Below are 71,513 nucleotides of genomic sequence, written 5' to 3'. Positions count from 1 at the left end.
CCATGGCCACCTTTGCTTGCCCTTGTTGAATTTTCTACATTGCAGCCAGAGGACATCTATCACCATGCAGATCTGATCATATTATCTACTTGATTAACATTTCAATAGCCTCCCAATGCTCTTGCAGTATGAACCAAAACTCTTAGTATGACCTCCAGACCCCACAAGGTCATCCCTTCTCCACCTATCCAGACAAGGCTCACGCCAGGCTCCCTTGGTCTGTTCCTCCTGGCCACATGGGTCTTCTATCAGATCCCCCGAAACGCCATGCTCCCTCTGACACAGGACCTTTACACAGGCTGTCTTCTCTGCCTGACATGCTCTCTCCTCCTCTTCAAACTCCCCTGCCCCCCACACACACCTTATTTATGTGCCCTGTCCTACCCTTTAGATTATTGCTCTTCTGTCCAAGGAAGCTTTCCTGACCTCCCAGATTAGAGCAAGGGTGCAGTGATGGTAATTTTATGTGTCAATTTGGAGGCTGTTTTTGGATGAGATTAACATTTAAATTGGTGAATTCTAGGTAAAGCAGATTGCCCTCCATTATGTAGGTAAGCCTCATATAATCAGCTGAAGGCCTGAATAGAACAAAAAGACCAGCCTCTCCAAACCAGAGAGAATTCTCCAGGAATCTGTCTGCAGACTTCACCCGTACATTGGCTCTCCACCTGCCAACCTTGAGACTGGAACTGCACAATCGGCTCTCCTTGGTCTCTAGCCTTCCAGCCCACACTGCAGTTTTGGACTTGCCAGCCTCCATAATCCCATGAGCCAGTTCCCGATAATAAAGCTCTGTCTACATATATATTTAAATGTCTATATCTCTATCTATATTACAATTCTAACACCACTTCCAACGTGTGTGGTTTTCTCCATAACACCAAGCGATTTATTCTGACATTATCTACTCAGAGACAGCATCAGATCCCACAGGTCAAGGGCTCAGTCTCACAAGACTGTCCCCCACAACACACACACACACACACACACATTGCAGGTACCAACTGCAAGTCCAGATTGTCACCTGTGCTTCTGGTCAACCAGCTATAGATCAGACGTTCCCACAACTCCTTCCTCAGGCTCAATTAATTTGATAGAGTGCTCCACAGAACTCAAACATTTTACTTACTAGATTACCAGTTTATTATAAAGAATATAACTCAGAAACAGCCTGAAGAGATGTGTAAGGCAAAGCATGAGGAAAGTATAGAAGCTCTATGCCCTCTCCATGAATGGAGCATGACACTCTCCCCAAACCTCCATGTGTTCACCAAGCTGGAAGTTCTCAGAACCCAGTACTTTTGGGGTTTTATGGAGGCTTCATTACATAGTCATGATTGATTAAATCATTGGCCATTGATTGAACTCAGCCTCCCTCCCCCTCCCCTCCCTGGGGGTCAGGAGGTGGAACTGGAAGGCAACCAGGCCCCATCCATAGGTCACCTAGGGGCTTTGTCTCATTAACAAAAGACACCTTTATCTTTCTTATCACAGGCAAGTCCAAGGGTTTTAGAAGCTGCATGCCAGGTACAGGAATGAAGACCAAATATCAAGGGGCAGGGGGCTAAATTAAGAGCTTGGGATTAACAGATACACACTACTGCATACATATTTATTTTTATTTATTTGTCTATTTGGCTGCACCGGGTCTTAGTTGCAGAACGCAGACCTTTGTTGCCAGGTGCGGGATCTTCGTTGCAGCATGCGGGATCTTTAGTTGCAGCAGGCGAACTCTTAGTTGCGGCATGTGGGAGCTAGTTCCCTGACAAGGGATCGAACCTGGGCCCCCTGTAGTGGGAGCGTGAAGTCTTAGCCACTGGACCACCAGGAAAGTCCCATACTATATATAAAATAGTCAAACAACAAGGTCCTACAGCACAGGGAGCTATATTCATTATCTTGTAATAACCTATAATGGAAAAGGATCTTTAATATATGTATTTTTTATATATATATATATATATATAAAACTGAATCACTTTGCTGTACACCAAAAACTAACACATTATTGTAAATCAACTATACTTCAACTAAAAAAGAAAATTTTTAAAAATCACCTATATCTCTATCATTTATCTATCTATCATCTGTCTATCCATCCTATTGGTTCTGCTTCTTGGAGAACCCCGACTAACACAGAAACCTCCTAGGAGCTCTCATAGTGTAGTGTTTCTCTCCATCATAGCGCGATTCTTCAGTTAACATAGACTCTAATTGCCATGACTGCACAGCTGGTGCCCATTTTCCCCTCACCTTTGCATCTCGAGTGCCTAACTCTGTTTCCGGCTTACCAAGTTAGGCTCCTGGTAAATATGTATTTAATACCTAATGAATACGAACAGAACTTTCACTCATGGAGCTTACAGTCTAGTAGGAAAAGACGGCAAATGAGACAATTTCAGTGCTCTATGACAAGCAGTTACTTTCAGCTCCAAATGCCATAACAGCTTGGAGGTGCAGGTCCTAACCCAAGCTATGGGGAAGGAATAAGTCGCAAAAGTCTCTCTGAAGGAGGGGACACTTGAGCTGTGCCTTAAAGGACAAATAAGGGTTAATCATGAGAAGCAGAGAAAGAAATGTGCTAGGCAGGAGTAACAGCGCGTGCAAAGACTCCAGGCATGAGAGCCCTTATGGGAAACGGACAAGCCTGACATGGGACCTTTGGATGCAGGGCTAGTGTGCTCGTGTATTATCCCAAAGGTGAGGGGGCTGTCGAGGTAGGCGTGACATGCTCGCTTTGTACTTTAATCAGATCGCGTGGAAGATGGATTGCAGCCTGGGAGGGAATGGAGTCAGGGAGCTCTGCTGGAAGGCTTTGCCCTAACCCAGAGGAGAGGTTGTGACCACCAGGGTTGAGGTGGTGTTAGCGCTGATGCTGAGAAGGACCAATCTGAGTTAGAGGCAGAGCAGATGGGACTTGGGAACCCAGGGGAAACAGGGCAGGAGGAAAGAATGACTCCAATTTCTGGGCTGGGCAGCTGGGAAGTACAGAAGGGGAGAGTATGAGGTCATGGGTGGGGGAGGAGGAGGGAACTGAGGGGAGTTGGGAATAAGCTGTGTTTGAAATTTGAGTCACATGGGAGGGAATTAACATTTGTTGAGCAGCTGCCATATCCCAGATCCTGCGCTGGGTGGTTTTCGTTGATCGTCTCAGTTATTCTCTGTAACTGGCCCTTTAAGAGTCGAGTGTGTGGTTTGGGAGCAAGGTCTCACTTTGAACTCACAACCACACATGGGTCATATCTCCGTCTCACAGAAAGAAACCCGGAAAGGTCAGGTTCCTTCCCCAAGGCCGCAGAGCGGGGAAGTGGCAGAGCCAGGATTAGAACAGAGGCTCCATCTCCCAGGAGAGGGCTCGTCCCCCATCCCAGGCTGCCAGCTGAACCCCACATTGCCAGTCCCGTAGTGGAGAAGGCCTGAGGCCTGTTCTTGGGAAAACCACAGGTACATGTGGGGTAACTCCCGTCTCTCCTTTCCTGTCTTCCCCATAGGGCTGGCGTCTCCCCGACTGAGCCAATCTTGCTTCCCTGCTGCCCGTGACCTCTGACTTCCCACCCCACCCCCAAGGCTGGATAAAGGCCAGCAGCGATATTCCTCGGAAGATCCCTGGCAGCACATCACACACGCGGGCCTTAAAATGACCACACAGGATTGGAATCTTTTTTTTTTTTTTTTTTTTTTTTGCGGTACGCGGGCCTCTCACTGCTGTGGCCTCTCCCGTTGCGGAGCACAGGCTCCGGACGCGCAGGCTCAGCAGCCATGGCTCACGGGCCCAGCCGCTCCACAGCATGTGGGATCTTCCCGGACCAGGGCACGAACCCGTGTCCCCTGCATCAGCAGGCGGACTCTCAACTACTGCGCCACCAGGGAAGCCTGGAATCTTACTCTGTATTTGAAATCAGGAAAAAATCAGGGAAAGTCACCGCTTTGAGCTCAGCTCCAAGGAAAAGGTGTGGTGTTGGGAAGGAGGACATTTGTCTTGGCGGGGTGGGGAGGGAGTTGGGGGGGGAGGTGGGCGGCGCTGGGAATTGGCAATCAATTTCCCAGGCTTTTGGAGCTACGGCCAGGTTATATGATTCCTTAATCTTCTCCTTAACAGCTCCTGGGGGTCAAATGCAAACCGCCCAGTGACTCTGGCCCCAGACCCCCCAGGCGGGCCAGGAGGAGCAGCCCCTCACCATGACAACCCACCTCACCCCGTAGGAAACAGGGGAACAGAAAGTGGTCTCTGAGCCTGGAACGGAAAGGGGAAGGAGAATGCATTTTGTGGAACATACTCACAGAACACCACAGGCCTCACATAACTCAAAACCATTGGCACAGAAGCGAGGCGCCAGAGGCAGGGGCCTCGGGAATGATGAAAGGTGAATGGGAGAACCCTAGAGAATACTTCAGCACTTCCACAGAATGTGAGGGCCTTCAGGGTTCTATTTCTTGTGCAACTCCTTCACTGTGTAGCGGAGAAAAGCAATTCCTAGAAAAGCGAATAGATTTATCCAAGGCCACGCAGCTGAGAACAGAGGCAGGATCAGGCCCAGAACTACAGAGTCCAGGGTCCTAGTCCCTGAGAAGGGTGGATCCCTTCCTCCCACCTGTCGGCTGCTCTGAACCCTGAGCTCTTGGGCCTGCTTGTGCAGGATGCCCACCCCCATCAACCCCAATGAGTCTGGAGTGGGGAAAACAACGACCCAGGGCTGACATTCACTACCATCCTCTGGAGCCTTCCTGGGGGCCAGTGAAGTGCAGGGACCAGAGGGCCAGCCCTTCTTGGAAAAAGGGAGAAGCAGGCACTGAGTGGCGATTAAGGTAATTAAAGCTCTAAGCACATTCCATGCCACACAGAATAAAGGATGCGGGCGTGCGGGCGCCTGGCTGTTCAACCCCCTCCCCAGTCGCACCCCCAGCCTCTGACTCTGCAGCCTCAGTGACAAGGGTGTCCCTGCCCTTCCTGGAAGCTTGCACACCTGAGTCCAGTCACTTTGGGGTCTGCTGTTCTCTTCCTCTCGCCCCCAGAACAGGCTGATGCCAGGTCCCCAGGCCCTTGGTCCACCTGGCACTAGGATGGTACAGGGGGCTGCACTGAGAGTGGCTCCCCGACCAGCGGTCCCACCAACCCTCTCACCTTCCCAGCCCCACCTGGGAGGTTGGCTATTTGCATTTTGCTGGGGGAGGAACAGAAGCAATTTGAGGACCAGTTCACGGTCCCAGGGCTTGTGAACCAGACTAAAGATTATGGGCATCAGAAAAGGGAGAGAAGGATGGGTGTGTGCAGGAGGGGTCCGAGGTGACTGAGAGGCAGAGGGGGGCTTCTAGTCTACTCTCTTAGCTTATTGTTTCCTACTTGGAATTGCCTCCTAACAGGCTCCCCTGTCTCCGGCTCCCGTGCCCTCACCTCTCCCGACTCAGTCTTTGTATAATTCAAACCTGACTGTGTCGCTACCTTGAGGAAATCTTGCAGTAACTCCCCCACTGTTAGCAGGGGGAGCCTGGCTCTTGGGCAGAGCCTGAAGCCCTGCCTCTCTGCATGCTTAGTTCTCCTCAATCCCCATCCCGTCCCCTAAGCTCAGCCTTACGCAGCGTAGGCAGGCCCCAGCACCCTGTGTTCTATGGCATCAGGGCCACTCACGCCCTTCCCTCCTCACTTGGCTTGCTCCTGCTTGCCCTGGGAGACTCACCTTCCCAGCCAGGCCTGCCCTGCTCTGCCCTGCACACACCTCACAACTCCTGCCACCCTGCTGGGCAGACTTCTAGTCCAGCAATTGTCACTGTGTGCCAATGGTCTATTTGCTTTTTTTTCCCCACCTTTGAGCTGCCTGAAGGCAGGGACCATATGTTACTCATCTGTGTACCCAGGCCTGGCTCCATAAAGGCTGAAAGATGAAACCATAAATGAACACAGAAATGAATGTGGTAGTAACACTTCCCCCTGCCTCCCACCAGAGCCAGCCTAGTGAACGGACCTAGGAGAGGCCAGAGGGTGAGAGCCGCCTTGGTGACCTCAGTGGTGGTCAAATAACCATCACCGAGTCCTGGGATCCTGACATGATGGATGGACCTGTTCGTTCTCCACACCCCACGAGGCTCACAGTGTTTTCCGGGATGGGAGGGGCTGCTGGCGCCTGCCCAACGCCACCTGGTGGGCAGAATCTGCACTGCATTCCCCACCCAGGAGCCAAGCAAGCTTCCCCCACTACCACCCTGCCCCACTCCCCTCCCCTCCTGGGGGAACGCCCTCGAAGGCCCCAGCCCCGATCGGGCAGCCTAGAGGGTACAGGCACCACCCCCAGGATGCCAGGCAGTAGGGCGTGGAGTGTCAGAGCACAGTGTCACTGGCTGGAGAGGGAAGGCTGGAAGAAGAACCTCCCCTTCTTGCCCGCCGCCAAGAGTTCCTCTGCGTCAACCAGCAAGGCTTGCAATTCACCCGGGAGGTGGTCTCCTGTATCCTCTGAAGTCCAGGTAGAGACACCTGCTTGGAAACCTCAGAGCTCCTCCAACGGTCACTGCCCGAGGAGGGAAAAGTCGATTCAAGCTACTAGTTTGTCTGAAGCACTGTTCTCCTCTCCGCACCCCCACCCCCAGCCTGTATGAGAGGAAACGTCCAGTTCCCCACCCTGTGCCCACCAGTCCAGATGTGTGATGTGTGATCATACAGATTGCAAGGCGTTTTGGAGACCACAGCAAGGGGTAAAACGGTCCATTTATGAAGATTTGGGAGGCAGGTCAGAGGCTAGAAGCTCCTGGCTGTGAGGTCAGGAAGGTCTTTGTATGACCAGTTTTGTCATTTAAAATAATTCGTAGACGCCCACGCCACCTCCTTTACAGTCAGTCCGAGCCCACATGGGCTCAGACTTCTTCACCCGATGTCCACCTCAGGCCCCAGGCCAGTGTTTGCCCTCCGGACAGGGATTCTCCTCCTCCAACTTTCTCCCTCTCACCCAACAGTCAATTTAGGACTCTCAGAATTTGGAAGTATAACTCAGGGTTACATTACAACTTTCGTGGGCCCTAGGCAATTTGGTCTTTGTTGGCCCCTTGTCCCGTTAAAAAAAATTGTAAATTATATTTCACAACTGTCAGTATAAAAACAAACGTAATCTAGGCCGGATTCATTATTGTATATTCATTGTAATTATATTTATTTTTTATTTTGATTTCAAAAGAAATTAAATTCAAATCATGTTCATGAGCTCCCCCACCCCCGCAAATATCGCGGCCCCTAGACACTGTGATTCCCGTGCCTATAGTGGTTAAATCGGGCCCCTCAGGACTGAAGCCCGAACTGCACAGGTGCGCAAACCGGCCTTTTCACCGGGGCGCCCACGCCTGCGCCCTCTGTCGGCAGCGGCCCCAGAGGACATCGAGGAAGCCCAAGTTGCTTTTTTTTAAGGGACCAGTGACCGTGACTCTAATGGCCTCTCTGCTTCTCCCTGAATACCATGGGCACCCTTCAAAGTAGCCAGAACATCATGAGTCTCATCATACCAGTCCTTGAACTGTTTGGTTCCATGATCCAGGGGTTTCTCTGACTCTGGATTATGGAGCACGTGGAGTTGCAATGGGATTCTATCATAATAAAATTGCATTTCCTTGCAAATTACTATTTGAAATCTTAGGAATTCTGAGAAACAAGTAAAATGTTAGTGTAAGGTGGATTTCCATAGGAAGGTAAAACGAAATTTACATACATGTGAGGAAGAGATCCACAACACTTTGAATTATTCTTTCAATTAATAATTATCAAAGCAAAGAATATCATAAGGCCACAGATCCATGAATTCCCATTTCATTAAAGCCTCCACTTGGCAGCCTCCACAGCTAGTCAGTGAATGTGAAAGTTCCCAACCAAAATCCTGCCAAATCAGTTGAGTCAAAGCATTAAATCTGTGGCTGAAAAGTTATGAAACCATTTATATTTATTTATTAAATGATGTTTTGACTGCATTAACAGAATCATTAGTTAAGCACATCCTTTGTTTCAATTTGCCAGACTTGTTCTGGATTACTTTTGTAAGCCAAACAAATAGAATGAAAAGTAAATTTAAAAATAAACTGAACTATTTGGCATGATAGATCATTAAGTGAAGAATTGTTTTGCATTTCATCAGTTTTATAAATTCACATGGTGACATATCAAGTTTCCCCGAGTAGGGAGGAAAGATTAGAAACCAGCATGTCCTGTTTTACATAAATAATTATATTGTGTTATGAAATTGTGAAACTCAGAGAACTATTTAGCCTCTTAAGTCCCAGTTCCCACATTTTTTAAATGGAAGCTTGGACTAGTCTGTAGTTTTCAAACGATTTTAGCTATAAAAACATTTCTATCAAGTGAAATAATCATAGTTAATAATAACAGGTAATGTTTGTGTTTTCACCTTTCGTCCTCACAACACCGTATGACCAGTGTCCAATTTATATTGCAGTTGAAGAAACAGAGGCCAGAAGAGGTTAGCTAACATACTCAAGGTCACACAGCTAACCACAGAGCTAGAATTCAAACCCAGTTCTCTCAACCTCAAGTCTCATGCTCTTTAATCATTTGAAGCCCTCTCTGTGAAGCAAAGAGGGAGGCTTTGCTGACTGAAGAGCAAGTGGGGGCTCCCCAGAGCCCCACTAACTCTACTTCTCATCCTAGGAGTTCAGTTTAAGAAGTGCCTGTTTTTTTCCTTTAAAAAAAAAAAATTCAACTAAGAGTTTTGCCTTTACATCTGGTCAAATAACTAAAAAAATTTTTCATCATGATTAAAACAGATTTTTAAATTCTCATGGCTCTCTTTGGTCATCCGGTCCCACGTCGTCGCCCCTCCCCCCCAGCTCCCCCATCTGCCTTCTTCAATAGATTCAGGGATTCCCAGGAGTCTGCAGACCCGCAATTAAGAAATTCAAGTCAAATTCAGGTGGAGACCATAAACAGAATATATGGCATATAGTGACATCTACTGGTAAATTGTGGTATTGCATTCAACTTCCTCTTACCGGAAATGAGGATCCCACGGCTAAATTCTACCCAGTTGCAGATGTAAATCAAAATAGGAGAAATGTCTGTCATACAGAGAAAGCAAGGGGGAGATCTTGGAATTTCCCAGCACAGTTAAAAGTTCGAGTTATGGTCCTGACTTTGCAATCAATACGTTTGGTGCCTTAGCTCCAGGACCTCACCTTGAATCACCTGGGCTTTACCATTGTGCCCCCAAAGCACTAAGGGCACCCCAAGGGGCCATGTCAGAGAGGCAGAGCCAAGAGAGTGTGGCTCCTCTCCTCCTCCTAATCTAGGCACTTCTCTTTTTATCTCTTCATATGCTAATTTTTAAAATAATGTTCTGTTTTCAAAAAGAATTCCACATCCCTTTTCAAAAGTTTCTCAAAATTCTGTTTGTACTCTAAAGAACTGGTCAGCTTATGTCGGCATTTACTGTGCCTACCACATTTTAAGGTCCTGTACTAACTCTTTATGAGCTACAACATAGGAGTCCCAGCCCGCTTCTCTTAAAGAGCTTACAGGGACTTCCCTGGTGGTGCAGTGGTTAAGAATCAGCCTGCCAATGCAGGGGGCACGGGTTTGATCCCTGGTCCAGGGATCCCACATGCCGCAGAGCACTTAAGCCCGTCCACCACAATTACTGAGCCTGTGCTCTGGAGCCCACGAGCCACAACTACTGAACCTGCATGCCATAACTACTGAAGCCCGTGGGCCATGCTCTGCAACTGGAGAAGCCCGCGTACTGCAACGAAGAATAGCCCCCGCTCATGGCAACTAGAGAAAGCCCGCGGGCAGCAACGAAGACCCAGCGCAGTCAAAAATAAATAAATAAAATAATTAATTAATTCTTAAAAAATAAAGAACTTACGATTGTGGAATAAAACAAGCACATAATCTGTTCCTTCCTTAACTAAGCATTTTTGTCAAACCAATTAGGATATTTTTTCCATGTGATCAGAGAGAGAATTCTTTTTATAGTCAATCTTGCTGGAAGGCGTCTTTGCTATAAAATGAGTGTTTCAGGAGTCTCTTGGGAAGAAACCGTTATGGACTTGAGATCCACTGTCATTACTATGTAACAGTGTTCCTTCTCATGGGAAGTGTATCAGATTAGAGACTTGGCCAGTAGTGTGTTTTTCTTAAGCAAAGTACATAAGGCTCTGAGGTTCCCAACCCAGACAACAGGCTATATACCTGCAAATTTCCCATTCAAAGTCCATCTTCATTTTGTAATCAAGTTGTTTGATTTTTAAACAGTTCTATTAAAGAATAGGGAGCAATGTACTACTCAATGATCCAAATAAGGTAATAATATTATGAATTATTAGTGTTGATTAAGTACTCACTCTGGCTCAGAAATTGTTCTAAGAGCATTAACTTATTTTATCCTCACAAAATCCCTAAAAACTACATTTTCTTCTTATCATCATTTTACAGAGGAGGAAACTGAGGCACAGAGTCATTAAATAACAAGGAAGTTACCATTGTCTGACACCACTGATCCAGACTTCCTGCCCTTAGGGAAGTTATAAAAGGGAGTCAGACTAGCTCCATCCTCCCCGCTAGCCCACTGGTTACTCTCAGAGGCCTTGCTGTGGGCCCCCTGCTGCACCCAGCTCTGGGCTGTGGTATTATCTGGACAGATGAAGAATCCCACCTTCTGTCCAGGGCCAGCAGTGGCATGGGCAGTGCCTGAATATTGCTTAGCATTGTGTTCAATAAGGAAAAGGAAATTTAGAAAGAGAGAGTCAAGTTTTTGGACTGTCTCTATCTCTTAGCATCCTGTATAAGTCTATATTCAATAAGATTAGATTGATCAGATCTAATCCTCCTTTAGATTAGACAAAGAGGATTATCTAATCCTTTTCAAGTTGGGCCCCCTTGGATGACATTTAAGGCAAAAAGATGTGAGTTTCAGGACTCTAATGGGCATTAAAAAATCAGAATTATTTTACTTTCCCCTTTTTCCTCTATCCAAGAAAATCCAAGAAGTACTTGACTGTAATATGTATAGTTTCCAGATCTTGGTTGAAGATGAGATTTTCTTTTCGAGAATCTGAGAACTCTCTGAAAGACTACCTTCCCTACTCTACCCTACCCTGGCCTTGCAAGGAAAAAGACCCCCAAACCAACTACAGCCAAGCCCTGTGGGCACCGTAGGATAACTCTCAAAGGGAAGTGTTCTCACCTTTTAATTATCTTCCCAACAGCAGGAATGATCAGCTGGAAACTCTCAATCATAACTCACTGACATCGTAGAGCTGCTGAATAGACAGGTCTACTCTGATAGATACATTATGTGTCAAGCAAGGAACAAAGAAACCCATCATCACTGTGTTTTCACCCTTCTTGTAATATGTATAATTTATCTTCTTTTGGAAAGGTGCATATAAATTTCAATGCAACTTGCTTAAGAATAATAAAGTCACAGTTCGCTACTCCCATTTGTTTCTCAGGAGAAAGGGGAAAACTTTAACTTCATCATGAGTATTAAGGGGACTTCAGGCCCATAATGAGATCTCCCCAAAGGGGAGGCATCTCTGATATGTTAGGTCCTTAAAACAATAAAAAAAAAAATCTATGTGATCCCAAGACAGCCCCATCCTTCACACACTGACTAAGAAGCCTTAGGTGACATTGAACAAGGAGGCACATATCTCAGGATTTCAGGATTAGCGAGATGGATTCCCCTTAACAGCAAATGAAAACACCAGGCACAGAATTTCTGGAAATGAAGAGCATTAAGGACATTGTCTAACAACCTCCCATCCAGTGTATTTTTCCCTTCCACAATATTCTTGGCATATGGTCGGTCCTCCTTTTTGTTGTCCAGAAACTGAGGAAAAGGCTATCTAATGCAACATTAGAGACAAATGCTTATCTCCTGAGTGACTAAATCCCAGGCAGCCTTCAGGCAGTAACCTGCTGAATAGGGTACAATATTCTCAAAGTGTGGACTGGAACACAGAAGCTGCCTCTCCATCTCTGTCCTCCACGCCACCGGGCTCTGAGAGACCTCATAGATGCACAGCAGGCCCACTTTTCAACCTGAGAGTCAATGCAAGTGAAATAGGTCGTGTTTCCAGTCCAAAATGACAGTCTGAGTCAATAAATTTAACACTGTCCCTTCATAATTCCCAGATGAAGTGACTTCTGGGGCAGAAGAGGACACTCAGTGCCTCAGTGTGACATGGACCAGAGATGAGATGAGGAATTTGTGGAGGGTGGTGCCAGATTCGAACCCCACAACCTCCTTGAGAAGAGGACAGATGCTGGAGTTCTCAAGGAGGGGCAGGTGGCCGCAGGTAGGCCCAAAGCTTGTTCGCGGCACATAAAGCATGAGAATGGAGCAGAGGTACTGATGAGGTCTGCTCTTGGTGCGGGCCACCATGCTAGTTGGAGAGATACAGCTGCCTTCTCAGCCTCAGCGGCCACAGAAGGAGCCCTTGAGTCAGAGGTGAGACTGGCTGCCCTTGGCCACCTCTCTCTCACCCTCACACACCATGAAATGTCTAAGGTGATTAAAGTCAAGAAGATGTAAACTTGTTTCCTTTGCTGAAGGGACACATAATCTCTAACAGAACATCTATCCTTTCCCATATTGGACAAGCACAGACCTTCTTCTTTAAGGATGAGAACATGGGGGGAAATTACCAGATATAGAAATAAAGGGGCCACTATGAGGAGTGCCAGGCAAATTCAATAAAATAAGGCTCATGAAGGTATACTCTAAGCAAACATTGAATGTCAAAGATAAAGAAAAAAGGCCTATAGCCATCCAGGTAGAAAGCAAAACCAACGGGCTATTTATACTGAAAAGCAGCAGATTTCTGCTTTGGAAACTTAAATGCAAAAATGTCATTCGGTAGCTGAACAGATGATTCATTTGTGTAATGGAAGAAGATACTGCAGGGAAAATAAGTGTGCTTCAGCTATACCTTTGGCACAGAGGACTCACACTCATAATATGGGGCAAAAGGGATTTCATAAAAATACAGTATGATTCTATACATGTAAGGATCAAAAATAGTCAAACTAAACACTGTATTATTAAGGATACAAATCTCAGAAGTAAAACTATAAACAAGAAAGTGAGATTACATTAACTCAAAATTCAGGATAATGGTTCCATTTGGGGAACAATTAGAAGGATGCCTGGAAACTTTGGGGTGTTGGTGAAGTTCTGTTGATATTCCTTAGGCCAGTGGTAGCTTCATGGGTGTTTGCTTTATTATTACCCTTTAAATTGTACAAATACATGTTGTACACTATGCTGTATATATAACATGTTTCAAATAAAAATTAGGAAAAAAAATACATCTAAAATAGAAAATAAAGAAAATGTATAAATGAAAAATTAACATTTTTAAGAGTTAAAGAATGTACCAGTTAATGCAATTTTTAAAAATTAAGCATGGGCAGAAGTAGGAATATTATATAAAGTATATGTTAAGAAAAAAATCTGATAGAGCACCAAAAAGAGAAGAGAGGAAGACTACAACGGATGAATCTCATTTGTGAAAACAGATGAAAAATTCCTAATAGTTTTTTTAAAAAATAGGAAATTAGACTAAGAGGCATATTATTAAGGCTAATCTGGTACTGTTAGGTACTGTTAGACTTTATAATAAAAATATGCAAATGGTTTGACACTAGAAAATGTCTTATACTGAATTCAGAGAAAAGTCTCAGGATAATAACAGTAGATGCCAAAAAGTCATTCAGTCAAATTCAACACATTTTACTTATATTAATAAAAAATCAGAACATCACAGAACTATAAAAATATACATCTTTGAAGTCAAACACTAGGGGCATTCCTACTAAAATCCAATATAATATAAAGATGTCTGCTATCACGACCATTATTCAAAATTATTAGGAAGTTTTAGGCAAGTGTAATAAGGTAAGAAAAAAGAAGTATACATATTGGAAAAGACAATTATAATTTTTTGTATGATGATATAATTATTTGAAATATCAATAAAGAAAATTAACAGAAAAATGATTAGTACTAATGAGAGAGTTTTTGTGTTGTGTTCAATTGCAAAATAAATGTACAAAAATTAATAGTAACGATCATAACCTCAAACGCCTTCAGGCAGACAATAAAAATGAATGACGCAGACTGGTGGGGACCTTCTGTGACTATAGGAGACAACAGCTTCCCAGCTCCCAGTTCATTTTTTTTTTTTTTTTTTTCCTGGACGCAGGCCTACTCACTGTTGTGGCCCCTCCCGTTGCGGACCACAGGCTCCGGATGCGCAGGCTCAGCGGCCATGGCTCACGGGCCCAGCCTCTCCGCGGCATGTGGGATCCTCCCGGACCGGGGCACGAACCCGTGTCCCCTGCATCGGCAGGCAGACTCTCAACCACTGCGCCACCAGGGAAGCCCTCCCAGTTCATTTTTATCAAGAAAGAAAGTGACCACAGAGTTGCTAGATATTCTGATTTTTCAAGAGAATTTGGAAAATTATATTTTTGTATAAAATTTTCTGATTTTTTATGTATATAACTAATTCAAAAATTACATGAACTAAATATATCCATAGTCTAGATATGACCATGGGCCTCCAGTGTGCAACTTTTTTTGTTTGTTTGTTTTTGTTTTTGTTTCTTGCGGTACGCGGGCCTCTCACTGCTGTGGCCTACTCCTGTTGCGGAGTGCAGGCTCAGCGGCCATGGCTCACGGGCCCAGCCGCTCCACGGCACGTGGGACCCTCCCGGACCGGGGCACGAACCCATGTCCCCTGCATCGGCAGGCGGACTCTCAACCACTGCGCCACCAGGGAAGCCCCACTGTGCAACTTTTGATCAGCATTTTCCTATATAGCTATTCTGCAAATATAATGGAGGGAAATGTGAAATGGAACAAAAATTGATTTAACTTTTCAATAGCTCACCATTTGAAATAAATAAAACAAAATTTCTACTTCTAACAGCACACCAAATAAAGCCCGGAGGATAAAGATTTAAGTGTAACATAAGAAACATAACAAGCACTAGAAAAAATATAAAGCTGAATATTTATATAATCTTGGTGTGGGGAAGGCTTTCTAAAACTAACAATAAATAGAGAAATTATAAAAGAAAAGTCTGACCTTGATTACATGTACTTTTTAAATATTTCAGGTCTCAAAAACTAAAAAGCTGGTGGCAGACTAGGAAAAATATTTAAAACACAAAGGATCAATATCTCTTACATAGAAAGACTGGTCTTACAAATCAGTAACAAGCACCTTCAGAAAATATCAAGCACAGGATGTGGAAAAGCAAGTTGCAAAATAAGAAATGCCAACAGCCGATGAATATATGGTAACATCCCATGTCACTAGTAATCAAAGAAATACAAATAAAACCAGTGACTCAATGCCATTTTCCCCTACTGACTTGACAAAGATTTTTTTAAATTGTTTTTGAGGTCCAGTATTGACAAAGACATTTATTGTTGGTAGAGGTATTTTTGAATACAACTTGTAGAAAAATCTGGCAATATGTGTCAGAATGCTTTAACTCAGCAAGTCCATTGCTGGAGGTTTAGCCTAAGGAACTAAGAATATATACAATAATTCAGTTGCAAAAATGTCATTACTGATATAATAGCAGAACCCCCAAACAAACAAAAAACAGAACAATGCAAACACTAATTGAGAAATAGCTAAATTAGTACATTCATACTGGGAAATTCTTGGCAGTCAATTTAAAGTCTGAAGAAGTCCTGAAAAAATATTTATTATTATTGAAAGATATTCACAATACATTGCTAAGAGTTTTGTTTTTTATTTTTGGTTCCTTTTTGGGGGGGAGGGATATGTCTTTTAAGTCTCCTTTATCTATTTATTTTTTTTAATTTTTATTGGAGTATGTTGTGTTAGTCTCTGCTGTACAGCAAAGTGAATCAATTATACATATATGAAAGCCACTCTTTTTTAGATTTCCTTGCTAAGGGTTTTTTAAATTTATTTTTAATTACATTTAAAACATAAAATTAAGTCTATTTTTATTTTAGATTAGTGTGACTCCAAACTACACAATGTATGTACAGAGATCAGAAAGGATATATCTCAAGATATCAACAGTAGTACTAACAGAGGTTATCTCTGGATAGTGAGCTTATGATTATTGTGTTCCAAATTTCCTTTTTATTTTTTTATTTATTGTTTTTATTTTATTATTTTATTTTTTTGGCCGTGTTGGGTCTTCATTGCTGTGCATGGGCTCTCTGTAGTTGCGTTGAAAAGGCTTCTCATTGCAGTGGCTTCTCTTGTTGCAGAGCACAAGCTCTAGGTGTGCAGGCTTCATTAGTTGTGGCATGTGGGCTCAGTAGTTGTGGTTCGCAGGCTCTAGTAGCTCTGGTTCGCAGGCGCACAGGCTTAGTTGCTCCGCAGCATGTGGGATCTTCCCGGACCAGGGCTCAAACCCGTGTCCCCTGCATTGGCAAGCGGATTCTTAACCACTGTGCCACCAGGGAAGCCCCAAACTTCCTTTTTTAACATTTTGTTTTTCTATAATGAATATCTTGTTTTCATAACAAGGGGGAAAGCTTTATTTTTAATTAAAAAATAAGGAAACCTGGGGGTACCAGGTAGACTAATTGATTATTATAGTTACATAGTTATGAGTATTAGAAGGAGCTAGATAGAGTTCACATAGTTCAGTTTGCTGTGTGTGTGTAAATATGTATACTGTATATAATCATCAGGCTCACCTTTCTACGTATGTTTTGGTTAGACTGCTTTTTTTTAATAAATTTATTTTATTTATTTATTTTTGGCTGCATTGGGCCTTTGTTGCTGCACACGCTCTTTCTCTAGTTGCGGCAAGTGGGGGCTACTCTTCGTTGCGGTGTGCAGGCTTCTCGTTGCAGTGGCTTCTCTTGTTGCGGAGCATGGGCTCTAGGCATGCGGGCTTCAGTAGTTGTGGCACATGGGCTCAGTAGTTGTGGCTCGCGGGCTCTAGAGCACAGGCTCAGTAGTTGTGGCGCACGGGCTTAGCTGCTCCGTGGCATGTGGGATCTTCCCGTGCCAGGGCTTGAACCCATGTCCCCTGCATTGGCAGGAGGATTCTCAACCACTGCACCACCAGGGAAGCCCTAGACTGCTTTTAAAATAAAGTCATTTGCTAAACGTTGGTAAAGAGAGCCACCCCAGAAATATGCAAAATGCCATAATAGAGCTTAGGCAGGATTTAATGTAACACTCTGAAAAATTAGAATTTATTGCCAATAATCCACAAAGTGGATTTTCTGCATGTGGTTTATTAGAGTTGCCTATAAGAACCTGGTTTATCCCCAGTAACTTAATGGACCTTAGACAAATATTTACAGGCCCAGAGAGAGATTTACTGGCAGACTTGGCCTTCCTGCCAGGCCTAGTTAACAGTGAATTCCTGCCAATCCCTCAAACACACATAAAGAATCTAGAAATATCTTGCCGATGATTTAGGCAAGGAAAAGTGTGGAGCTGTGAAGGTCTGACATTTACCAGATAAATCTGTAGTGTATTCATAAACAATGCAAGTGTCCAAAATAAACTAAGTGGGACATGTAGAACGTACAAATTAAAAGCCTGCACTTTAAAAACAAAATGGCATTTCTCTGACCTCACCGACCACTCCCTGTCTCCATTGCCTGTTGCTGCCCAGCTAGACTTTCTAATGTGACAGTGCCCAGGGCTCGGTCTTAGGTACCTCCCAAGTGACCTCACCCTGCCCCTTGTTGTAAGTAAAGCCTGTAATCTGGTGGCTCCCAGATGTACATCCAGCGGCCCCCATGCTTCCCCATTAAGACATCTGACCCCTCAAACTTGACACGAGATTGATCGATTCCAAACTCCATCTTCCTCCCTAAATCTGCTCCTTCTCTCAGTCTTCACAGCTCAGTAAAGGACATTACTGTCCTTTTAGTTGCTCAAGCCAAAAGCCTAGGATGTGATTTGGATTTCCCTTTTCTTCTCCCTGACCTCAGTTCCATCAGCAAGTCCTGTCAATTCTCTCTCCAAAATACAAAAATACATGCTGAATCCACCCCCTTCTCACCCTCTCCAGTACCTACCCCTTGATTCAAACCACCATCGCCTCTCATCCGGATTATTGCAATAACGTCCAAGTTGGTCTTTCTAGAATCCTTTCTCTATCACCAAACTGAATTTTTTAAATGTAATTTATATGTGTTTAAATCCCTCCAGTGGCTTTCTACTGTACCTAGGAAGAAAAAACCTGAACTGCCCACAAAGGCCTACAAGTTCTGTGAACGCCCTTCCTCTACTCCCATCTCCTTGCAAATTATTCTCTAGCTACAAGGGCCTTCTTTCTATTTCTGGGATTCCAAGTTCATCCTACCAGAGGGCCATTGCACTGTTTGTTTCCTTTGCCTCAAAGTTCTCCCACCCAACTCCCACCCCATTCCCATTCATTAGTTTTTAAAACAGTAGGAAATTAAGAATATGCATTGAGGGCACATAGTGGTAACTGTCAAGTAGAAGACCTGGGTATTTGTCTCCCATTATTTTCAAGGTATAACACCTACCCCAAACCAATAGTGATAAGGACTGTAGTCAGCAATAACTGAGGAAATACCTTGGCTCACGGTTTCCTCTTCTCTAGGACCAGTACCAACAGTTAGCTTCTCTCTTGGAAATTTAAAACCTAGAGACCAGAGATCTGCAGACTGGAGGTCACTGGACCTGGTCACCAGCTGTGGAAGTCCTCAGACTGCCCAGCTTCTTGTGTTCCCAGATTTTCTTGTTCACCTCTTTCTTTGGAGTTTATGAACTATCCAGTACGCTTCAAATAAGTCCCTTGGCTAACATTTGTTTCTGTAACTTACACCTGAATTTTGACTAAAATAATGAAGGACTCCATCTTAATTGCCTACTCTGCTTCCTAGAACTCAGCCTCACAGAATTCTTCTTTTACAGGTGACTATTGGCTAACCCAGGACACCCTTGGAACCCAAAATCAGCACTGATGTTGGCATACTTGGACAAGTTAATATTCATCCTGTCCCCTCTGATACATACGTGCATACACACACACACATATGCTCCTGAATTCTCTCCAGGTCCTCTCATCATTCTTTCGCCGGCATCCTTGAGCATGGACTCTGCTCTGCCTTGATGTTTGCTCACAGCTCATCTCTCCACTGCATGCTTGTACATGTACATGAAGGGGCCTCATGCAAACACAGCAATAAATCTGAACTCTAAGAAGGAAACATCTCTCTCCTAAGGGGAATTCACTTCCCTTGCCTTTTCTGGTTAATCTTCTTTCTATTTCCTTTTCCCCAGTAGTTATATTTTCATCACCAGGGGAGTGGGCTTCACTTTTTGGAGGTCAAGGACCCCTTTGATGAAGTCTACAGACATTTCCCACAAATAAATGCGCACCATCCCCCTGCGCACACACACACAATTTTGCGTACAACAAAAGTTATTAGATTCCTGATTGAGAACTTCACTAGGAATAGTACTTCTGTGACATTCCACAACCCCATACACACACACACCACTAATTCCTACCCTTCTCTACCAATGACTCATCCATGCCTCTGCTGCCGGAGATACTGATAAATTGAACATGGTTCCTCCCTTCTAGAGTTTATTCTGCTGTAGGAAAAAAAAGCATGCAAAGCATCCTTAACAATTATAGGCAGTTAAACTCATGAGTCATCAGAAGCTTCCCCCTTTAGAACACTTCCCCATGACAAACATTTTAAAATTTCCTAGATTACAGTTTATCTCACACAAGTTACATTTTAAATGCTTTCCTTCAATGAGGAGGCACTCTTGGACCCTGGCTGAGAGCAGGAAACAGCCACGTCTTATCAGCAGCACACTTGTCAAGAATTTCTTAGATGGGTTATTTCCTGGGAAGATTACCACAGTAATTCATCTCACCCATTTTTTTGGTTGTCAATTTCAGAAGGTGACATTTTTGACCTTGTTCCCAGATTCTAGGGATGTTGTCAGTTTGAAACCTGCAGCTTCTTATATAGTGACTCTACCTTCTAATCAGAAAAGAGGTCTAAAAACGTTGGAGTTTTCTGGGTTGCCTTCTCCAAGCTAAATTAGAGTCTGCTGAGGAGACGAAAAGTTGGAAAAGAGAAGAAAGATGGAATGAAGAAAGACTGGGTGAATGCAGTAGAGAAAGAACCATAAGATCGGAGGCAGGTCAGGGACTGGGCAGAAGAGTCTTGTTTTCTCATTAAAGCCAGTAGCTCACGATTGGCTTCAAGCCCCTAAGACATCTCTTCAGCCCGGTTAGCCTCCTAGCAGATGCATTTACTTCGTTTGATTTCTTGCTTTTCAGTAGAGTCCACATGGTCTAGAGTGGGGTTTCTCAACCTCGGCTCTGTTGACATTTGGGGCCAGAAAAGTCTTTGTTGTCAGCACTGTCCTGTGCATTGTAAGATGTTTAGCAGCATCACTGGCCTGTACCCAGTACAGTACCCAGTACATGCCCAGCACCCAGTAGATTCCAGTAACATCTCCCAGTTGTGGCCACCAAAAACGTCCCCAGAGTGGAGGGCAAAGCTGCCCCTGGCTGAGAATCACTCAATAGAGGACAGTTGCAGAGTCAGATTTAGGTTCCAACTCTAGCTCCATCCCTTACAAGCCTATGACCTTAAAAAAAAAAACTATTTACTTGAGTCTGTTTTCTTGTCCACAAATAATACTTATATTAAAAAGTTGTTTTTGAGGGCTTCCCTGGTGGCGCAGTGGTTGAGAGTCCGCCTGCCGATGCAGGTGACACGGGTTCGTGCCCCGGTCCGGGAAGATCCCACATGCCGTGGAGCGGCTAGGCCCGTGAGCCATGGCCGCTGAGCCTGTGCGTCCGGAGCCTGTGCTCCACAACGGGAGAGGCCACAGCAGTGAGAGGCCAGCGTACCGCAAAAAAAAAAAAAAAAAAAAAAGTTGTTTTGAGAATGGAATGAAACGTGTGAAAACCACACATTATTATTATTAAGTTCCCAACAGGTATTCAACAAGCATTTGTTCCCTCCCCATTCCAGCTTCATTTATTTAACAAATATTTATTGAGAATTTATGCTGTATACTAAGGATACAAGCACAAAACAATTCTTGTCCTCCACAAGGTAACCAACTCTGAGAGAAGACAGATACGCAAACAACTATACTAGACCAAGTGCATTAATCAAGTTTACCAATCTTACAACTCTGGCCCTATTTTTCTTTCTTTCCTTAATAGTTAATGTCTCTCCATGAGCTCACCTTGCATGCCTCCTGGTAGAGGAAGAGGCCTGTGAGTTGGGTCTTAAGAAAATGAATGGTAGTTCATCTGAAGAACAGGAGAAGCACACGTGGCAGAGAGACAGCATGGGCAAAGGCTTAATAGTGCAGTGATTTCGGGAAACTCTGTATTATCCCGCGGGCTGGAGTGAGGCTGAGTAGGAGAAACAGGCACAAGACGGAGGATGCTACAGAAGTTAGACTTTTTCTCGCAGGTCACGCGTGGAGTCCTCTGGGCTGCTTTCATCAGGGTGGTGACAAGATCAGTCTGCTTCGGAAAGCACACTCTGGCACCAGTGGGGAGGATAAATGAGAGGCACAGTAAAGGGCGGGAGAGGTGGGAAGCACGAGGACCAGTCAGGAGCCAGATGAGAGATGATGAGGGCCTGAACTGTAGAATGGCGAGATGCCAACAGGCTCCAGGTACATTACAAGGTAGAGCTGACAGGAATCAGTGACTGATGAGATGGGAAGGTAGGTAGCAAGGGACGAAGAAGTAATAGGAGGTGATTATAAGATCCTAGCTTAGAAAATCAGGTGGATACCGAGGGCATTGAGAAATGACAGGCACCCAGAAACTGCTCCCTTTCTTCTTCGCAGCTGCCTCCATTGACACTGGGCAAAGAAGCTCACTTTCCCCAGTTCCCACTTGACAGATTCATGTACAATTCAATTCAACAAACCTAGGAAAGTATGTGGCACACCTAACAGCTTGATGACATGGGTTACTCCCGTTCATCTTTGCTTGGTTCTGGGAAAGCCCGAGGAAAATAATATCAATGACTAAGAAATAATCACTATCCCTAGGGAACTCACAGTCTAGATAGCTCAGACACACAAATGGGAAATTACTGTGCAATGTTATCCACTCTATATAATAGAGGTACTAAATTAGAGAATGTTTCATTAAGGTAATCATTAAACTGAACAGGAGGGACTTCCCTGGTGGTCCAGTGGTCAAGACTCCACACTCCCAATGCAGGGGGCCCAGGTTCGATCCCTGGTCGGGGAAATAGATCCTGCATGATGCAACGAAGATCCCACATGCGGCAATGAAGATCCCGCAAGCCGCAACTGAGAAGAAGAGCAGAAAAATAAATAAGTATCTAACAAATATATATAGCTGAATTAGGAGCTGGTAAGAGAGACAAGGGGATGAGAAGGACGTTTTAGCCAAAGAAACGGCAGATGCAAAGGCATGAAGAGGTGATGTGATTTGGTATAACTGTAGGGTGAGGTGAGGTAGATGAAGCTGGAGATATAGGCCAGAGCCCCAACATGAAAGGTCTTGGGAGCTAAGCTAAAGATGATCAAAAGTATAATCAATCACCTAGTGATTTAAGCAAGGGAGTTTCAAAGAAAGCCCTCAATATTTACTCAGTATAAAGGAAAACAGGTAAGGTAACAAACATCTCAGTACGTAGCGTTAAAAGATAAACCAAAGCATATTAAAACTTTTAAGATTATTTGAGCAAAAACTGATTCGAATTGGGCAGCATCAAACTTGAAGTGGTTAGGAGGGCTCCACCGACAGGAGCTAGGGAATAGACTTTTATAGGGAAGAGGTAGAAGCAAAGCAAAAATTATTTGATTGGCTATAGCTGTTGCATTATTTAGAAAACCTACTTGGTTGTTCATGACTTGTTGTCCCTAGGTTTCGGTTTCATAACCTTTGAGAGGTTAAGGCTTTTTTAACCTTTACAAGCTTAGGTTTTGGCTTGCTTATGCAGGCTGCTAAGGTATTGGAACCATCTCGGTCTAATGGCCTCCTTGTTTAATTAATTTAACACTAGTATGCACCATGTTGTCTGCTAGCTTTGTCAAATGGACGGATTAGTGAAATGCTCCCAATTACTTTATGTATTTGCTCTAGCCATTGTCACGCTGAATTATAATCACTTTTCCATCTGTGTCCTCTATTAGACACTGTGAGTTCCTTGAAGCAAGGACTGTTGTCATAATCATCCTCATACCCACAGCCTAGCTGAGTGTCTGGAACAAAGTAAACCCTTAGGAAATGTTTACTAAATGAACGAATGAATGATCTGTTGGAAAACTTTTCCCCAAACTTCCTACCTTCTAGGGTCAGTATCTAAATGACAAGCGTAGTACAGAGAATGGAGTAGTAAATTTTGCTCCAGAAGATATGGGTTCTGGTCCCGTCTCACGTACTAACTCTGACCTTGGGCAGAGTGCATATATTCTAAGCCTTAGGCTTCTCATCTGTAAAAATGGATTTAAGACAATCCTCAACATCTCAAAGTAACATGTGAATGTACCTTGGAACACTGCTCAACTTAGTTGTTTATATATATTTCATCTTCCTTACAAATTAACATGTGCTCAAACGTCAGGAAAAACAGGTTGGGCTCAAAGTTATTCTATTACAGGCCAATAAAAATACTAATGTTGATTGTATTTCTCAACTAGCATTCATGTTCTACTGGATACGGTGAATTAGATTCTGGGTGATTCTTGCTCACTCCAACCAATTATACTCCCCTTCCTGCTGTTCTTTAAACATGTCAAGCTCTTTCCTATCTCACCTTTGCACTGCCTTCCACTCAGTAAGGTATGCTCTTCCCCAGAGAGCTGCATGAATGTCATGTCTTCGTTCTTTCAGGTCTCTGCTCAAATGCCACCTCAAGATGCCGTCCCCAACGGCTTTATCTACAACAGCACCCACACCTCTCCTCACTGCCATCACTACTTCCTTAGCTTACCTTATTTTTCTTTATGGCAATCGTCACGATCATGTGTTTGCTTCTTCTTTGCCTCCCGTGGAAATGTAAGCTCCATGAAGACAGAGTCTTTGCCTCACTCAGAGCTGCATCCACATTGCCCAGAACAATGTCTGCCACATAGAAGATACTCGGGGCCTTTTGTTAAATGATTGACATTTGGTAAACAAATGAAGCCTTTCACTGTGATCACCTGCATCATATGGAATTAAGGAGGACTTGCAAAATATAGAATTAGAATCAGAAGGCCTACTCTTTTCTAAGAGTAGGCCTACAAGCTGTGTGGCCTTAGAAAGTCACTTGCTTCTGAGCCTCGATTTTCTTATCTGTAAAATAGGAATAGTAATACCTTCTACTGCCCCATTTTACAAATCACAGGATTGTGGTGGAACTTAATGAGGTCTCATATGGAATTTTATTATATTAATGCTTCTGTCCTTACTGTCCACTCTTCAAGAGCATGGACCTTTTCTTACTCATCTATTATAGGACTTGGCATAGGCCTGGATTTATAAATAATCACCCAAAGAATAGAGAGCAAAGAAGGTTAAAAATTCCCTTTGTGAAATCACTGAGCTTCAAACATTCATGATCCAAATTATCTTTAAATAGTCACTCTAAGTGTCATTTCATTTTATATGGCAGACATAACAATTAGCAAAGTGTCTGAGCAGCTAGAAATATTCCCATTTAGCCTGGTTTTTTTTTAGGATAATGAATATGAATGCTGTTTTGACGAAATGAATGGTTCCCCTGGATCAGCGCTGAATAAATGCTTGTGCTATTCTGATGACTCTGATCTAGGCAGAGGACATGTGCTTCCATCAACAGAGAACCAACCCTTGAATGACCCCTCAACACAATGGAAAAAAGAAGTGCTGTGTAACTTAGGGGCAAGAGCCAAACCTCCACTGCGTAGAGCCAGCCAATGTATGACAGGAATGCACAAACACAAAATTGTCAAGCCAGAACTAGACATTTAAAAAACCTGTGCATACATTTTCACGTGTAACTACTATCTTCTCAGAGAACCAAAGTTTAGAATAAAGCTTATATTAACAGAAGGAATAAAGTTTATATTAACAGGTAGTTAAAACAATTATTTAGAAGGGATAAAGGAATAAAGTTTAGAAGGAATAAAGTTTATATTGACAGGTAGTTAAGACAATTATTTTGCATAAATGCAGGTTCTTTTCCTAAATCCTAGTAAATTGGGAGGAAAAGGCTTAAGCCTAAATTCCAAAATGAGCTCCTTCCTTAAAGGCTTGTAAACAGATATTAAAGCTGGGGAGGTGATAGGGAACGGCTTGTCCTGGGCCAGCATAAGCACTTTGGGTTTATTAACTCATTTAATTCTTACAAACAGTTCTAGAGTATTACATTATCATCCTCATTTCACAGATGGAATACTATTTCATCTAGATAAAAGAATTTTGTTCAAGGTTACACGCTGGGATTTGAACCTAAACTATATGAATCTGTGTTCTCTTATGCTATACTATCAGTATAGGACATGAGTTTTAACTGTATGAATGCACACTGCAGAAGGTACATTGTAGAGCAAGAGAAATTTAACAATGATCATTTGGAAATCATGGTCACATAATTTCCATAGCTTGATTTACAAATAGATGGGCTAACATGTGGTTCAGCAAATTGGCTTCTTAGACCAGGCTATGGAGGGAAAGGGCATTGCAAAGTCAGCAGTAACAAAAAAATTATACAATTTGGTGAGAGGGTTTGATTGTGGGAGGGGGTTATTAAAGGTCTGGAATTATTAAAGAGAAAAGTTTGGGGATGACAGAAACTTGCACAACTGCAAGGGACTGCCCCTCAAGCAAATACCTAAAAGATTAAGGACAAATTGATTGGCAAGACATTTGTTAGAGTGGTGATGAGTTTCATTTATTTTGCCACAATCTTTAGTCATTGCAACTGGGCACTTTAGAAAAATCCAAAACCTAATATAGTGGAAAGAGTATGACATTTAGTAAGGCAAAATTTGCTTCAAATTCTAGCCCTGTCACTTATTTGTGCCTTTGAGCCTCTTTGTTCACCTTTGAAATGGAAATACAAATATCAACTCTAAAGTGTTGCTGTGAAAACAAAATGAAACCATATGTGGTGGAATAGGTACCCCAACTCATATAGTCATGAAAAGCCAGAACTTATAATCAAGATTTAAAATCAGTTAATCACCTGTTGTTGGAGGAGAGGGGTAGGTGTTAAGAGTCTAAACGTGGGACTTCCCTGGTGGTGCAGTGCTTAAGAATCCGTCTGCCAAATCAGGGGACACAGGTTTGAGCCCTGGTCTGGGAAGATCCCACATGCCACGGAGCAACTAAGCCCGTGCGCCACAACTACTGAGCCTGTGCTCTAGAGCCCGTGAGCCACAACTACTGAGCCCACGTGCCACAACTACTAAAGCCCGTGCGCCTAGAGCCCATGCTCCACAACAGAGAAGCCACAGCAATGAGAAGCCTGCGCACCGCAATGAACACCGAAAACAGCCAAAAATAAATTAATTAATTTTTTTAAAAAAAGAATCTAAACATAGGGAGTTCCCTGGTGGCCTAGTGGTTAGGATTCCGGGCTTTCACTGTCATGGCCAGGGTTCAATCCTTGGCTGGGGAACTGAGATCCCGCAAGCCGTGCGGTGTAGACAAAAAAAAAAAAAAAAGAATCTAAACATATATAATCTTTTATTTGGAAAACTTATTAGGGATGATTACCATCCTGTATTTTCTTAGGAGGGAGACAGAAAGATTTGCACAAAAAAACTGTTTGTTCAACTTTGATGGAAGGTAAATCCCTTTAGTTCTCACTTTGTTTTAAAGATCAGGGAGGGCTTCCCCGGTGGCGCAGTGGTTGAGAGTCTGCCTGCCGATGCAGGGAACACGAGTTCGTGTCCCAGTCCGGGAAGATCCCATATGTCACAGAGCGGCTGGGCCCGTGCGCCACAACTACTGAGCCTGCGCATCCGGAGCCCGTGCTCCGCAACGGGAGAGGCCACAGCAGTATACCGCAAAAAAAAAAGATCAGGGAAAGTTCCAAACTTCTTAATCATAGATTATTTATAATCTCTTTCTTTCATGGAATCTTTGAGATCCAAGAATGTCTATTCTTTAAACACAAAATAATTGGAGAGATTTGAAAATGGACAGGATGTTAAAATTATATTAGATAACAATATACTAGTTTTGTAAGAAAAGACTTTTTAGGAGATGCACGCTGATGTATTTAGTGCCGAAGTTCAATGCTATTTGCAACATTGCATGGTTCAGAAAAAAATTATATATAAATAAAAATTATATAAATAAAGCAAACATGGCAAAATGTTAATTGTTGAACTTAGATAGTAGGCATATGGGTAATGTTTAAAATTGTTCATAGTAGAGCATTAGGGGGAAAAGAAACAAACAAGAGGTTGCGTTTAGGGACTGTCCCATGTGAAATTTTCCATTTTTTCCGTTTCCACTCACTGCATAGATGGTTGAGGTAAGGGTGGTTAGAATAGAAAACAGCTGGAGAAATAACAATATATTCAGCCACAAGACAACTAACTAAAAGACAAGTCCTACAAAACTTTTGAAACAATGTTATGTCACTTACAGAGTCATTCAGCTATATAAGTCAGTAACTGAAACAACATGGTTTTAACAAAGAGATTAGCCTTTCCAATGGACCTAATCTAGGGACTTTATCTAGGGATATTTAGGGACCACATTTTGAAGATATTAAGGTAACTACAGAAGAAAATAACTAATGCAGTCCCTCTGTTTAGAACACAGACCATCTTAAGAACAATGCTTCATATGCTAATAATTAATGCTTATCTGTAAATGGGTATATTGATCTTAAGAGGTGGCATAAGAACAAAAAGAATCATATAGGAAATAAGCCAAAGTGCTATGCAATTTTAAAGTGTTATTACAAGATGAATAAAGAAATCAAAGGACTGCAAGTGAAAAGAAGACAAAAAGAGATTTTACAAAACTGGAACACAAAAATAAATGAAAAAAATTTAAAAACCCAAGAGACCAAATGAAATCATTTCTTGAGTTCATTTACTAAATGTCTCACAGCATATAAGCTATAAAATACTACTCTCTGCATCTTTTTTTTTTTTTTTTGTAGTATGCGGGCCTCTCACTGTTGCGGCCTCTCCCGCTGCGGGGCACAGGCTCCGGACGCGCAGGCTCAGCGGCCATGGCTCACGGGCCCAGCTGCTCCGCAGCATGTAGGATCTTTCCGGACCGGGGCATGAACCCGTGTCCCCTGCATCAGCAGGCAGACTCTCAACCACTGCGCCACCAGGGAAGCCCTCTCTGCATCTTTTAAGAAACACCTGCAGTTCTTTGGTAGAGAATTTCTTGGAAGGCAGGATCTGCAGTTCCCTCCAAATATCCCAACAGAACTCCACCGACTTCTAAGAATGTTAAGGGAGTGATCTAAAACATGCAAAATGTTTAACGTCTTATGATGCACTTACAATGTGAACATCTGTGTGATAGAATATTATTCAGCAATTTCAATGTAAGTAGGAAGAGTAAAGCACAACAAAGAATGTTAAAGTAAAAAAAAAATAATAATAAGGAAATGAATAAGTAAGTACACTTGTGACTATTAAAAGACTAGTCAGGGGGGCTTCCCTGGTGGCGCAGTGGTTGAGAGTCCGCCTGCCGATGCAGGAGACACGGGTTCACGCCCCGGTCTGAGAGGATCCCACATGCCGTGGAGTGGCTGCGCCTGTGAGCCATGGCCGCTGAGGCTGCGCGTCCGAAGGCTGTGCTCCACAACGGGAGAGGCCACAACAGTGAGAGGCCCGTGTACTGCAAAAAAAAAAAAAAAAAATTAGTCAGGGATACCAAAAAGACAATTATAATGAGATGTTGGAATTCTATTTCTGTTTCCATTTTCCCACTAGTTCTACCAGAAAAAAATTTTTTAAATTATCATTATAAAGGAATGAAGGGAAAAGAACGGTAAGAATGCCTTGGCTGGAAGGCCACTAATGAACAATCACATACAAAGAGCCCTTAAGATAATACCTAATGTGGGATATGAAAAAAGATGTCATAAGCAAGGTCACCGTCCTCAACAATTAATTGTCTCTGCTATTTTCACCCTAACAGCAATCCATGCAAAGCCACCCATTCATCCCTTCTTTCCAATGGTGGGTCCTAAAAGGTATCCATCTAAGAAGTGCTGCCAGTAATAGCATTCTTAATTGTGACCCGTCTACAGACATCTTATTCTCAGAGGCTTTTTAGGCCTGAATTGACATGAAATATACTACTTCTCTGGAGGTTTTTGTTTTACTGTTTAACTGTGAAAGAACAATGTTGTTAAATTACTCATCTTTTAATATCAAAATCATAAACTCACTCACTGCTAATGCATTTTAGAGTGTTAGGGAGTCGCCACCTAGATAGGCTATTTTTTTTAAATTTTTTTTTAGCTTGCTTGTTTGAAACTCACAAAGCATTTTTTCCTAGAAATATTATAGTAAAAAGGTAAATGGATCTGGCCACCAAAGCCTCATTTCCACAATCTCTCCCTCAATTTCCTGGTCTAAAAGACTAATGGCTATTAGGATGCTTCTTATGCTTTCCAGGAGCCTCCCATGCAGGCCTCCATTCCTATCACGGAATTTTCACAAGTAAGGTATTTGTAAGCTGGGAAATGCCTTATTAACAATTTAATACTTTACCACCTAAAACCTACTAATCATTTTTACAACACTGATAACATTTGATTAACTTAAACTCTAAGTGAAAAATGTTTTTTAGCAATCAGCAAATTAAAAACAAAGGGGTAAAAGCGAGTTCTAAAATGTCCTTACAGTGTGTGACATCAAACATAAAAAGCGAGATGCTATTTTTAAATATGTTGAAAAGTTTAAAGATGGATGAATTTAAATTTAATCCTTTTTGTAAAAAACCAAACAGCAGTCTACTACCACTGGGACTAAGCACTGAAAAACTAAGTTATAAAACAAGTACATGAAACATGACTACACTTTAAATTCTTTGGATTCTTTATCTTCTAAGCCCCCACTTTTAATACAGAATTAACTTTTCCAACCTAAGCACAGCATCATTATTTAACACTTCATATCTAAAAGCTGTACTTTAGGAACATTTTATGAGTTTTCAGTTATCAAGAAAGCTTCAGAACGAAAAAGTGGGAGTTAAAAGATAAAACAGCTTCAGATAGTACAAAAGATAAGACAGTTTCAGAGAGTACCACAGTATAAATACTGGAACAAATACTGGCTTAGAATTTTATGTTTTTTGACTTTATGTTTCCTCTATTTTCCACAAAAACCTTTTAGCATCTGATAATTTCATCAGCCCTTCTGTTTTTTTTAAATTGCTTTTTAATTTAGCCTAATAATTTTTTTTGGCTGCGTTGGGTCTTCGTTGCTGGGCGCAGGCTTTCTCTAGTTGCAGTGAGCGGGGGCTACTCTTCGTTGTGGTGCACGGGCTTCTCATTGCGGTGGCTCCTCTTGTTGCAGAGCACAGGCTCTAGGCGCATGGGCTTCGATAGTTGTGGTTCATGGGCTCTAGAGCGCAGGCTCAGTAGTTGTGGCACATGGGCTTAGTTGCTCCGCGGCATGTGGGATCTTCCCGGACCAGGGCTCGAACCCGTGTCCCCTGCATTGGCAGGCGGATTCTTAACCACTGAGCCACCAGGGAAGCCCCAGCTCTTCTGTATTCAAACTAGTAACCTTTACTTCCCATCATGTCCCAGATAAATGAGTCCTGAGACTTCCTAAAGGGTGGACCTCAGTTACTGAGTCCCCTTTATAAGGCAAATATTCATTTAAATTTGTTGGAATAGGGTTTTATGCTCTAAACCGAAGTTTCACTAGAGTGCTTAGGATGTTCAAAAACATTCTTTCCAAAGCTCTCTTTGGTCCATTCAGAACAATCAGAATGGAAGTTGCAGAAGAACTGGAGCATCTTTCAGTCATATTTGGTTCTGTCTGTCAGGGGTTCCTCCTCGTAATGGGAAATGATTTGAATGAGGATGGAACAGTTGATAAGGAGGAAGAACAAACCAGCTAACCAGATAAACAGAAAGGTGTTCTTTCCTTGAAACTCAAGAACATAAGCAGGAGCCAGCCATAAGGCCTGCCCTATGAACCATAACATCAGGAGAACCACAGCTCTTCTCCAAGGCATTCTCACTAGTGGCATCACAAGAGGCAGGAGGCAGAGGTACCAAAGAAAGTACTGGGAGGTGCAGACTTTGTTAAATGTCACAAAAACAGACGTATGAAGAAAACAACAAAAGGCAAGGTCTCTGTAATAAGCGAAAGACACGGCTAAAAGCAAGATGAATTGTGGCAGGAATGCAGCAATTCCCAGGGGAAAACTCCACTTGCTCTCTGCGGTCAAATACAGCATGTAGAAGTATGGAGAGAAGTTGTGACGGATATCCCGCCTGGTCAGGTGATAAAGGTAGGTGTGCTCCAAAAACTCCCAACCATATTTGTAGTAAAAACCGAAGCTCAGGGCAAAAAACGTGAGTCCAGCAACGGCTACGAAGAGCAGCACAGCCCGATTACACAGCCTCTTCATGAATTCATACAGACGAGCCTGGGAAGAATACCGGGATTGACGGAGGCCTTCGTCACTGTCGCGTTCCGGAAGCAAGTGGAGTGCTATGGGAAGGATATAGGTCACCGGATACATCTTCAAATGCACTGCGAAACCATAGAATACAGCGGCACACGCGACCAGCCTTTTTTCTATTAGGTACAGGGTCATAAGCACCAGGGAAGAGACGATTGAGTCCGCATTGCCTCGGCTGGACACCGCCATAGGTAGGGGGTTAAGAAGCCAAAAGACACAGTAACCGCAAGCCTGGCGGCGACCCAGCCCCTTAAGAAGCAGTAGCCGGTATACGAGATAGGCGGTGAGGAGATCGAAGCTGACGAAGAGAAACTTTCCAAAGAGTTCATTGAGATAGATGTTGGGAGTGAGGAACCACCCCAGCAGCGGAGTGTAACGGTACGTTGCTCTCAGGTAAGGGGAGCGCCCTTCCGTGACGAAACGCGCGGCGTCGGTGAAGACCTGGTAGTCGATGTCTGTATACCTCACGAGCAGGGTCCGGTCCTGGAAGAGCCCATAGAAAACCAGGGCCACTCGGGCAAGGAAGGCCACACCAAATACCCCGGCGGGGGACACCCACAGGTTCAGGAACCACTCTCCCGAGGGCGTGGTCGGGCTCATGATCTGACTGCACCACAGCAGCTCAGTCCCCAGCTCTAAACTGCCTTGGAAGTTCTAACCCTCGCTGCAGTTCCTTGCTTCAGGTTGCCGGCACTACCCCTACCACCTAGACTGCCAACCGAAACAACTGCGGGACGACAACTTCCGGCAGGAAGGCCCGCCCCCGTCCTGTTTCCGGTCGCACGCAAGGCACTGGGTTCTTAGTGGCCCCAGCGGGAGAATTACCTTCCTTCTGGACAGGCTATCTCGCGTCCTCTCCACCTCCGGCGGGGGCGGGGTTTCCGGTCCGGCGACTTCAGTTTGCCCGGAAGACCGGCGCTGGGAGGTATTTTTACGGAGCCGGGCGAGTGTTACTTGTGGGTGACCCTCTACTTCCCCCGCCTCAACTCCAGTTGATGGAGACTGACCCCTGAAGCGGAACGAGCTTCGAGCTTCATCCCTCAGGCCTGGGCCGGTGACCCGAGAGTGAAAAAAAATAGGAGTGAAGGAAAAATAAACCTGTGATGGTTTCTCATGCTTTACCTCGCCAGCTCGTGGGTAATACCGGGGGGTTTGTGGGCTCCGGGGGGGGGCCGAGCTAGGATGAATTGAAGGGGGCCCAGAGTGTGTGCGATATTTGGGACATACTTGTATTTTGAAATTATTCGTTGTTTATCTAAATTTCAATTTAACTGGGCATCCTGTATTTTATCCCGCAAACCTTGATGGAGGGATGGGAAGGGAGAACAGGAAGCTTCGTAGGGTTCCTAAACTATATCACGCCGTCATGCCTCAGTGTCATTGTACTTGCTCTTCTTTCTGTCAACGTTACCTTCCCCTCCGCAGTCACTACGTAACCCTTCAGGCCTCGGCTCAAGTGTTAACTCCTAAAAGTATATCCTGGCTCTCAGCTCACTTTTTCATCATGCACTGCGATATAGATGCCTTTCCGCTAACTGAGGGTAAACGAACAGAGGCCGAAGGGCTCTAAGCTCTAGAAAATCACTCACACAGAAGCCCCTGCCCTTCTATGTAAATATAGAGTCCTGTCCATTGACTGCCCTCCCATTGCTCCAAAATGCCCTTTTGGAATGACCATCCCTATATTATAGCATTTGTCAGTGATAACTTTTTTGTTTCATTTTCCTAGTTTTCTGTCAGGGCATTTTGAGTTCTTTGAGAACAGAGATTATCTTGTTTTCTGTACCTCAGTATATAACACATTACCAGACACAGGAGGCATTCTGTACAAGTTGAAATAATTTTTGAGGTTCCTCTTACCAGGATACCTCGGGAGTGGCATCTTTGGGGTGCTCCCAACTCCCAGTCCTTTCCTCTTTCAAATATCCTTTATCTATTTCAAGTTCTTCCCCCTTCACCCATCCCACTCCAACCATACTCCCATGAATTTCTCACCAAGGACTCTAACCCATTAGCTCTTTCCCTTCTGTGGGCACTTATTGAACTTACAGTCTGCAAATCAGAATTTCATAATTTATTTTAGATTGTATTCATAACCCTTTCAATGAGATTGTAGGGTTTTTGAGGTTAGGGGTTATATCTTATCCTTAATTTTTAAAAATTACTCATAATTTATTGCAGCCTTAGGCACATGGTACATGTTCAGTAACTACTGACTTACTTGATTTTACAGATTGATCCTGCTTCCTAGGGGACGTCTTCTAAACTAGCATCTACTAGAGTAGATGACTCCATCCAGTCTGAACATGCAGCTCCCAGGACTACCCTCCATTCATCCATCATACAGTTTACATTCATCCTTTGTATGAACCAAGTTAATCTCACACATTCCATATTCATATTCTGATATCTCTTTGTCTTTATCTGTACCTTGGTATAAGTATATGCCTTATGTTGATAATTACTTTTAACCATTTTTTTTGCAGTACAGTAGCCATATATACAGTGGCAGCACATCATCATTCAAATAATGATGATGATGATTTCTTTTTTTTAAATGCTATTCTCACATTTAGAAATCAAATCTTAAAGATTCATGAAAACTATAGTTTTTTTTTTTTAACTTACTTATTTTATTTATTTATTTATGGCTGTGTTGGGTCTTTGTTGCGCACAGGCTTTCTCTAGTTGTGGCGAGCGGGGGCTACTCTTCATTGTGGTGCGCGGGCTTCTCACTGCGGTGGCTCCTCTTGTTGCAGAGCAGGGGCTCTAGGCACGAGGGCTTCAGTAGTTGTGGCTCGCGGGCTCTAGAGCGCAGGCTCAGTAGTTGTGGCGCACGGGCTTAGTTGCTCCATGGCATGTGGGATCTTCCTGGACCAGGGCTCGAACGCAGGTCCCCTGCGTTAGCAGGCGGATTCTTAACCACTGCGCCACCAGGGAAGTCCATGATGATGATTTCTAATAGCCAGCTTTGTTGAGAACTTATTTGCAGTGTGTCAGTCACTGTGCTAAATACTTAACCATGTAAGGTAGATACTCCCACCTTCACAAATGAAATCAAGGCTTATGGAGATTAAGTAATTTTCCGAAGTCACATAGTCAACTAGTGGCAGAGCTGGAACTCAAAAGCAGGTCTCTCTGGCCCAGAGTATTCTTAACTACTATATGGCTAACCTGCAAATAAAATGTTGATGATGAATCTAATTTCCCTCTCTGCCTCCTCTCATTGATCTCTTGTTTGAATCTTTCTGATATTTTCTGTCACTGTGATTCTATATATTTATTCTTTTCTTCTGCCAGTGATAGATAAGTGAGGGTTAGTCCCAGAAGGTAGAGAATATGGGAGGTAGATGTCAGAGGATTAATTAAGTGAGGGTTCCTCTGGTTGGGTTGGTTTAGGTAGTATGACAGAAAGGCCTCAGCTAATTTGTCCCTATAGAGCCTACCTAGTAAATTGGTGAGAGGCACCAAATTTGGGCAAATAAGGAAACAGTAAGCAACTAATCAAAAGAAACGAGCTTGGATCAAAATGAGATGTAGATAGTGTTTGTGGGACTGAAGAGGGGACGGGAGTCCAGTAAAATTAACTGGACGTGGTGTGCCAACTACTGTTACTATTTCTAGGCGAGACAGAAGTATCACGGGGTCTAAGGACGCCATATTGAGCTTTTTGCATTGGGTGTAGGGGTTCTGTTTTCTCACTTCTCCCTGAAAGGGCTGCATTTTTTCAAATGCTCAACTGCTCATTACCTCTTGAATTATTACTTACAGCCCTTCCTCATTCTCCCTTTCACTGTCTGTCTCTAGGTTTCCATTCTTTTAGAGCCCGTGGCTAGGGAAGGCACACACATGCATACCTCATCCCTAGCATCCTTAGCCAGGACCTTGGCCTTGGTCACTATGCCGTATATGCTGTCATTACCTTTTTAGATCCATTCGCCATCTCTTCTGCCCTGTTCTGTGCATCATCACGCAGTCTCCCTTGCCCTCTGGCTTCTCATTAGAACAAGCCAGTGGCAGGCACTAGCAGATCTTCGGCAGTGGCTGAGTTCCTCTACCTAAGGCCAAGGCTCCTGCTAAAGCTGTAGCCCTCTCGCTTCAGAAACTCTCACCAGGTTTCAATGATGGTCCCTTCAGCTTTAATACCGGTAAAGGCTTCCTACCGTTGCAAGTCCCTGGGTGCTTCACAAGCCCTTGTTGGTTTATTGACCCTGCCCACACCTTTGTAAATACTCCCTTCATTAAGTCCTGTCCAGTTAGCCCTTTGAGTGTACCATCTGCTTCCTGCTGGCACTGTAATTCAATCACCTTCTTTTTTCTTTTTCTAGATCTTGCTTATATTTCCTGCTTTGTAATTTCTTTTGAATCTATCCCTAATTCTTTTTGGGCTCAGCATCCTGCACCTTAGTCCAGACTTCAACAACTCAATTTGATAACAGTATTGACACCTGTACTCAACTAGGATCTGTGGCAATTACCTTTCCCCTAAGGTTTTGCAAGTCTCTTAACTGGTTTAGTGTCTCATGTCTCTCAGTTCTACTGCCAGATTGTTACTCATAAACAGTACTATAATTAGATGCTTTCCTTTCTCAAACATCTTCAATAGCTCCCAAGCCTGTGGAAAAAAATAATAATTTAGACTGACATTTAATCCCTCCATGACCCTGCCTTTTCAACCTGTTCACCTAGAAAGCCCTCTGTTCTAGGTTTTTTCAATTTAATTTTTATTTTATATTGGGGTATAGTTGATTTACAATGTTGTGTTAGTTTCAGATGTACAGCAAAGTAGTTCAGTTATACATATACGTGGATCCATTCTTTTTCAGATTCTTGTCCCATATAGGTTATTACAGAACATTGAGAGAGTTCCCTGTGCTATACAGTAGGTCCTTGTTGATTATATTCTAATATAATGGTTAGATGGTTAATCTCTTAAATATGCCTTTTGCTTTCTTACTGTGGTACTTTTGCCTGTGCTGTCCCACCTACAAAGAATCCTATTTCTCATCACTTATTTGTATACTATTTGTCTCTCAATGCTAGGCTCAAACCTGAACTCTCTGGACTCTTCCTAAATCTTAACTAGTGGAAATGATCTCTCCCCAAAAACGTTGGTGTTTATTGTCTGTTCTATTTTTTTAAACAGTTAATTTTGTCATGCCTTCTGAAATATGTTGTCTAAATCTTTTACGGTTATTTAACCAATATACCACCTCCACTGCATACTAGCTGTGTGAACTGTAGGCAAATTCCTTCCCTCCCTGTTTTCTTCCTTTCCTTCCTTCTACATTTATTGAGCATCATACATGCAGGTGCTGTGCTAAGTGCCCAGCTATACTGGTGACCCAACACTGACAGGAATCCCAGTTACAGTTACATGGCACTTAAACTCTAGTGAGTGAGGCAGACATTAGTCAAATAAATTCGCAAGTAATATAAACTTGCATCTGTGACAAGTGTAATAAAAGAGGGGTACATGATGCAATCACAGCTTTTAACAGGGTTTGGTCTAAGATGGGCATACTGAGAGTTAACTTGGGAGTTGGCAGGCAGTACAGAGAGTTCCCCAGAAGGAATAGCAGGTATAAAGCCAAAAAAAACCTGTACGTACCTTGCTGGCATGTGTCATGTCTTCTGTTTCTTTGTCACTTGAATGGTACATTTCATGTAATAGGAACTCAGTTGATTTTTCTTGAATCCTGTGTCAAATGTGTTCTAACCAGACCTCTTAGATTGATACCATCCCTTGCCTAGTGCCTATCCCTGGGGAATGTTTTCCACAGAGATCTCACTGTTTAGAACATGTTGTTAATGGCATATCTGGCCCTAATGTATGCTACTTGTTATTTTATCTTATTTTCTTCACAAGTTGGCAAGTTTCTTCATATGTTATGGGACTGTATATTTCACATATCTTATATATCTCTCATGTCTTATGACTCATCCCTAAAAAACAGTGTTTCCCAAATGTTGTAGATAAGTATTTACTGATGACGGTAAGAGACACAATTTTCTCCCTCTGTGCTTCCATTTCTGGGGAACAAGAGTCAGTGACCATAGGGGTCTGTTACTTCAATTCAGGGCTGGATATTGATAGCCAGGCCTTATTCAGGCTATTGATAGATAAGAATAGAAGAGAAACCCACTTCTTTGAGAACTGGGCCAGGAAATGCCCAGTGATTAAATGAATAGGCATATAGAGCCTTGAGGATATATAAGGAACGACCTGCACTGTAGTGTGGCAGGGAAGTTGGGTGCATGATCGCTGGCTGAAAGGGACAGTGCCTGGGTTCCAAAGCAACTTGACTTTCCTGGATTAACCTGAGCCAATTTTCAGATGTCTAGGTCTTAACTTTTTTTGTAATCCTTTAAAAACTGAGTTTAAAAGGTATTTGCTACAGGACTCTGAAGTTAATGAGGGGAGGTGTGGGAAGGGAGTTGGGGGAATGCATGATAGCACCAAAGGGGAAAGGCCTGGCTGTGTGGTCAGAAGCTCTTCCAGCACAGCTCAGTTCCACCCTCCTTTCCCAAAGGTAGGTCAGTGAGTTCAGGCCTTCGTAACAGGATTAGTTTTGTTTTATTTTGCTTTTAACTTTTTTTTAATTTTTTTTTTCTTTGGCTGTGTTGGATCTTCGTTGCTGCGCGAGGGCCTTCTCTAGTTGCGGCAAGCGCGGGCTTCTCATTGCGGTGGCTTCTCTTGTTGCGGAGCACGGGCTCTAGGCACGCGGGCTTCAGTAGTTTTGGCACATGGGCTCAGTAGTTGTGGGTCACGGGCTCTAGAGAGCAGGCTCAGTAGTTGTGGTGCACGGGTTTAGCTGCTCCTTGGCATGTGGGATCTTCCTAGACCAGGGATCGAACCCGTGTCCCCCGCATTCGCAGGCGGATTCTCAACCACTGCGCTACCAGGGAAGTCCCCAGGATTAGTTTTGATTTCTAAAAGAAGCTAGAGTGAAGAACAGAGATTCAGCCATTTTATTTAGTAACTTGTTCTGAACAGACAAGAATAAAATAAACCAAAATAACTCACATGTCTTTTTTCCTAGGTACATTTGACCTGGTTTAGTCTTTAATGCAATGAATGGAAAAACCATCCCTAGATATTTCTGCTTCAGTAGAGTTGGCCATTACTGAGCCAGAGCCCAGGCTAACTTTACAGCAAAGGTAGTGTGTTATTTTACAAATAAGCTAGGTTAACTAGCAAGGGTAAAGGACCAGGGTAGCAGCCTTGGGAGGGGGCAGTGTCCCTGGCTTGTAGCAATAGTATAACTGGCTTCCTTTCTCTTCTCAGGCCTCAGAGAGAAATCCCTGGATGGTCTTCTTAGCTGACAGGTTGGGGTAGGGGGTTGGGCAGGTAATGAGGTGAAGCACAGAGTAGGGATTTCAGAAGCCTCTCCCCATCCCCTAGGGCAGCTGGTACCCGCACTCCTCGTTTTCATACAGAGATACAAAGCTAAAGCGCCACGCCCTCCCCCATGCTCAGATGCCAGGATTGGGACTCTTCTAGCATAGAGGGCATTCTCTTTGGGCTGCTTGCAACCATACAGAAAGCTGATCCTCTGCCTTGGGAGTATCTTGGGCCCAACAGCTCTTTAGTCCTGGCATTTAGATTCTAGAGTTGAGGCTTCCCTTTAGTGCCTCCCGCACACTGAAGTGTTCAGCTTCTTAGCTGAATAGCCATCACCTCCCGGGGCTGGAGCTGCAGTTGCCCCACCCCTGTGGAAGAAGGGGAAATACAGTGTACCTTAAGAGAGGGAAACAGGATTTTTTTTTTTTAAGTGCTACAGTCACAGGACACTGCTGGGGATGGGAGCGCACAGCCCAAGTAGTAGATTCTCCTCGATTTCCTCAGATGGAGTGTCTCCCTCCTCATGTTCCTCTTATCTCCCCTCTTCCTGGTCCTGTTAGCAGCACAGGGTTTGTCAGAAACCTCATTGGAAGCCTCTTTATTTCTGAAGAGCAGCTTCCACCCCTCCCTTTCCTGTCATCAAACCTGAAAGCCTTAGTCAGGTATCTCACTTCCATGTTGAAACCAGGATCACTGGCTGTAAGTCTGGGAATCTGGGGAGTCCTACCCCCAAACCAGAGCAAGATATCTGCCCCCATGCTAAGCTCTCTGAATACTTTCTTTCTGTACATTCAGTATATTTGGTCCTATATACATCTATATACATCTCTCTACATACATATATATATATATATATATTATCTGTTTCTCTTTCTTAGATAAACCTTTCATTTATATATCATAGCTTAATTCCCTGAGCCTCCACCTACCTCTTACCTGCTAGCCCAAGTAACACTCAAGGGTTTCATTGATTTCACCAGATCCCGCAGCACCACCCTTCCTCATCTTCATACCCTGAGTATCCCCCATCAGTTGTGTTGCCCGTCCTCTGAAATCTCCTCCCTTAAGATCTGTGCCCAGTGCTCTCCTGAATTCCAAGTCCATGGTTGGTGTGGTCAGGGATCCCATTTCTCATCAGACCTGGCTGCTTCTACAGCCTGCCTGATAGCCTGAAAGATGATTTCAGCTCAGAGGAGAGGGGGGCTGTAGTCTAAAGGACCACTTAGGGTTGAGGGAGGGGGGCATTGCTCTCTGATGGGGCTCATGGGAGAATAAGCCAGGTTGTATTAAGAGGAGAGTATGATTTAAAGTGCAATTTAAAGGAAAGTGTGGAATCATGCAGGAGAATCAAAAAGGTTAAGTCAGAAAGTGTTCTCATTTTGTTATCCAAGAATCTGAGGATTCTGGAGGCTTGGAATAGACAGCAGGGGAATGGGAAGAGAGTGTTTCCCTCAGGAGGGAAGCAGCTCTGTGCAGAAGAAACTTGATGGAGGATAACTGGCTAATGGATAAGAAGACACACACACACACACACACACACACACACACACACACACACACACAACACACACACACACACACACACACACACACACACACACACACACACACACGTTGAAAGAAATCAAGTGAGTCTAACATTTGAATAAAGTTGAGAGCCCAGAAGCTGGCTCTTTGCCTTCTGTTCTCTGTCTCAGATTTTCAAGTTGTTCCGGTTCTTGTTTTCTTGAGAGCTAGAGAGCTAGGTAGTAATGGTGGGGTTAACAGTAAGTAGGGAATGAAGGGTCTTCATCTTCAAGATATAGTTAGTTGAGTTCAAGGAGAGATCAATATAAGAGGATCTTGTGCAATTGTATAAATAGTGACCATGGGTCCAGCCTCCAAATTTCGTGGGTTTCTCTGTGAGGCTCTGCACACAGATGCAGGTACTCATTCTGGATAAATGTGTAGCTTATGACAACTGGCTGGTCCACCTTAAATAAACTGCCACTTGATTCATACAGGGACTCTGTGCCAAACCATTTGGGGTGGAGGAGAGTGTCCCTTGGTACCTAAATGAGAACAGGAAGCACTCTTGGGATTTGGAGCTTTAGAGAAAGTTCTGGTGCCCATACACCCTTCCTGACCCCATACCACAGTCCCCATCAGGGAACAAGGAGTGGCCTGAGTCTGATCTCGTAAAGTATGCCTTTTAACTTGCCTGAAACTGGCTTCATAGCAGAGGAGAGGAGAGATGAGACTGATATTCATTTTATACTGTCTCAGGAATGGCTGAGGGAGACCATGGTTATTTGATCAGGAGGTATAATTTCCTTCCCTCCCAGCACTGCCTAACAAAATAGCTGGCACTTTTCAGAAGGGCACTGGGAGGGGTAACAGGGTGAATAGTGTCTGCCAGCCACAGAGTCCTGCCTCTGCCCAAACCTTAACAAAGCACTGCCAATTCCCAGAAGCTCTATACAGCAGTCTGGAAATCGGAGAATGTACTCATCCCATTTGGTTGGTTTAACTTTCCTGGGGACTCTGTGCCCTGTGTGTCTAGTTTTAGTGGTAAGAGAGGAAGGCCCTTGCATTTCCTCCCCCTTCCCCCGAAGTTGGGTTTAGGTGAGAGTGGACTGGGCAGGAAAGAATCAGAGAAGCCAGGGACAGTGTAATCTGGAACACCATTTCCAGACCTTTCTGTGGGGCCTGGGCGTTGGACTTTTTCCAGGGGAACATATTGGGGAAGGTCATTACTTTCATGGGACACAGGGAAACAGATCCCCCCAGGGCTGCCTGGAGGCCAGGTTCAAGGTTTTAGACAATAGCTCTGCATTAGTCACCCCACAATGAAGAGTTCAGTATTCAGGTCAGGAGCAGGTGTGGTGGCTGTGCCTGTGTGCTTTATATCTCCCGGGTCAACTTCAGTTCTCTGGGAGCAGAGGCATCTATGTGGGAACTGAGTATCCTAAGAAAGTGTCCACTTGAGAAACTAGAAAGAGGAGAACAATGGGGACCAAGGTCCCAGGTTATAGTCAGGAGTTGCCAACAGAAATTAACTACACCATGAAAAACCCTGGCTTCTTTCAACAGGTTTTGGTAGAGACTTCAGAATAAAATGATTCTGGACTCCTATATTTCTGAGGTTACAAACCCCAAAGGGACCATCAGAGAGAGAGTCTTGCCTTAGGGAACTTGCTAAGTGGAAAGATAGGGAGGGGACTCCAGCCTCAAAGCACCAAACTTTCTGGTGATGGTGGTGAGAGGTGGCGGGGTGGGGGGAGCCTATCCATCCAACTGCATGGTCCTCCTAATGTGAGTCTCCAGGCATGGCTGAGGCCTTCTAAGCCACTTCAGCCTAATCTTCCCTCTCCTGCCCCCATCCTGGCTTAAGGGACGTGTGCATCTTGGGGTGGAAGTGAGGTGAGGTGAAGGGAACAACGGGAGGAAGTCCAGTTGGCCTAGACTACTACAGGCCAGCTGGGTTAAAGAAGAGGGAGTGGAGAAGGGTGCTTCTGGGGCTGTCCAGTAAGCCTGGGTAATATCCCTCACCCAGGATTCCAAAAGAGGAAAAGAGACCAGAAGTACGGGGAGGTGGGGAGCCAAGCCATCAGACATTGCTGATGCGCACACTAATGGCACTGCCCTCCTTCTCATCCTGCTCCCTTAATGACTCCTCCAACTTGAGCTTTTCAGGGTCTCTGTAGCGTACACTGGTGTCACGGAGGCCACTCGGAGAGGCTACTTTCACAACTTGGTCAAAAAGGCTAAAGTCTGCTATGTATTTGCCACTGGCTGACAGCGAGATGGCGGGTGTGAACTCGTAGCCCCAAAGGATCTCCTCCGGCAGATAGGAAGTGCGCACCTGGCAGGTGGCGCTGGTGGATTCCACTGTCCCACTTAGGATCAGCACCAGCTCGAAGTCACCCTCCCCACTGCGGAGGGGCAGGTCTTTCAAGGGACTGGTCTCATCCACCACATGGTAGAAGGTAAGGGGCAGGATGAGGAAGGGGCTGTCAGAAGCCGTGTCCACTTGGAAAGTCACATTGACCTGGTTGAGCCGGATGTTCTCACCCTCCTTTGTCTGGTGGGTCTGAAGCAGTTTGCCTGTCACCTGGCAGCCAATGAGGAGGCTCTTACGCATGTTGGCGACTCGGATCATAAGACAGGGCTTTCCATTGTGTGCAGCTACAACCGCATGCTGGCTGAAACGGATGGTCTCCGCCCGCTTCTTGGGCCGGGCAATCTTTGCCAGGAAGGTACCCGTGATGAAGATTTCCAGGATGGTGGTGAGCACCAGCTGGGCAATAAGAAGCACGATGGCCAGTGGGCACTCCTCACTGATGTAGCGGAAGCCATAGCCAATGGTGGTCTGGGACTCAAGGGAGAAGAGGAAGGCCCCGGTGAGCGTGTGCACCTGTACCACACAGGGGGTATGGTTGGCTGGGGGTCCCAGCTCCAGCAGGTCCCCGTGGGCTACAGCTACCAGATACCACACCACACCAAAGAGGAACCAGGTGCCTGCAAAGGTTGCAGAGAAAAGCAGAAGCTTGTAGCGCCACTGCATGTCAATGAAGGTTGTCCACAGGTCCTTGAGGTAGAGGAAGCGCTTGTCAGCAATGTGCTCCATTCTCACATTGCTGCGGCCGTCTTTTGTCAGGACTCTCCTCCGTCGTATCCCTGGGCCCATTAGGGGCCGGCTTTCTGTCTGAGTGGTTTGGCTGTAATACACCTTGGCAACCGACGTCATCTGCAGAGAGCAAGACAGCATAATGAGCGGTATTGCAAAAATCCAGCAACTCCCAGCCACCATCCAATGGGAAGGAAGAAGAAACATTCATTTTAGTGCCACTGATTTGTCCTCTTATTAGCAAATGTTTACTGAGCACTTGCTATATGCCAGGCACTGTAGTGCAAGATGCTGGAAGGTCAAAGATGAATCTGACGGCATCCTTGCTCGCCAAGAACTCACAGCATAGTGAGAAAGATTCATGTTCAGTAAGCAAACAATTGCAGTACAGTCTGACATTTGTAATTCTTAGGAGAAGCAGAGAAGAAAGAGTAATAAGCTCACAGTTCCTTGAAGGTGGGAGTGAGACTAAAGAGGGCTCTACTGGTCTCCATTCACCACAAAACCAGTTCCGTGAAGATCTCTAATTCTGAAATAGGATCCCTCCCCACCCTCAAGAATGGCAGCAGCAAGAAAGACTATCCTGTTGAACTCCTTCCAAGCCAGTCCCCCTTAACACACACATGCCCTTAATTTCTCCATTCTCTCCCCTACCTCCACGTCAGTACTCACTGGTGATACAAAGATACTCGCCTGGCTCAGAAGATAGCAGAAACTACCCATTCTTCTACCCCTTAAGATGTTCTCTAAGCACCCTGCCCATTTTGCTATTAGTATTATCATTGTCATTATCATTATTATTGTCATCATCTATTTGCATCTTCTGGGGAAATTAGGTCCGGGTTAGGATCTGGGGTGGTGTTGGGAAGAGCACAGACAGAACTGAGCAAAAATAAACAAGTGATGGTGGGGGCTTCCCTGGTGGCGCAGTGGTTAAGAATCTGCCAATGCAGGGGACACAGTTCGAGCCCTGGTCCGGGAAGATCCCACGTGCCGCAGAGCAACTAAGCCCATGTGCCACAACTACTGAGCCTGCGCTCTGGAGCCCGCGAGCCACAACTACTGAAGCCCGCGCGCCTAGAGCCCGTGCTCAGCAACAAGAGAAGCCACTGCAATGAGAAGCCCGCGCACCACAGTGAAGAGTAGTCCCTGCTCTCCGCAACTAGAGAAAGCCCGTGCGCAGCAATGAAGACCCAATGCAGCCAAAAATAAATTAATTAATTTATTAAATAAATAAACAAGCGATGGTGGAGGAAAAACATCAAACTGAAGCCTCCTGGCAGCACAGGAACATTTTCCCAAGGACTGGGAGAAATGCCAGGCTGTAGGTGGCAAAATTGTCTTGACTAAGTAGAAGAGGTAGGAGTGTATGTTAGTTTGTGGCTATGTCTGCACAAGTTCAAATTCAGGATTGCTATTTACTCTGATAGTAGAAAGTGGGACAAGGCTCTGAAATAGGAGACAACTCACTTAATACAAAGTGCCTGGCACCCCTGCCCAAGGAATAACTTGTACTTTTCCATCAGAGAAAGAATTGCAATCACTTGAGCCCTTGGACTCTGGATCTGATGGCCAGACCTTCTGGGAAGGAGCAGGTGACCTCTGGGGAATTTTAGTTCTTCTTGGAGAACACAGAGTGGCTCATCACGTTCTCCATTCTAAGAAGTCTATACCACTGCATTTTATCACTCTCCTTCACCCTGCCCTTATTCTGTATTCCCATGGGAAACTCTAAATTATTTGGGTCCCTGGGAAACTCTAAATTATTTGGGTCCATTCATATATCCACCCAAGCAGACACTAAAGTGGAAATCACCAACAGACGAGAATCCCAGAATATTCAGAGGCAACCTGGAGCCCATTTTACACCACCCACTTGGAACTTCCATACACATGAGACTTCTTGGCCAGAACTGGATGCCATCCACTTCCCAATATCATTGGCTACTCTGAGCAAGAGGGAGGCTTTGTAATTCTGAAGTTTGAAGAATTCTTATTTAGAGCCCAAGTGAAGCCCCATTCAGTACTCAATAGTAGTAATATTAATAAAAGAAACAACCACCACAAAGCTTGCATCTATGTACCATTCAAAGTTTACACATTAGCATGCCTTCTCCTTTGACCCTCAAACTCGCGAAAAGATGTGAAACCTCTGCAGGAGATTTTGAGGAACAGGGGAATCTAAAACAGATTCTAGAGAACAAAGGAAGTGCTGGAAAGTTGTGGATAAGTGAGCATAATTTTAATTTTCAAAAAGAAAAATGAAGTACATTTCACAAACTACAGACAAACAGATAAGGTATCAACCACAGGCAAGATTCTAGAATGGAACATTAAGATAGTGAATTCTTGGGCAGAGTGGGGGAAAGGTAGTTATCAGTAGGACCTAGCCTGGGGTTACTAAGAACAAGTAACATCACATCACGCTAACTTAATTTCCTTCTATGACAAGGTTACTAAATTGGCAGATCAGAGAAATGCAACAGAGAAAGTGCATCTAAGCAAGATTTTGACAAGATCTCAAGTTAGGTCCTTGGGGATACGACAGAGAAAAATGAACAGAATGCTTCTCTAATTAGGTGACTTAAAAAATCAGGGCTTCCCTGGTGGCGCAGTGGTTGAAAGTCCGCCTGCCGATGCAGGGGACACGGGTTCGTGACCCGGTCCGGGAGGATCCCACATTCCGTGGAGCGGCTGGGCCCGTGAGCCATGGCCGCTGAGCCTGCGCGTCCGGAGCCGTGCTCCACAACGGGAGAGGTCTCAACGGTGAGAGGCCCGCGTACCGCAAAAAAAATAAATAAATAAAAATTAAAAATCACTGTTACTGGTGAGTGGATCATGATAGCCTGGAATCAGTTTTCTAGCTATGTACCACAGAGCATTATCTTTGGCCTTGCCCTAGTCGATGGTCTTAACACTAATTTTATTCAAAAATATGGAACACATGGCCATCAGTTATGCAGATGACACAGAGCCGGGACGGACTGCAAATGAAAGGTCTGAGGCAGAATTAGGATCCAAAAGGAGCCAGAGGAGTGGGCCAAATCGAGCAAAAAGGATAAATGTTTGATTACATTTGGGTCCAAAAATTACCTGAGCAAGTTCTGCATTGGAAAGATGTGATCTCGTAAGCAGAACCATGAAAATGAAATTAGGCATTTTAACAGAAAGTAATGCAGTGTGAGTTATCTACATGTTTTGGTTGCCAAAAAAAGCAATGCAATCTTAAGCTGCTTTAGTTGAATTAAAGTATCTAGAATAAAATAAGGATTCAGTTGATTCTGCTCTGTTGATCCCACATCTGCAGTATTGAGTCTCAAGGAGCAATCAGGACATGAAAGGATTCAGAACCAAATCATATGAGACGTGTTTGAAGGAAACGGGGAACATTACTTGGGAGGAGAGACGATCTGAGGGATATGAAGGCTATATGAGAATATTTGGTTTGAAGGGCTGCCATGTGAACAAAGGTTTGGATTTGTTCTTTGAGCTCCAAGGGGAACAACCAGGACCAGTGAGCTCAAACCACTGAGAAAAAGATTCCAGACTGATATGAAGAACATTGTAACAAATGTAGAAAGAGCATCTCAAAAGGTAGAGAGTACCCTTCCCCCAGTGGTGTTCAAGGACAGGTTGGATGAGCGCGTTGCAGAGATTCTAGAGAGGAGATTAAAGTTTTGGGTGGGAAGGTTAAAGATTGTTTTTAAGTTTCCAACTACATTCATAGAGGGTCAAGATGCCTGCCTCCTCCCCATCTCTACCCCGCCCCTTCTACCATGACATCCAGAGATCCCACATCAAAGCCCTAGCTTTGTTTGTGCCGAAGAGAGACTCTGTATATCTGGGGAAATGGAAGCTCTTGGGGCCCAAGGAAAGTCTTGCTTATCGTTCCCAAGATAACAGTCTATGATTATATATCATTTTACAGTTTATGAAACATGTAATTTGACCCCCACACCATGAGGTAAGTAGGAAAGGCATCATTAGAAACTAAGGTTCAGAGAGATTTGCTCCAAGTAGTTTTGGAACCAGAACCCAGGTCTTCTGGCTTCTGATCCAGAACTTTTAAATTGTAGCAACTGCTTCTGTGCATCCCAGGTTCATTCTCACAGTCTCTTGTTTTCAGGAGGTGCCTCTGTGGTCCCCTGTATAGAGGATCACAGCTGAGACAGAGAAGACAGAGCCCGGAGCTTCCAGAGCCCAGCGTTAAGGCTACAGATTCGGGGCACTGGAGATTTTGGTACTGGCTAGACCTCTTTGTTGTGATTGCCACCTCCAGCTGTGTGCCTGCTGTTGCCAGCCTTTGTATCTGCCTCCTCCGGCTATTATCTGCTGCACCTCCCAGAGCCAGGCAGCTTTGTTCTCCCCGGTAGTGAGAGTCAGCAGCAGATAAACAATCAGCCACACTCCACACCCCGCCCCCCCCCCCCCCCCGGGCCCCTGGGAAGGGAGCAGGCCCGAGTTCTGGAAATGGTTTGTTGCTGCCCCACCTGAAACACACAAACTCTCTCCTCTAGAGGGTGCTGTTTCCCCCAAAACAGTCCCAGCCAGACACCAGGGACAGTAGCTGAAGAATTCTGAAAACAAAAGCAGCCTCTGAGTGGTCAGAAGAGAAACAGACACAACCACCTTCTTTCTCCTCTAAAAATTAAACTAACGAGTCCCTAAAACAAAGGCCAGTCACACCTACAGTGATGTCCAGCAGGTTCCCTCAGCAAATACCTCTCCCTCCTTCTGCTTCCTGCCTGCAGACTGACCTAGAGCTTTCTTTACCTGAGTCATTTGTTCTCCAGAATGAATGGATTTATCAGAGCCCTTCTTGAGGACAGGACTGCTCTGCAGTACAGACACTCCTCTTGTGAGTAAAACTGATCCCCGGCTCCCCACTGCTCTGAGCATGGCACTCAAGGCCCTTCATGATTTGGTCTCTGCCTCCTTCTTGGCTTTGGTCTTGCCACTCTTCCACACGTATCGTAGACTCCAGCTCCACAAAGCACCTCGCTGTTCATCCCTTCTACCTTTGGACCCGCTTTTGCACTGGACCCGCTCCGTGCCCACCTGATGACCTCCAGCTTATCTTTAGAAACTCACTCAAGTGTTAGTTGCCCCTTTGGAAGCCTCCCTGACCCTCGAAGAAATAGCTCATCTCCTCTACCTCCCCGCCCCCAGCATGGGTTTACTAAGCATGGTTTGTACACATTCCTATTTTCAAACATCGTCGTGCTTTGCAATGGTTTGTTTACCACTGTTTGCCATCTGTGAGTTCTCAATTTAAGCCCACAGACTGTGAACGTCACCTGTTTCCCCAGTACCAAGTGCAGTTTGTTAAGAAAGTCTGAGTAAAGGGATGACTGGAAGCCTGATTTAGAGAGACAGAGGCCTGAGTCAGAGCTGCAGCCTTGGTCTGCCTCACGGACTCTGCTCATGTGCAAATGTTTGCGATTTCTTTTTTCTAAAGGTGGGAGAGAGCAAGCCCCAAGGCACTGGTCCCAGCTCCCTCTGGGTTCGCTGTCCCCTTTGCTGGAAGATGAAGGAGGAAAACAAGCCTTGCTTGGGGATAGCTGTGGGCATAGGGGCAGACTCTGTCAAATTGAGTGACCAGAAAGGATGCTTCAGCCCCTCCGCGGGGCAGTGGTGGAGGGGGCAGGTTAGAGATGTGTACCTTCTCCTGAAACCTGCCAGGCTGGGGTAGGGAGGGGTGGTGGGCAGGGAAGCAGCCCTGAGCAAAGAGCTTTATCTGTTCTCTCTGTGGCAAGAGCAACCTGAATGAAGAAGCTTTGGGGCACGAATCCTAAATGCATCCACCTCCACGTGTGAATGAACCCTTTCTTCTCTACCCCTGCCTCTCTTTGGTTTCCTAAATAGTTGACAGTGCCATCATCCTTTGAAAATCTAGGGATTATCTCAAACTCCCCTCCTTCCTCATCTCATCTCAATATTCACTGGATGCCACGAGCTGTGGGTTTGTTACTTGTGTCTCTTCCCCTTCATTTCACTGTCTTCCTTTAGGCCCTTCACACCTTTTTGCTGAATCATCAGCCTCCTACACATCTCCTGTCTCTATTCTTTCTCTCCCCAAATCCTTCCTATGCTACTACTGGATCACTCTTCCCGAGTTACACCTCTGATCACAAATCAGTGCACACGTATCCACCACTTCACAAAGCACTTTCACATTTTATTCTCATGGAATTCCTATAAGGTATTACGATGACAGTCCTTAGTTTATGAATGAAGAAACTGAAGCTCCGAGAGACGATGTGACTTGGTAAATCGAGATCTTCGGCCTCCCAAACCTCTCTGCCTCCAAACTCCACTTGTCATTATACTGTGACTATCTCCAAAATCCTTCCCCAACTCAATCCCTTCTACCTTTGGGTTTAGGTTTGACAGATAATGTGTCCACTAGCTATCAAAGAGAAGCCAAACTCAGTCTGACACAGTTGCATGGTCTGCTTCTACACCTCATTCCAGCCTTATTTCCTGCCTCATCTCTCCTATGGCAAACTTCAGACAAACCAACTGTCCCCTGCTCCCTGTCGCATACACCCGTGCTTTCCTGCCTTCCCGTGATTGTTCATGCTCTTCTCTTTTCCCGACCTCCCTTTCCCCTTGTCTCTACATAGCCATGATATCTTTCAGAGCCCAGTTCAAATGACTCCTCTTCCAGGAAGCCTTCTCTGATCCGCACAGCCTTAAGTAAGGCCTCTCTTTTCTGAACATATGTATTATATATATCTCCATCTATATCTCTTATGGCACATCTACTTGGTATAGCATGTGTCTTCTACTACAAAGAAGCTTCTTAAAATAAGGATTCAGCCATAATACGTTTTGATGAGGCTGATATATGACTAACACAATGTATGACACAGAGTAGGTGCTCAAGAAGTAGTTTATGAGTGAATAAATGAGCAGAAGGGGGCTCCCAAATCACTCCAGGTGTAGGGGCCAATCTAAGAGCACTGGGAACGGACTCCATCCTCCAGGAGGACTAAGGATATGTGGAAGCTCTTGGCCTGGGTACAACAGATGGAACTTCACTCTGGTCCAGGGCCTCTCTCCCTCTGGGGCCTTCTCACTCCCCCTTCTTGTTTGTGTCTTCTCTTGATTTTTCTTATGATGTTTTCCCTTTTTCCTTGTATCCACAGAAACCCCACTAACTAATTATAGACACTAATAGATACACAAACAAACCAAATGTCCTCATCTGTAATGATGCTGCCCACCACACAGGAAGATCCATGCAGTCTCAGTTGTGTTTTCATGCATTTGTACAATAAACATTTACAGGGTGCCGGATTCTAAACAAGACACTTGAATTATGGAGGTGAATTAGGAGTGGATTCTGGCCTTGAGGACCTTACAGTCTATTAAGGGAGACAACCACATAACAGGCAAGAAGTGATAAGTGCCATGGAATAGGGACCCATGAAGTGCTGAGGGACTTTGCAAAGGGAAAGGTGACATCTAGCTCAAGGGGGTGGGGCTGAGAAGGTGACGAACGTGTACTGATTGAGAACCTGTTAGGTGCTAGGCACCGGGCTAAGTTGTTGGGGATATTTTAATGTTAGCTCATATAATTCCTCAAACAACCCTGTAGGAATGTTATTATCCCCATTTATTATCCCCACTTATTACTAGGTTGTTATGAGTAAGTCACAACCAGGAGTTGAGTTTTTTCCTCCATACCTGACTGTCTCACTCAGGGGAGATTATATAGAGGAAGGTGGCATTGGGACTGGGCCTGAAGGATAGGCAAGATTTGGACCCTTGGAGACTGGAGTTTGGGGGTGTCAAAGAGCAGTACAAGCAAAAGGTATAGCATTGAGTAGATTCAGGGCCAGCAGGGGATAGGAGCCAATCATTTTGGTTGAAGTGTTGGGAGCACATGAAAGACTTAACAGGACAAATTGGGAAAACAATGATGGGCTCTGATCCCACAACACCCTCCTGCCTTGTGGCCACTAGAATGAAGGGTGAGAGCCACACGGCGTGGGTGTGGAGCCCCATGCCTCCCACAGGGATCAGATGCAGGGACTTGGCCTCCTCTTCATGGTGCTCTAGCCGCATACCCTTTCACAGAGCCACTGGGTGAGTTTTCTCTTTTGACCATGGAGTACTTCTTCCTGATGTTTGGTTCAAGGAAATGGAAGAAGAGAGAAGGAGAGCAACTATCATTTACTGAATGCCTAGTTTAGACCAGCACTTCACATTTTATCTTTGCAACAACTCTGGGGAACAGAGTTTTTATCTTCACAGTTACTTATGAAACTGGGGTTCAGAGAGCCCAGGCAATGCAACATATAAGTAGCAGAGCTGAGATTAGTACCTAGTTCTGGCTGCATTACAAAGTCCTTTCCACTATAGCTTCAGGTTAATATTATATACTGAATTTGCCTTTGATGAGCAAATTCCACACTCAACAAGCAGAGAAGATGGACACCTAGCGCATGATAGGAGTCTAGCAGGAACCAGCCAGGTGTGAAGAATTCACCAGCAATGACACCCAGGGTGCATCTGATGGTTAGCGGTGATACTCTTTTGTTATGATTGTTCCATCTCAGTGCTCCTCTCCTAGGTTTGCATGGCAGGTCTTTATCCTCCCCATTTCCTTCTCTTGGGCTCTGCTCCCAACTCTCTTCTCATCTCTTCTATCATCTACACTGCCTTGCTCGTATTTCATGCTGGCTGTTACCAAAATGTGTCTCCCTGATTCTATCCTCCTTTTCACTGTCCTCTTTGTCTTTTCACTCCCTGCACATCTGTCTGGATCATCCCTTCTTCCCCTAAGAGTTTCTTCAGCCTCCTAGAAATCTGATTTTGGAAGATGGCGATATGGAAGAATACTATGCTATCCATCAAATCGCAGCTCGGACCTTCAAATTCTGCGTCACACTGTATCTCCACCCATAACCCGAAGCCTAGGTGCCCGCATTAGTAAAGGCATTCTAAGCCCCACAACCTTCTATTCTCCCTGCTTCTTCCCTCCAGAAAAGAGCTTCTTGATTTAGGGGTTTGGAAACAGGATCAGAAAGGGAGGCAGTTTCTAGGAAGACAGGAGGCGTTCCCACTATAGCTATGAACTAATCCGATTATTTTAGGTTTGGAGGTACGGGAATACCTGAACCAGTCACTGGGGGGTAGAGATAGAAATAGAAAGTGGTAGTACCAGCTCCTTCTCTGTCCCAGTAACTGCCCATCATGCTCAAGTGCTACGTTTTGAGAAAGCCCTGCGCACAGAGGGGTTGTGAGCATGGCCAGCTCCCGGGCCTGAGGCTGGGCTGGTCTCTAAGCCCACACTCATCTTAGACAGCTGAGCTAGGTACGTGTCCAAGCCTAGCACCCTGGAGACAGAACTAAGAAGGCAGCATTATCTGGTAGAAAGTGGGCTCGACTGGGAAGCAAGAGACTTAGGTGCCAGCCTCAACTCTGCCTCTGACTAAAAGTGACCTTGGGTAGGTGTCTAAAGCTCTTCAGCCATTATATCTTTAATTGTGGAAAAAGGGCATTGGATTAGCTCCACACTTCTCAAAGTAGTGTGCCAGGAGGTGTTCAGAGCCACAGGATTAAATTTAATGTATTTTCCTGAGCTATCAATTTTACTCAAGGGTTTTGAGGGAAAATCTTATTTTAATATTAAACAAACGATGTCTGATGGAGTAGAATGAAAAATTTACATAATTTAAAAGACAAAACAGATTTCAAGGATGTCCAGTGTGTGGGAGCTTATGGCCCATCCCTGTGTCTTCTGGGGTAAAATTCCCTCTGCCCTTCACAACCTGTTTCTGGGTCAGGTTGGGAGGCTCTGTGCTTGAGGGTTTTCAAGGTCATTTCCTGTTTTAAATGTCCACATCCAGCCTGTGTCCCTCCCAATACAGATTCGTCTCATCCCTCCCACTGGCCTTGGTGGAGACAGGAGACTGCTACTCAGCCCCCTCTCACCAACCATATTATCTCTGTTTTGGATACCAACTCCAACTTGAATAGCAGCCTTGGAGGCCTCCAGGAGGAGATCAGCTGCACTGGGGACTGAAAAGGAGCATTTCTGGGCTCTCAAGTGTTCTTAATGAGAGAGGGGGGAAGAGAGGAGAAAGGAGACGGGTGTCAAGGAAGGCCTGGAAGAAAAGCACTGCGGGATTATGTAAGCCCTCAAGGTTGGGAGAAGAATGGAGTCGGGTTTGGGGTTCTTTTTAAACTTGATGGCTTTGTTCATTAATCTCCCTTCTGTCCTGCCCCAAAGAAAACAAACAAATAGAAACAGAGCCAGATGCACACAAATCTTGAGGTGGGGAAGAAAAGGGCCGTGTGTGTGTCGGGGGGCCTGCCTTGCCAGCTGAGTCACTGCTGCCTCTGCCTCTCACCCTCCAGTCTCCTTCCCCTTCCCTCCCATCCTCTAGCCTCGGCCTGACACAAGGCCCTGGCCCAAGGAAGAATAGGCTTTTCTTCCCTTGTGTCAACGTTTGGAAAGTTCTCATAGACTGATCAAAAGAAAGGATAAAAGCCTTCAAAGCGTTTCCTGGGAGCCTGTGACCTCCATCTGGCCCTTCTGACCCCCCTGTGTGTTTTCCGGTCAAGAGAGGGAAGAACACAGAGATGGGGCCATGTCAGATGTTCGCCTCTGTCCAGACACCACCCGTCCTGTCAGTGTGGGCTGATTGGGACCACTGCCCCTTCTTCCGCCCCAATCCCCAGGCAGTGCCTCTGTGCCCTGTGAGAAGGGAACAGTGTTCCTGCAGAGAACTGCCCAGAGTGGGGTACCTCAGGGACCCCCCTTTCCCCAGCTGGAGAGGGAGGATGACTTCCTGGCACACACAGCCCATGGGGACTGCCTCTTTGATGCACCTGCCTCCTCACCCTCCAGCCCCCCCACCCCCCCAGCACGCTCCCTCTCTGAGTCACCACAGCGGCCACAGCGCCTGCGCCTACCCATTGTGTAGGGCTGCAGGGCTGCACATCCTGGTCCTGTCTGAGAAGCTTGGCACTGTGCAGAGTTCAGCTGAGGACAAAGGATGCACCACTGCCTCCTCAGCCCCAGCTCCAGCCATCCCAAGAGCCTGCAGGCCTGGCCCCATCTGGGTCCTCACCCCAGAGGAACATCTCAGAGACATTAACCCATCCCTCCTCACCTTGACCGAAGAGCCAGAAAAATCAGTCCAGGTGCTAAGACATGGCTGGAAGCAATGGCATTAGTACAAATAACTTCTGTTGTCATTGTTATTCTACTGTTATCAGTAAGACCTGCGACACTGAAAGGGTTCCCAAGCATACTGGGGGAGATTTCAAAAGGGCTGGGCTGGCGATGATCAAGGGGTCTGTTGAAGACCTCTTATTCGTGTGTCAGCCTGCTCTATTTAATCAGTCACCACCTGGCCTAGGCTCCTGGCTTCTCCATAGGGGAGAACCCAACTGATCCCCAAAGATACTGGTTGAGAGGATCACCCTAGTTGAGAGGTTAGAAGTATTCTTCCAGACAGAGCCCCCTAGGGAGAGTTCACCCCCATGCCCAGCTGGACTTAGTGGAGAGGGTGCTGGCAAGACTACAGATAGCTGGAGGGGAGCGGAGGAGATGAGAGGGACTCCTGCAAACTTCAAGCCTCACCGATCCTCAGCCTGGGGCTGAAGATTACCTCCCCGCCACCAGGGGGCAGGGCTCCCCAGCCCCATGGGACTGCCCTTGCCCTGGCGGCTTGCCTTCTCCTGTCCTCTCCTGCCCACCAACCCCAGCCCACCCCCTTTTACTGTTAGGTTGAACCATATGAAATCACCAGTTTTAAAGAACGGGTCCCATGTCAGCAATATCAAGTGGTCCAATTTACCAATATTTAATAACAGTAAAAATAACAGCATCAGCCTCCTTCAGACTCCCAGGCTCTGCATTGATATGAAGCACATTAGACGCAATTCCGCTTGATCTGCACAGCCAGCTGGTGGCAGTTAGAGCCGCAAGAATCTCTCTCCAAGGTCACAGCTAACCTTCCAATCATCAAAGCCAAGGGCGTTTTCTCAGTCCTCGACCCCAGCAGTCTCTCTGCGTCATGTGAGACTGATGGCCAGCCTGTCTGTTCTGGACACTCTGTCCTTCGGTTCTTATTGAGGTGTGGTGGGGATCCACTGATTTTGGAGACCTTGATTAGCTCATTAGTGGCCCTGCCACTTCTAGGCTTTGGGATTTGGAGCAAATCACTTAAACTCTTTGAGTTTCCTTTTCCTTTACCTGCAAAAAAAAAGGGGCCTAATGATATCTACCTCACCAGAGTGTTGGGAGAATTAGATAAGTGCACAGACGTACCAAGAGCACTGGGTGGGGTCAGCACTAACAGGGTGCAGAGTCTCATCTTCACTCTCTGACATGGTCCTCCAGGCTCTCTCCTCCCGGTCTCTTTAGGTTTGGTCTATCTCTCTTGCTGTGGTCTCTCGCGGGCCCTGAATTGTTGGTGTTTCTCAGGGATCCCTCTTGGCATCTCTAACCACTCTGCTCTCCCTTCCTCGGCTGTTTCAACCACTCCCACAGATTTCCCTCACCTCTGCCCTGTACAACCAACACTTACAGGCTCCCTCTAACTGGAGAGTCTAGTTTTAACGTGTTCAGACTGATATCCTCTCTACTCAGAAGGGAGTCTCTCCTGTGCTTCCTCTCTTGTTCCCAGCATCACCGTCCATTCAGTGCCCAGGCTGGAAACCTTAGAGTCGCCCTCGGTTTCTCTCTTGCCGCTCATCCAGCGGGTCACTGGGTCTTATCAATTCTGCCTTTGTGGGCTTCTCTCCAACTCCTTTGAGGCTGCCCTAGTTCTCTTTCACCTGAAGTGCTGCAATGATCTCCTGTCTTCCCACCCCCAGCCTCGCCTCCCTCACCTCCACCCCCTCAGCTGCCACAGTGCCTTTCAACAACACAATTACATCCCATCGCTCTGGCTTTCAATCCTTCAAGGAGTTCCACAGCTTCTGTAGTAAAACCCAAACTTCTAGACATGGCATTCAGAACCCTTCACCATCTGATGCCACCTTGATTTCCAAAGCCTCTCCTTTTGGTACTTTTCCCTATGGACCCCATCTTCTAGCCATATAGAATTGCCACTGGCTCTTCAAACGCAGTCTGCACCCCACTTGCACGGCCCCATGCTTTTACCAAGCAGGTCTCTCTGCCTAAAATGCCCTCATTACTCTCTCTACGTTCCCGGGACGCTTTGCCACATCATCGATATAGCACGCCTCTGTCCTTGAGAGATGGTGAGCTCCTTGAAGGCAGAGACTACACCTTAGTTCTCTTGTCAAGCTGGTGCCTTTGAATTTAACCTAATTGATTAGTATAGAGGAAAGACTTAGACATGAAATCCCTGGTCTGATTCCAGGCTAGAGATGCCAACCAACTGCGTCTGGGCCGTCATTTACCCCACCTCCTGCCCTTAACAGATATCACTGATTCATCACAGTACTTTTTTCCTCACTGAACCTCAGAATCTTTCCCAGCATGGTGATACAGAGAGCCGTTTTCCATCCAATGCAGTTAGCCTCACAAATGAAACCTATTTGTTATCCTGGCAGGTCTGGGTCACAGCCAAAGTTCCCTATCTATCCTTTCCCACTATTTGCCATCCAGATCTGTGCCATCTACTTGCTATGGGAACTTCAGTCAATCTCTTCATCTCTCTAGGGCTCAGTTTCCTCACCTAAGGAGGCAATAAAACCTTCCATTGTTTGGTTGGGATTACAGGAGATAAAAGTATGTGAAATCTGTAAGGCCTGTATGCAAATATAAGATATTATTATTAGCCTACTTTGCAGATGAAAGAAAAATACCTAGCAAATTAGAGAAACCAAGGCTCCGAGAGGTAAAGTAACTTGCTGATGTTTATTTAACGGCAAAGCCGGACCCTCTGTCTCCAAGTCCCGTGGACCTTCACTCATGCTGCCTCTCCACACCCACGTGGGCTTGGTGACGCTCCAGCTACCTCCTGCCTTATTTGTCCTTTCTCCAGGGTAACAGTGATTCATGCGGTAGGACTTACTACAGCCCTGGAATTGGAGGATGCTTCCAGCCCACCTCCTTCATCCCACCTCCCTATCATTCCATCATAATTCCCAAGGTGAAGCTCCCTCCAAAACCCATTCAACCTGCCGAGAGGTAGGAAAGGTGTTTCGTGAGGGATGACACACAGAACTCAGTTCCTACATCATGCTCGTTGGCCCCTTGCCCTCCTGCTTCCCCTTGGGGGCTCCAGCCAGCTGGCAGGCTGCTCAAAGCCCGGGATGAGGGGTAAAACACGGAGAGGTTTGGGATTGTAACTCTGAAAAGAGAGGGCATGGGAGTTCGGTTAAGTTCCTTCTTCCCCTGAAATTGTTTCCCTCTCATAGGGGGCAAATGAAAGAACCAGGCTCTACTAAAATCTGTAAGGACTGCAAAGTGTGGCCAGGGGGAAGTCAGGCTTGGGGCTGGAGAGAAACAAGAACTGAGCGTTCTCCTGGTGTGCAGCCTGCAGATGTGCAGGAAGTTGTCGAGAAAGGCGTGCTGACCCTTGTTATTGGCCAGGGGATGAGTGAGGGCTCGAAGGTACCCTCATCAGCTGTGGAGTACCTCAGGAAACAAGGCATTGATGTGCGGGTCCTCCAGACAGAGCAGGCACTGAAGGAGCATAATGCTTTGGTTACCCAAGGCATCAGGGTGGGAGGGGTCTTCCATTCCACCTGCTGATGGAGCCTTAAGAGAATAACTCACTAAGAAATGATAAAAAAAAATTAATTTTTTAAAGAGCCCAGGATGGCCAGGCCCCAGAAGATAAGGTTTTTGGGGTGGAGGCCAGGGAGCCACTGAGCTGTCACCAGATCTGCCACCAGAATCTGAGAAACCAGAGAGAGGCCAACCTGATGGGACCGGTTCCTTAGGGTCCTGGAACCAGTGGGGCTCCCCACCTGAGAGAAGAGAGGGAGGCTGACCTACCTCCCGGCTGAAGCCCCCTTCTCTATACCTTTTCTCGCCTGTGATCTTAGAAGCTGTGTGGCTGTGATAAGGGAGGCCTTGGACCTAGTCGGTGGAGGGTCCAAGAGGCAGTGTAGGTGGCGGGGAGGCAGGAGAGTTACCCCCTCCTGTCGATGATTCTCCTGTCAATCAGGAGAATCATTTCTGAACTGCTTCCTAGCCTGTGTTTTGTTCATCTTTGTGACCTCCTCAGTGCCTAGTATAGAACTTTGTTTAAGTATTTCTTGGCTTAAAAGAGCCCATAGGATTGATATTGTACATTTCTTTTCCCTCCCTCAGTCTCCCTTTTTGGTATGTGACCTGCTTCATCCTTGGGAAGTCCTTCCTCCGAGCTTCCCATTAAAGCGTCAACCTTCAGACAGCTGCGCGCACTGACTCGGTCTCTCCATCTGCCTTTACTCCAGGCTGCAGAGCTGCCTTCTCTCTAGTTTCCCTCAGTTCTCACTCCACACTGCCCTCAGCCCACTGCCATCAACACTCTCGTGTCTCTCTCTCATGAGGGGCCAGGTGGGGGAGGGCCCACCGTGGGTACTCAGTGCTTAGCACGGAGCCTCAATGCCAGAAACCCAGAGCCTTCTGCAGGAGGCAGATCCATCTTTCATCATGGGAAAGGAGAGAGGCAGAAAACTCCAGACCTGGACCCCAAACTGGTCCAGAGTCGGGCAACTGTGGCTAGAGCTTCTCCCTGGACCGACCAGGTCCTCCTGGGAAGCCCAGTGCTCCCTGGAGCCCACGTGACCAAAGACAAGAGGACTGAGCTTGGGAGAAAGAAAAGTAGGAAAAGAAAGATGGAGGCGAAGTGGAGGGATCCCACTTGCAAGCCCCTAGAATGACAGGTGGGACAGAGTATGTAATAAGCTGGCCTCTCCGGCATCAGCATTCTCGGTCCTCCACCCACCCCTCACACACAGCCTCTGCCCGCCAGCTAACTAAGCTTCTCCCAGTGCTTGAACAGGCCATGCCTTCTCTTACCAACAGTTCTTGGCAAACAGTGGGGCCTCTTCCGTGAAGCACTCTTCCCCTCCCCACTCCACCTGGTCGATCTCTACCCTTCCTTCAAGCCTCGCCTTAGATATCACTTTCTCTGAGAAGCCCTTCCAGACGCCCACAGCCCCAGTGTGAGCTGCTGCCCCTCTGTGTCCCCACGTGCTGCGGACTTCCCCACCTCAGCCCTTGTGCTGGGTTTCCGCGTACCACGTCATCCTATCCTCCCTGAGAGGTGGGTAATGCCATTGCCTTCATGTGAATGTGTGGAAACCAGACTCAGAAAGGCTGGCTGACTTGTCCAGAAGGACCACTAGTAAGGAAGAGGTGACTGCAAGTCGAACCCAGGCCCACTTAAACCGCACTTTTCATCTGGCCACCATATCATCATGGCATGTCGGCGCTGGGAGGCCCGCATGGTCATCCTGTTCAATCCCTTCATTTCACTGAAGAGGAAGCCAAGGTTTAGAAAAGTTGAGTAACTTTTCCACAATCACACAGCCGGCTTATAGCACCACAATCAGAGCAATAACCCTGACTTTCTTCTTCATCCCAAAGCTCTCTCTTCCTACCAGATCTTTTCTTAACCCTGGGGTCCTGAAGGGCCAACCTGGGAGCATTATCCGCTGAGCTCTTCCCCTCCAACCAAAGCCCCAGCCTAGGGGTGTCCAGTGTGCGCCTCCCATCAGCAGGCCTCAGGAATCTCCTTGCCCCACAGCAGCTGGCCCAGAAATATGACAACAAGAAGAGCTAGAAGAAACAGCAGATAGCGGGCCCGTTGGGAAGGGGCAGATTCAATGATGTTCTCTGCTAGGGGCTGTGGAAATGATCAAGGGAGTTTTCTGAGACAGCTGGAAGTCCATGGCCCACAGGGGCCCTGAGCCCCTTTGGAAATGTCTCCTAGGCCACCCAACCTCTGTTCAATAGGCGGCTAAGCTGGGCCTCTCTTTCTCATCGGGGGAGTGAGTCTTCCACCTCTTTCCATCCTTCCCCTTTGCCTGCGAATCCCTTCTACCCAGGAAATGCTTCCTGCTAAGTCAAAACTTACTTGCTGCTGCCTAAGGAATTTGTTCTTATTTTTACCCTTGGTGGAGATGGAGACCCATAGGCACCCTGTGCTTCTGATGCATATTCAGGGAATTGAGCCACCTTCCCCGACAGGGGTCCTCGCCACTCCCTTTCCTTCTCAGGTTCCACATTTGAAGAGCAACCTCTGACCCTCACATAGAGAAGCCTGGCGTGGGGGGGGGGGGGCGGGTCTACTGTCACCCTGGGAGGGAATCTCTCTGCCCTTCCCCAACTTTCCACTTATTCCTTATCCACATTTCTCCTTTGACTAGAAGGATGGGGGCAGGGGTGGCCCAACGACACTGACTAGATGCAGAACTAGATTCAGAGGTGGCTGTCTCACTGTCCCCCCCACCCCCCCCCCCACCCCGAGCCTGAGTGCAGCTGGAGGGGCTGAAATTGTCCTTTGGCCAGGCCTCCTTCTCCAACAGGGGACATTTGGAAGGGCACTTGGAGTCAGAAGAATACACCAGAGAATAAGGGCTGGGAGAGGAGTGGTCCTGCGTGGAGGAAGACAGATGGATGACGCAGCTTCAGCAGAATCTGGCAGCCAGCGGGGGAGCGTGCTAGGTGAGCAGTGGGGTTAAGGCATAGAAGGGTCCTGCAGGGGTCTTTGCAATTCTGATGTAAGGGAAACATCATGGAGATCGGCATTCGATAACATTTGCAGATGAGCAAACCAACATCAGCTGAGTTCTCCATCTAATGGGGTTTCTGCAACTGTGACCCCATCAACCACCCCAGGTCCCAGCACACCATCGCGCAAGCAGCCCTCAAATCCTCGGGGTCCTGGTCCTGGTAAGCCCTCCATCTCTTCCCTTTTTTTTTTTTTTTTATCTTTTATTATTAGCTCTTCCCTTTTTAGGGTACCTGCTCCAGGCTTCCAGAAGATGCCCCAGACCGGAATAGTGGGAGAGGCGTAGACATGCCCTGTAGATCCTTATACAGACATAGGATATTAACAGGGAAGGTCAGAGCCAGGTGTTGTGAAGGACTTATAATCAACAGAGATCTCACACTCCAAACCCTGGCCAAGAAGGCCATGGGGCTCCTCTCTCCAGTGATCCATCAGCAGTGGGAATGGGGCCCATGGGAATGTAGGAAAGGAAAGGAGGTAGGCTCACCCTGCCTAGAGGCAGTCAAGGGTCAAGGTGAACTTTTGAGTTTCTTTCTGGATGCAGAGTCCTGTTTAAGGTCCCTGTACCCATTGTTCTCCCCCACTCCAACCCCACCATGCCCCCACTCTTCCCAAAGAAGGTGGGCAAAAGATAATTCTGTGAAAATTCCACATGGGTTGGGTCATCTGAGTGAAGCCAAGAGGCATAGTGACCCCTCCCCCGCAAAATACAACCCAGAAAAACACCCAGCAGCAAGAGACTTCCATTCGAGAATGGAGCCCAGTCTTGCCACCTGGATATGTCATGTCACCTGTCAGAGCCCTACTATAAAACGGAGAAATGATAACGAGGCCATCTAGCTCACAGGGTGGTGAGAGGCCGTGACCCTGAGTGCACTGGGCAGATACAAGGGCTAGTGGCCCTGGGCTGGTGGCCCTGGGCCGGTGCTGGGGCAGGCTGGGGTTGGTCATTCCCGCATGACTCCATTCAGTGTGTTTGGCTCCGCTCTGGGGCGGGGGTCCTGGCTCACCAAACCTCTCTGTGGTCTGTGGGATGGGGGGGAGGGGCGGGCGTGCTCACGGTTCAGCAGAGACCCTGTCCGTGGTTAACGTATAAGCAAGTGCGGTCTGGAGCAGCGGGACATTCCCCGCCCCAGGGCCACATTCTTGAGGTCACAACAAGTGCAAACTTGTCATAACCTGTGTTGGAGCAGCAGGGGGCAGCGAGGGCACGGGGTGGGGGGTGGTCGGGGGCTGGGGCGCTGGTGCTGAGCCGCTGGAGGCTGGAGGCTGGCGGAAGGGGTGCAAAGGGGATGGAGGGCGGGTGTGCTGGTGCATATGCGAGTGGCCGGTGCGGGTCTGTGTACCTGAGTTGGCCTGCTGGGTCTGGGCACATCCGCTCCGGCGTGCGTCCGGGAGCCGTGTGTGGGGCCGCATGCATGAGCGTGTGCCTGTGTGTCTCTGCATATATGAGCCTCGTGGTGGGAGGAGGAGGAGAGGCGGGAAGGCACGGGCCGCGGCGGCCGGGCATGTGGAACCGAGGAGTGGGCAGGCTGAGTGCCCCTTCCCCTTGGCCGGCCTCACGGAACCTGCATTCCAAGTCCATCCACAGACTGCCCCACCCCCGCCCCCTGTAAGTCGGGGCCTCTCCCGGCCTTGGGCCCATCTCCCCAGCCTGCCCGGGGAGGAGGGGGGGAGGGGTCGCCTCCTGCCCATCCCCCCTGGCTCTGGCCCCACTCCCCCAAGCTCGCTGGGCCCTCCGGACACTGGGGCGGGTGGGGGTGGGAGCGGGGGGAGGCTCTGAAAGCAGGTGACTGTTTGGGGGAACTCGGGGACAGAGCCCCCATTGTGCCCTACCCGGAGGCGCCTCAATGGAGCTCTGGGGCACAAAGGGGCTTTGACAATGGGCAGGACATTAGTATTCAGAGCCAGCCCCTCGGCCCTCTCCCTGTCCCACAGCCCAGGGGCGGGGGCTGGGGGGATGCTGGCCTCGCGGGTGGAGGCAGGGGGTGGGGCAGGGCTGAGACTTAAGAGATCTCAGCCCCCGGGGGCTCCCCTGGGGACACTGCCCAGGAGACAGGGAAGGGAGACTAGACCAGGGCCCCCAAACCTGCCACGAGCCAAAAAGGGCTTTCCAAATGGAAAAAACCAGGGAGACTGGGAGGGATGGGGGAGGAGGGGCTGTGGGAGGCCAGGCCCCTTCCTCCCAACCGGACTCTGGAAAGAAGCACGTGGGCAGCCTGACCCCACCCACTTTGGGCCTCAGTTTTCCCATCTATTCTAGGGAACTGTGTGGGTGGCAGAGGAAAAAACTGAGCAATAGACAGCAAGGTCTCAAACCTAAGCCCGCCCCGGCTCCTCAGGCTCGGGGGCTGCTGGTGGGATCTGACCCTCCAGAACGCTTCTGCTCAGGGTGTGTGCTTGGGGTTTGGGGTATTTAGGCTTCTGACGAGGTGGTACCTGCAGCCCAGATCAGGGGGGTTTGGCTGACAGGCCAAAGAGTCAGGGCTGGCTCCTCCCACCCTCGCCCCTGGTGTGTTCGTCTGTCTCCCCATCTGCCTCATCCCCACCCCCACTGGCACCCTTCCCAAGGTGCACGCACTGCCCGTGGCGCCACAGCACAAAGGGCAGGGTCAGGAGCCACCGGGAAAGGGACCCGGAGCCTGGAGTGCTGGGAGACTGAGAGGAGGGAATGATCCAGGAAGGGGCTGCAGGCAGTGAGCAGGAAAGAGACACCCCAGGAGAAGCAGTGTTGCCCGATCCCAGACTTCCTCTGCCCTGGGCCAGGAACCCTTAGGAGAGAGGGCTGGGGCCGCTTTACAGAACTGCTCCCCACAAGGCAAGATGGAAAAACCTTCTGGGCTTAGGAATACCTTCTCCTGGCTTGCTTTCTCCTTTTTCAGTTGCTGTTGAGGTCAGGAAGTCCCTCCCTGCTACCCGCCCTCAACTCAAGGCTTCCTGCTCTACTGCTATTGGCCCTGGATGGTACACTTGGGATTGCTGGGGGAAAGGTAAGTTCTGCTCCCCTCCTCTCAGGACCTTGGGGTTTTTTTTCCCCCACTGAAAAAGTCTGGTGGGGAAAGTGTAGGGCTAAGAGAATTCCTGGGTTCAGGGCCCAACAACCCTGTTAACTTTTCCTGGGACCTCACACAAGTCACTTTTCCTCTCTGGTTCAAGAAGCCCGCAACTGCAATTTGGGAAAGGTCACTTCTGCATCGCCCTGCCTCCTGGGCCCGTGGGCAGTGGATTCAGGGGCAAGGCTCTGGTATTTAATAAGAGCTCATATTATTTAGCACTATGCTAGGCCCTTTTCTAGCGTTACATCATCTAATTCTCAACAATTCTAAAAAGTAGGCACTTTTTTAAAAGCTCCATCTTATAGAGACGAGACAACTGAAGCACAGAGATGTTAATAATCTGCCCAAAGTCACACAGCTAGTGAGTGGTAGAACTGATATTCAAGCTCCAGTAGGTAGTCTGTCCCCAGGACCCACGTGATTAACCACTACCCCATACTGCCTCCCTAGTGAAAACATTCAAAAGACCGTGGGCAGCTAAGGAAGATCAACCAGGATGTTCAAATCACCTGGGGCTTTTCCAAACTGTTTTCTGACGTTCCTCTGGACTAGTAATTCTCAAAGTGTGGTCCAGGGACCCTGGGGGGTCCTGAGACCCTTTCAGAGGCTCTATGAGGTCAAGCCTATCTTCATAATAATACTAATATGTTATTTGCTTCTTTTCACTTTCATTCTCTCATGAGTGTTCAATGGAGTTTTCCAGAAGCTACATTGCAATATGATATTGTAACATATTGAATGCAGAAGCAGATATGAAACGCCAACTGTCTTCTATTAAGCCAGATATTGAAAAGATTTGTGAAAATGTGATGAGACAATGCCACTTACTAAACTTTTGTTTGTCTGTTTTTAAATAAAGCTATTTTTTCATTAAAGATATGTCATCTAGGGCTTCCCTGGTGGCGCAGTGGTTGAGAGTCCGCCTGCCGATGCAGGGGACACGGGTTCGTGCCCCGGTCCGGGAAGACCCCGCATGCCGCGGAGCGGCTGGGCCCGAGAGCCATGGCCGCTGAGCCTGCGCGTCCAGAGCCTGTGCTCCACAACAGGAGAGGCCACAACAGTGAGAGGCCCGCGTACCACAAAAAAAAAAAACGTCATCTAAATTGACATGCAAAACGGGTTTGTTGCTGTTATTTTTAAATGAATGAATGCATATTTTAAGTTTCCTCCCATTTCTAACCTATCAATGTAGTCCACATGAACAAAAGCGCTTTGCAGTCTTCAATAATTTTTAAGATGTGAAGGGGTCCTGAGACCAAAAAGTTTGAGAACCACTGCCCTAGACTCAGACATCCTCGCCCTTTCCTCTTGCCATTGCCCATGTCTTTTTTACAGAGGGTCAACCAGGGAGATTTAGATGTGGGGAGAAGGTATGTGCCCGGGTCTTGTGGTTGGGAAAAGGATGGGGGTGGAGCTGAGGATATATCGCTAAAAGGTCAGGCCTAACCCGACTTGAGAGCTATGCCCACATGTCTCCCAGCTTGCAGGCTCCCACCCAGAGGTATGCTGCAGACAACGGGGCTGTCCCAGACTGGACTCTGGCCTCTGCCCCTTTCCCACTCCAGACGCCCACTGACAAGCCCAGCATCAGGCAGGAGCAGACCTCCCTGGCGAGGAGAGAAAGGTTCTGTGGATACCCACGTGGATTTTTGTGTTTGGGCCAGCAACGCTTAATCTGCTGCTTATAATCTTAGGGTAAAACTGTCTCCACAGGATGGGGAGTTTAGTAGGAGAGGAGTTTCTCTGGAGGTTCCCTAGAGAGTTGGATAATAGAGTCTTACATATACCCTAGTCTAGGACACTCCTAAACCTCTGAAGTCAGGGTCCTCCCCCAGAATTAGCAACCAGAAAGGTTTCCTACCTAGAGTCAAGCTGGTCAGTAGACAGTCTGTGCCCTGGGGGCAGAGGGGTCCAGGGAGGGAAGAGATGCCTTTGCTTCAGGGAGTCGACAATCTGACAGGGGTGTAGGCCCCACCCTAGAGGAGCTCCTGTTATGGTAGGAGACAGGATGTCCCCTCCAACATTACCACTGTCCAGGTCATCCTGGGCAAATTCATAGACACGAAGGACAAGGAACAGGCAGGATGCTGAGGAGAAGGGGTACAAGATGACAGAGCAGATAGGGAAACAGAAGGATGGAGATTTGCAGGAGGGGCAGGACTTGGAGGGGTAGGCCTGTGTGAGGGCCCAGGGTGGAAGGGGTGTGGCTCAGGGATTACCATGGGATATGCTCCCCCAGAACAAGGTCTGAATCGATGGGGGTCCCAAAAGATAGGGGAACTGGAGGGGATGGGAGAAAGGTTGATATAAAGTATCTTGAAGACTGTGATTGGGAGTTTTCATCTGAAAACCCACAGAGACGTCTGAGTAGCAAAGGGGCAAGATAAAACTGATGCTTCATGACGACAGTTCCAGGGATAATTCTGTGTGGAGTAAAGAGGGAATCAAGGAGAAAGAAAGGTGGAAGTTAGGAAGATCATTAAGGAGGCCACTTTGGACACCCCGGCTCACGGGATGAACAGGCTGATCAGGGGGCAGAGAAGAGATGGACTCACACACCTGAGCGGAGCTGTGGGGGAAATGCGGGCAGGGAGGAAAGAGGCAGGGCCATGGAGGGACAGGGGTGAGATGTCGGGGTAGAGAGAAGCTGGCGTCTTTGGCTGGAAGACGTAAGTCACCCAGACGGGGAAAGAGACTATTTTAGGGAAGCCCAGCAGCTCGGTTACATTTATCGAATCCAAGTTGGAGACAACACATCTGCTTGGTGAAAACTCATGGAAAGAAGGGCCGAGGGGCGTGGAGACCCAGGCGACGTCCAGCTTGTGGGAATGAAGACAGGAACCTCATCTTAAACGACTTGATAATTCTCCCACCTTCCCAAACTCTAGAAGGGCGGAGAGACAGAGACCTAGGACAGACCTCAGAAAAGCCACAGAGAAGGGCTGCAGCAAGGCCCAGGAGCCAGGCAAGATGAGGGAGTAGAAAGAGTCAGAGGTGGGAGAACCGTAGCAGCCAACAACTGCACTTTTTATTTTTAACATGTTGAGCACCACTCCAAGCCCTTTACAAATATCGAGTCTTTTAATACTCAACTATAATTAGCCCCATTGTAAGGCTGAGGAGACATTTGTAGCTACTAAGCAGTGAAAGCAGGATTTTAAACCCAGGAAGTCTGACTCCAAGGCTGTGCTCTTAACCACTACGCCTCTGCCTCTCAGACAACAGAAAGGAGCCCTGAGACAGCACTGTGGGGTCGCACTTTCCCTCCAGAAGAAGCCTCTTGACAACTGTTGCAATAATCCGTGCGCTTCTCTGAGCTTCACAGCTCCCCCTCACAAGCCTTAAGGATGGGCTTTTTTTTTTTTTTTTTTTTTTGCGGTACACGGGCCTCTCATTGTTGTGGCCTCTCCCGTTGCGGAGCACAGGCTCCGGACGCGCAGGCTCAGCGGCCATGGCTCATGGGCCCAGCCACTCCGCGGCATGTGGGATCTTCCCGGACCGGGGCACGAACCCGTGTCCCCTGCATCGGCAGGCGGACTCTCAACCACTGCGCCACCAGGGAAGCCCCCAATGATGGGCTTTTTTTGTTGGGGGTGGGTTTGTTTTAGTTTGGGTCCAGAAGGTGGTCTGCCTCTCTTTCCCAAACTCCATTTCGGATCTCTTTCCTTTTATGGACCTGCTTCCTGAAATCTAGCCTAAGTCCTTCAAGCTGCAGCCCCAATCCTTTCCCCAGGTCTTCTGCCATTGGAAGGGGAGCAGAATGGCCATATCCACTCCTTCTATGCTACACCTTTTTAGGGGTCTGAAGTGCTAATTCAGTCCTCTGAAGCCCATGCTTGTCCAGCCTCTTTCTCCAGGCCACCCCGTTCAGTTTTCGCTTCTCTCCTGCATTCCAGAGCCAGCCCCTCCCTTCTCCCCCACCTCAAATCCAGCTCCCAGCTGGCAGACACCCACGGGAGACTTTTTCCCAGAATCCCTTTCTCTGTGCCCTTTCAAGCTTCTGATGTGGGGAGGGGATGAAGAGGGGCCACTCAGATGCACCGTCTCCATGAAAATGGTGGCAACACGTATATTAAACTTGGATGAAGGGAGAAAAGCATTGAACGCAGCCTGTGGAAGAGACAGGGCGATGTGGTAAACTCAGAAAGCTCTGATTCCCAAGAGCCGCCCCTGCCAACCAGCCTTCACTGGGTGCTAAAACACTTGGATTCCAGATCTCCCATCTCTAATCTTTCTGCAGTTTCATCTTAGCAGTGTGCCTTGGACTGTCCCTTCTCTCTGCCCCTTCCAGGGCCTCACCACCATCCTGGACAGTCTGGCATTAACCCGGACAGTAGCACTGACCAGTCAGGCAAGAGAAGAATCTAGGCCGGGGAGGGGAGGGAGACTGGAGCTTTTCTCCTTCCGTCCTAAATAACCCTTGGCAGGAAAGTTGAGGGGCTCCACTGCCCAACATCTCTTTCCCTCCCCACTGATGCCAGGAGGTTCGGCCTAGCTTCCATCTTGTGTGCGGAAACCGAGCATTTTGCTAAAAGATGCAGGGGGTCTTTTCTCCTCTGTTGAAGTGAGTCTTTCTACATGACTCACCCCCCACCCCCCAGAGCCCTAAACCCCTTATTCCATCAATTCGGGCATGACCCCAGAGGACTTGATCTAAGCCCACCCAGATCCAAGTGTCCCAGCCTCTCTGGTCCCTAAGGAGGACCAGGGAAGGAAGCCCCTGGGTCTTCTGCCACGCCCTTCCCTTCTAGCCCAAGCCAACCAGGCTGGAGTTATAGACGAGCTCGTGCACAGAGGTGCAGGGGTGGGGAGGGGGCGCCGTTCAGTGGGGCACAGGGAGGAGGTGAGGGATGCCAGGAGTTGGACCACTAACCCTCCCACACACACGTATGTGTCCACAGACCGCATGTAGGGCAGATGTTGGGCAGACAGATTTTTTTCCCTCAGGGTAGGCGGCAGCAGTGGGATTCTGCATTGGAACCACAGAAGGATTGGGACCCTAACCCTGCCCCCGCCAGCCCTCTCCACTCAGTGGAGTCGTTGCCATTTGATATCCACTGAGACAAGTTGGCTGCTCAGCTCGGGGTGGGGGGCGGGGGGATGGCTCAGAAAACAGCAGCTTCTTTCAGGACCCAGGTTGGCAAGGGCTTTGGGAGGCTGGACTGGCCCAGATCACCCCCCAACACCCCCTCTCTCCCTCCCTCGCCACCACCACCAAAGGACTGGAGGGCGGGGAAGAGGAGTTGGCACTGCCTGGGCCATGCCTGTTGCCTCTGCAGACCAGCCCTGGCCCCTCTCCCTGGCATGATGCCTTCCCTCCCCCTCCTCCCTCGTTTCCTCCTCCCTGAAGAACTAGCTATAAGCCAGGACACTTGGCTGCTTCTACACTTGGTCCCCCGTACCCAGCCTATACCATGAGGAATTAACAAGCCCTGCACAGGATGGTACCCACCATCATGCCAGGAACGCGTAACAGAACAGAAATCCTTGGAGATTAGCAACAGCATTTCAAGATGAAACTGAATGGAATTCAGAGTAGCTTCTGGTCCCTTCTCAGACTGGTTTCCTGATACCCACTCCAGGCCCTCGTCACGCCTAAACAAGTGTCACTCCTCACAGAAGCGCACCAAGTCTCCCATCATCATCTCCCTCCCATCCAGAAATGCCTAAAGCAGTCCTGGTGGGGAAAAAAATTTCAAGCACCATGGCCAAGGCAGACGGGCCAGAAATCTTTAGCCAGAATACGTATCGATAAGCAACAGAATCAGGCTTTCAGCCTAGGCCCCCTTTGGGGTCCAAATCTGGACTGGCTTCTTCCGCACCCCCACTTCTCCATCTGCCTCACTGTGCCTGGGGCCCTTCATTAACAAGCATGAGATCTCAAGATACAAGAGGTCCTACGCGCACGCGTCCCCAGTTTTGTCCTTCCATGCATCCTGGGGCTCAACGCTTCTCCCTCAAATCAGGAAGTTCCAACCGGTCTCTTTCCTAACGCAGGTGCCCTTGGTTAGTTCCTGATGGGGAGAAGGGATGGGATGGGAAAGGGGTGTCTCACCTGGAGGGTGGTTGTTATGGAACCCAATCTGCCCTTCTTACTCTAGCAGAGGTGACCCTGCTGCTCTCCTCCAGGTGATCTCGGTGTGAAACAGCTGTGGCGAGGGGAGGAGGGTTGTAATGGGGAGAGGTGTCTTGAAGCGGGAGGCAAGTTGGAATGAAGGGAAGAAACTGGGCGGGCAGGGGTCCCCGTCACACCAGGCTACTACATCTCCCTAACCTGAGCTGTAGGTGTTTTCTTCCCCTGTGTGAACTAGTGATCAATGGGTGTCGCTATGTGAATGTCACATCATGGGGAGGGGGAAAAGGGGCTGGGCATGGGAGTGGGAGTAACCTGATGATCCCAGGAAGAGGGGGCACTGTCTGCAGTGCCTGTGAGGGTGCATGGTTATATGTGGTGGTCACTGTATTTAGTTGGAGGGCTGTGATGCAACTGCAGGTCTGCCCAATAGGAAGGAGCATTAGGAAAGCCCCTTTCTTAGCTGAAAGTGCTGAGGTGACCAGTTTGGGAAAGTTTCCTTCTTGGTGAGCCCTTCCTATAAGGCTCCGTTTGGGGCCGCTCCGGTGGGAGGCTGGGGAATAGGACGGTACCACTGAGGCAAGTCAGGGTAGGGACCTAGGGGCTGGGGGCCCCGGTATCTCTGGAGAGTGAGGTGGACAGGACCCCGGCTGCGGCGGCAGCACTCCTTCATCAGGGCCAGGGTCTTACCTTGGGTCCGGGGTGGAGTGGCCCCTCGGATGGGCAGCGGGACAGACGGACAGACGGGGCGGGCAGGCGTGAGGAACGGAGCTGTGCGACAGGCAGGGCCAGGACTCTTAAACTCGGAGCCGGGATCAGATAAGGGCTGGTCCTGGGGCCGGGGCCGGGGTCGGGCCGGCCGGGGGCAGAGCTGGGCCGGGCCGGGCCGCCCCCTCCCTCCGCAGCGCAGAGCCAAACTTTGCGTGAACTGAGGGACCTGGAGGGGCCGGGCGGGCGGGGGCGGGGGGCTCCGGACAGGCCAATGGGAATGTGGAGCGCCAGGCCCGAGCTGCCGGGATTGGAGGGGACTGGGCAGGGGGTGGGGCGTAGGGGCAACGAAGCAGAGCCCCAGACAGCTGGAGGAGCAGGACGGAGAGCAACACCCAAAGACAGAGACCCAGACAGACTCAGGGAGAAATAGAGAGACGATAG

General features: G+C 47.0%; 2 protein-coding genes across 3 annotated transcripts; both read right to left on the bottom strand.

The window, feature by feature from the left end:
- Window positions 1-30,054: 30,054 nt before the first annotated feature.
- Window positions 30,055-32,339, bottom strand: PIGM (phosphatidylinositol glycan anchor biosynthesis class M). The gene has a single exon (XM_060142260.1). It carries the CDS (start codon window positions 32,210-32,212, stop codon window positions 30,941-30,943), a length of 1,272 nt encoding a protein of 423 aa, XP_059998243.1. The 5' UTR covers window positions 32,213-32,339; the 3' UTR covers window positions 30,055-30,940.
- A 10,207-nt stretch (window positions 32,340-42,546) lies between these two features.
- On the bottom strand, window positions 42,547-71,175 carry KCNJ10 (potassium inwardly rectifying channel subfamily J member 10). 2 transcript variants are annotated; one of them, XM_060142262.1, is made up of 2 exons: window positions 71,052-71,175; window positions 42,547-43,686 (listed from the first exon to the last, which is right to left on the bottom strand). In XM_060142262.1, the coding sequence occupies exon 2, from the start codon at window positions 43,684-43,686 to the stop codon at window positions 42,547-42,549; it is 1,140 nt and encodes a 379-aa protein (XP_059998245.1). In that variant the 5' UTR covers window positions 71,052-71,175. The 2 variants fall into 2 exon arrangements, with proteins under 2 accessions (XP_059998245.1, XP_059998244.1); XM_060142261.1 differs by lacking the exon at window positions 71,052-71,175 and adding an exon at window positions 62,579-62,620.
- Between the last annotated feature and the right edge of the window lie 338 nt (window positions 71,176-71,513).

This window comes from Lagenorhynchus albirostris, chromosome 2 (genome assembly GCF_949774975.1).
Source record: "Lagenorhynchus albirostris chromosome 2, mLagAlb1.1, whole genome shotgun sequence".
Taxonomy (NCBI): Eukaryota; Metazoa; Chordata; class Mammalia; order Artiodactyla; family Delphinidae; genus Lagenorhynchus; species Lagenorhynchus albirostris.
Note: the sequence above shows the minus strand (reverse complement) of the source record. Positions and strands in the feature narration are given on the sequence as shown.

Excerpts from the sequence above, each read along its gene's own strand:
- PIGM (XM_060142260.1), bottom strand. The coding sequence starts at position 32,212 with ATGAGCCCGACCACGCCCTCGGGAGAGTGGTTCCTGAACCTGTGGGTG.
- KCNJ10 (XM_060142262.1), bottom strand. The coding sequence starts at position 43,686 with ATGACGTCGGTTGCCAAGGTGTATTACAGCCAAACCACTCAGACAGAA.